This window comes from Entelurus aequoreus, linkage group LG25 (assembly GCF_033978785.1).
Source record: "Entelurus aequoreus isolate RoL-2023_Sb linkage group LG25, RoL_Eaeq_v1.1, whole genome shotgun sequence".
In the NCBI taxonomy this organism is placed as follows: domain Eukaryota; kingdom Metazoa; phylum Chordata; class Actinopteri; order Syngnathiformes; family Syngnathidae; genus Entelurus; species Entelurus aequoreus.
The window spans coordinates 32649695-32721783 of record NC_084755.1 but is presented as its reverse complement, the minus strand read 5'-3'; the positions used below and the strand labels follow the sequence as shown (position 1 = coordinate 32721783).

The 72089-nt window shown below is 38.7% G+C and overlaps 1 protein-coding gene across 1 annotated transcript; it reads left to right on the top strand.

Moving 5' to 3' along the window:
• Positions 1–40187: 40187 nt before the first annotated feature.
• On the top strand, positions 40188–65469 carry LOC133642928 (homeobox protein Dlx4a-like). The gene is made up of 3 exons (XM_062037347.1): positions 40188–40641; positions 48861–49057; positions 64271–65469. Exons 1-3 carry the CDS (start codon positions 40323–40325, stop codon positions 64511–64513), a joined length of 759 nt encoding a protein of 252 aa, XP_061893331.1. The 5' UTR covers positions 40188–40322; the 3' UTR covers positions 64514–65469.
• The last annotated feature ends 6620 nt before the right edge of the window (positions 65470–72089 follow it).

Genomic DNA, 72089 nt, shown 5'->3' with positions numbered 1-72089 from the left:
AAAGAGGTTCGTAAAACAGTTGAAAAAGGAGGTTCAAAAAGAGGTCGTCTGGAACTTGGGCAGATCCTGCCTTCTTTCCGCTTTGTATTCATTGGGTTAAAACCAGAGCCGGCCCAAGGCATAAGCGTACTAAGCGCTTGCTTAGGGCCCCGCGGCCACCAGGGGGCCCCCAAAAGCAATTAACAAAAAATTTGTATTTTTTATTTTTTGCATGTACGAGTCTGACTGATGATTTCTAAATGATCAAAGATATATTATTGTACAAAAACACAATTTTAGGTCAACAGAGTGATGCTGCTGATCTAGGCCTAGTGATTCTTCCTGCCTCTCTTTAAATGTAAAGCTGCCTCTGCTGCACCTGTGACGTTTGCCGCCTGCCGTGCAATGCCAGTGCGCACTGGGCATCAAAAGCGCAGATAGAGGCAAAACAATGTCACAAAAAAGGACATATCCTTCAGGTGCAGAAAAAAGGAAGAAGAAGAAAGTGGAAGAGGAGAAAAAATGCCATGATAAAGGTATGTTTGCATGACTTGGTAATAAAAAGTTTATCAAAGAGATTTGTAGCTGTAATTAGCTTTAGCTAGGTGACGTTAGCTAGCTAGCGCGGTGCTAGCAATATGTTTTTAGCATCAGGTTACTAGTGAGATATGTTGTTTGCACAAATTGTTTGCAGCAGAGCACGGTAATTTATGTGAGTAAAATAAACATTATTTTTTACATCAACTCATAAGTTATGTGAAACTTCCCCAGGAGCATTGTTAAAATACTTTGGAGGCACAGAATCAGCCCAGAGCCAGTCCACATCCTCAGGCTCAACTGTGAGTGATGAATCAGGTGAGGAAAAGACTGTCACCATACAGTATACATTTCATTTGTTAGTATAAACATTACACCTTAAGGGAAATTAATATCTCATTAATATGTGTGCCTATATACTACCGTTCAAAAGTTTGGGGTCACATTGAAATGTCCTTATTTTTGAAGGAAAAGCACTGTACTTTTCAATGAAGATAACTTTAAACTAGTCTTAACTTTAAAGAAATACACTCTATACATTGCTAATGTGGTAAATGACTATTCTAGCTGCAAATTTCTGGTTTTTGGTGCAATATCTACATAGGTGTATAGAGGCCCATTTCCAGCAACTATCACTCCAGTGTTCTAATGGTACAATGTGTTTGCTCATTGGCTCAGAAGGCTAATTGATGATTAGAAAACCCTTGTGCAATCATGTTCACACATCTGAAAACAGTTTAGCTCGTTACAGAAGCTACAAGACTGACCTTCCTTTGAGCAGATTGAGTTTCTGGAGCATCACATTTGTGGGGTCAATTAAATGCTCAAAAGGGCCAGAAAAAGAGAACTTTCATCTGAAACTCGACAGTCTATTCTTGTTTTTAGAAATGAAGGCTATTCCACAAAATTGTTTGGGTGACCCCAAACTTTTGAACGGTAGTGTATGTATGTATGTATGTATTTCATCTTAGGTCCATCTCCATCCTCTACAGTGCTCTCTCACACACCTCCTTCCTCTGTGCCCACTGTCCCCTCCATGTCTGAAACCACAGCTGATTTATCTAGTAAGTTAACTGCAAAACACCCTTTATAATTGCTCATTGTACTGCAGAACATTCTGAGATTAATAATTATGTCCAACAGTGCAATTTAATGACCTTATAGGTCCTTCTTTTTTAGTCATTGTCTTTCTTTGGTCACTTCCTCAGCAACTTCCACCACAACGTCCCCTTCACACCATGGACCATCATCAGATCCGCCAGTTGACCCAGCTGAGTGGCCTTCTTTCCTCTCAGATTCAGACAGGACTGAGCAGGTGATCAGAGGACCACTGTCAATTAAGGAGAACTTTTCATTCCCCAAACGGCATGATGGCCGAAGTTTTCATTATCATTATACCTACAGACAGCTAGTCAATGGGGAAAAAGTCAAGCGTAGCTGGCTGACTTATTCAAGAAGTAAAGATGCAGTCTATTGCTTTTGCTGCAAATTATTTTCCAAAAAGTCCTTAAAACTGGCAGCCGAGGGACAGCGGGATTGGGTCAACATAGGTGCACTGCTGAAACAACATGAAAACAGTGAAGATCATTGTAGCAACATGGTGAAATGGAAGGAATTTGCCTTGCGTCTTTCAAAGGGGAAAACTATTGATGAGACAGAAATTGGCCTCCTGGAGGCAGAAAAGAATCGCTGGAGAGACGTTCTCACGCGCTTAGTCACTATTATCCAGTCACTGGCAGAAAGGAACCTGGCACTGAGGGGATCTGTTGACACATTACATCAGACGAACAATGGGAACTTTCTAAAAGAAGTGGAACAGATTGCCAAATTTGATCCTGTGTTGAAAGATCACGTGAGACGCATTGACAGTGGAGCAGAGCATATCACATACTTGGGGAAAACTATTCAAAATTAGTTGATAACCTGTATAAGTGATAAAATAGTGGAGACAATGGTGTCTGAAATCAAACAGTCAAAATACGATGCTGTAATACTGGATTGCACCCCAGATGTAAGTCATCAAGAACAGATGTTTGTTGTTGTGCGCACTGTAAATATTGACAAAACACCTGAGGTAAAGGAGCACTTCTTGGGGTTTCTTCTAGCTCCTGAATGTACTGGTCAAGGCTTGTCTGAACTAATTCTTCAGAGGCTTGAAGAGTTGAACATCCCCTTTGAGGACTGTAGGGGACAATCATATGACAATGGCGCAACCATGAAAGGTGCAAATAAAGGTGTACAGGCAAGGCTTTCAAAAAAAAATCCACATGCTTTTTATGTGCCTTGTGCAGCCCATAGCTTAAAGGCCTACTGAAATGAATTTTTTTTATTTAAACGGGAATAGCAGATCCATTCTATGTGTCATACTTGATCATTTCGCGATATTGCCATATTTTTGCTGAAAGGATTTAGTAGAGAAAATCGACGATAAAGTTCGCAACTTTTGCTCGCTGGTAAAAAAAATCTTGCCCCTACCGGAAGTAGCGTGACGTCACAAGCGGTAGTGCTGCTCACAATTCCCCGTTGTTTACATGGAGCGAGAGATATTCGGAGCGAGAAAGCGACGATTACCCCATTAATTTGAGCGAGGATGAAAGATTCTTGGATGAGGAACGTTAGCGTGACGGACTGGAATGCAGTTCAAGAGATATCTTTTTTCGCTCTGACCGTAACTTACGTACAAGCTGGCTCATTGGAATCCACACTCTCTCCTTTTTCTATTGTGGATCACGGATTTGTATTTTAAACCACCTCGGATACTATATCCTCTTGAAAATGAGAGTCGAGAAGGCGAAATGGACATTCCCAGTGACTTTTATCTCCACGACAATACATCGACGAAGCTCTTTAGCATGAGTTAACGTGATAGCATCTGTCTCAAATGCAGATAGAAACAAAATAAATAAATCCCTGACTGGAAGGATAGACAGAAGATCAACAATACTACTATCAGGAGACACCGAACCAAACACTGGACATGTAAATACACGGTTAATGCTGTGCAGCCTGTCGAAGCCTGGCAATGCGGTTGCTAACGACGCTAACTTAGCAACGGGACCTCGTCAGAGCTATGATAAAAACATTAGCGCTCCACCTACGCCAGCCAGCCCTCATCTGCTCATCAACACCCGTGCTCACCTGCGTTCCAGCGATCGACGATGCGGTCGGCGGCCCGGAGACGTAGGAAGTCAAGGTGAGGTCGCCGGTGCTAGCGTCTGCTATACAACGAAGTCCTCCTTGTTGTGTTGCTACAGCCAGCCGCTAATACACTGATCCCACCTACAACGTTCTTCTTTGCAGCCTCCATTGTTCATTAAACAAATTGCAAAAGATTCACCAACACAGATGTCCAGAATACTGTGGAATTTTGTCGAAGAAAACAGAGTGTCCAATAGGGTCCAAACACTTCCGTGGACCTCGCGACGTCACGCGCATACGTCATCCTCCAAAGGCGTTTTGAACCGGAAGTTCCCCAGGAAATTTAAAATTGCACTTTATTAGTTAACCCGGCCGTATTGGCATGTGTTGCAATGTTAAGATTTCCTCATTGATATATAAACTATCAGACTGCGTGGTCGGTAGTAGTGGCTTTCAGTAGGCCTTTAAATCTAGTGGTTTCTGATGCTGCTAAAGGGTCCCTGGATGCCGCTTGCTTTTTTGGACACGTGGAAAAATTATATAAACTCTTCTCAGCTTCCCCTCAAAGGTGGGCAATCTTGAAGAAGCATGTGAACATCACACTCAAGTCTTGGAGTGAGACACGATGGGAAAGCCGGGTTAAAAGTATCGAACCATTACGCTGCCAAGCAGACAAGGTAAGAGAGGCTTTTTAGAAGTCAGGGAAAAAACTACTGACCCTACACTAAAAGTTGAGACCCACTCGCTTGCTGAAGAAATCGGGTCATTCAGATTTCACATTTGCTGTGTGGTTTGGTATGACATTCTCTCCAATATTAACATCACAAGCAAACTACTTCAGTCAGCCAACATGCAATTGGATGTTTCAGTGGGGCTCATTCAGAAAAACAAAGAAAATGTAATCAGTTACAGGGCAACTGGTTTTAAAGATGCACAGATCTCAGCAAAAGAGACATGTGAACAAATGAACACTGAAGTAGTGCTGAAACAGAAGAGGTTGCAAACCACAAAAAGGCACTTTGCCTATGAGATGACTGATGAGCCACAATCTGATGCCATGAAGAGGCTGGAAGTAATCTTTTTTAATGTTGTGGTAGACTGTACCATCCAGTCTTTGGAGGACCGCTTTCAGTCCGTAGGGGAGGTTAGAAGCATTTTTGGAGTGCTTTTCAACTTTAGCCAACTTGATGCACAGGCAAGGAAGGACCAGTGTAAAGTTCTCAGAGACAAACTCACCTTTGGAGAACAATTTGATATTGATGGGAGTGCACTGGCCACAGAGATGGAGAACCTTCCAGAACTCCCTAGAGCACAGATGACCCCCTTTGAATTGCTCACTTACCTCTCTCAAAATGAGATCTGTGAGTTGTACCCACATCGTTGGGTAGCTCTGCGGATAGCCTGCACTCTTCCTGTGACTGTTGCATCTGCAGAGCGGACTTTTCCAAGCTCAAATTAATAAAAAACTACTTGAGATCTTCCATGGCTCAAGAAAGACTGAGTGGACTGGCAGTGATTAGTATTAATAACAAAGTCGGCCATCAGATTTCTTACAGTGATGTCATAAATGACTTTGCCTCCAGAAAAGCCAGGAAGCACAGGTTTTAAGGAGTGGGTGGAGTGGTGTGGGTGGTGAAGAACAGAGGAACAAAACTGTGATGTGATGGTCAAATGTGTGAATTAAGGACCTTAATTTAAGGTAGTTTATTTTGATTTTTTCCCCCAAAATTTTTTGCACATCGTTATGTACATTTACATAGTTTTAATATGTAGTAACTTTATATTTGTTTATAAACCGTTATGTTACCTTGTTTCTGGTAACTCTGTTCATTAATATTATTCAAGTATTTGCTTGATATTTAATTTAATTATGTTGTTTTTTGTACAATTGAATTTCTTCCTTTTTATATATATTTAAAGGCCTACTGAAATGAATTTTTTTTATTTAAACGGGGATAGCAGATCCATTCAATGTGTCATACTTGATCATTTCGCGATATTGCCATATTTTTGCTGAAAGGATTTAGTAGAGAAAATCGACGATAAAGTTCGCAACTTTTGCTCGCTGATAAAAAAGCCTTGCCTGTACCGGAAGTAGCGTGACGTCACAGGAGGTAATATTCCTCACAATTTTCCTTTGTTTACAATGGAGCGAGAGAGATTCGGAGCGACAAAGCGACGATTACCCCATTCATTTGAGCGAGGATGAAAGATTCGTGGATGAGGAACGTTAGAGTGAAGAACTAGAGGCAGTGCAGGACGTATCTTTTTTCGCTCTGACCGTAACTTAGGTACAAGCTGGCTCATTGGATTCCACACTCTCTCCTTTTTCTATTGTGGATCACGGATTTGTATTTTAAACCACCTCGGATACTATATCCTCTTGAAAATGAGAGTCGAGCACGCGAAATGGACATTCACAGTGACTTTTATCTCCACGACAATACATCGGTGACACACTTAGCTACTGAGCTAACGTGATAGCATCGTTCTCAAATGCAGATAGAAACAAAATACATAAATCCCTGACTGGAAGGATAGACAGAAGATCAACAATACTATTAAACCATGTACATGTAACTACACGGTTAATAAATCTCAGCCTGGTAAAGCTTAACAATGCTGTTGCTAACGACGCTAAGGCTAACTTAGCAACTTAGCAACCGGACCTCACAGAGCTATGATAAAAACATTAGCTATCCACCTACGCCAGCCCTCATCTGCTCCTTAACAGCCGTGCTCACCTGCGTTCCAGCGATCGACGGCACGACGAAGGACTTCATCCGTGGGTTTGGCGGCTAGCCTCGGCTAGGCGTCTGCTATCAGGGTAAGTAGTCCTTGTTGTGTTGCTACAGCCAGCCGCTAATACACCGATCCCACCTACAACGTTCTTCTTTGCAGCCTTTATTGTTCATTAAACAAATTGCAAAAGATTCACCAACACAGATGTCCAGAATACTGTGGAATTATGAAATGAAAACAGAGCTTTTTCTACGGGCTCCGAATACTTCCCTTGTCCTTGTGACGTCACACGCATACGTCAGCATAATAAAACGTTTTTAACCGGAAGTGTGGCAAGAAATTTAAAATTGCACTTTATAAGTTAACCTGGCCGTATTGGCATGTGTTGCAATGTTAAGATTTCATCATTGATATATAAACTTTTAGACTACGTGGTCGGTAGTAGTGGCTTTCAGTAGGCCTTTAAGTGATTTTATTGTTGCACTTTATTGTTTTTCTTGCACTACGAATTATTTTTGCACATTGCTGTTTCAGGTTTTTGTTACCAAAAATAATAAAGTGAATCAGAATCAGCTTTATTGTCCTGTTAGGTTTAACACACATGGAATGTAACTTCAGTAGACTGCGCTCTCTTTGTACAAAGTAAACATTAAATATGAACAATTAACTAAAAATATAAACTAGTAATTAAAGACTAATATGTACAAGCCTGATGAGACAAGATGACACTTTTACTGTAAATACAAAGCTTTATCACTTGGACTGTTCAACCCCAGGCCACTCCTGTAGCTGAATGTTTTCTACATTTTAAGATTAGGAACCATATGTGGCACTCTGGACATCATTTGTTCATTCATTGGTATTATTTATGTTCTTAACTGGGCCACCCCCATATCTTTATAAATGACATGTCATTTGTAAAGACATGCCAGGCTGACAATAGGATAATGTAAACAACACTGCCAGATCCGCAATGAGTTTATAGTAGGTGTGTAAATGATCAACAATCAATATTATTGGCAGAAATAGGGGGCCCCAAAATCAAATTTTGCTTAGGGCCCCATGGAGGCTTGGGCCGGCACTGGTTAAAACAATATCTTTCTGTTGATTACAATACATGAAAGAAAACTGAAACCCCTTCATGTTGCTTTCCATCCTACACAGTGGAGTTTTACAAGCCTTCTTGGTATTTTTAAAGACATGTTTTTGCTTCTTGCTGGGAACTCAATGAAACACAAAGTTTTTGTGATAACTTAGATACAATTATTCTAACACCGTGTAATCGCAAATTATGTTAACTTAAATATTGTCTAATTATGCAAACATAAACTACCGTTCAAAAGTTTGGGGTCACCCAAACAATTTTGTGGAATAGCCTTCATTTCTAAGAACAAGAATAGACTGCCGAGTTTCAGATGAAAGTTCTCTTTTTCAGGCCATTTGGAGCGTTTAATTGACCCCACAAATGTGATGCTCCAGAAACTCAATCTGCTCAGAGGAAGGTCAGTTTTGTAGCTTCTGTAACGAGCTAAACTGTTTTCAGATGTGTGAACATGATTGCACAAGGGTTTTCTAATCATCAATTAGCCTTCTGAGCCAATGAGCAAACACATTGTACCATTAGAACACTGGAGTGATAGTTGCTGGAAATGGGCCTCTATACACCTATGTAGATATTGCACCAAAAACCAGACATTTGCAGCTAGAATAGTCATTTACCACATTAGCAATGTATAGAGTGTATTTCTTTAAAGTTAAGACTAGTTTAAAGTTATCTTTATTAAAAAGTACAGTGCTTTTCCTTCAAAAATAAGGTCATTTCAATGTGACCCCAAACTTTTGAACGGTAGTGTATATTATCAAACATTCAAACCATTTTTTAAATAGAAATAAATACTAATAATATTGATTTCAAAGCAAGTTATCCATCAAATTGTGCAATGTAAAAGTAGCAATAGATTTCATGGTGAAATTGTGAAATTGACTGTGGTTTTTACAGCATTTTTCTCGAAATGAAGAAAACAGTACTTTTTTTTACTGTAATAAACTGTGGTACCGTTTTGGCATTTACACCAAAAATCTAAAAAAAACCTGACAGCTCAGGTGCCAAAGTCTTTACTGTAAAATTGCAGTTTTTTTATTTACAGTAAAAAAAAAAAGTACATTTTACAGTAAAATTCTGGCAACTGAGCTGCCTTTTTTACCATAAAAACAACAGTATTGTTTTTCCATTTACAGTAATATACACTAAATGTTGAGGTGAAATTATTGCAAATTACCATATATTTTTTTACATTTTAGTTTAAAAAAAAAAATCTACTAATAACATGCATAGAAACATTGTGTAATAATAGTATTCACTGTTAGAAGCGGCCCTCTAGGGCCAAACATAACTGCGATGTGGCCCTCAGTGAAAACGACTTTGACACCTCTGAATTACATCAACAATAATATTAAGAAGAAAAATAATAGATTTTTAATTTTTTTATTAAGAATCGTTACAAATAAGAATTGCGATTCATACAAATATAACAAAAAAATTGACACCCTTAATGCTTATACTTCTAAAACCCTACACATATTTAACAGGAAGGAGGAAAAAGCTTTGATATTAACAAATATGAATGAGAAACTAGTGCTAATGCTAATCATGCTAATGTAGCATTTGTGAGAGCTAGTGAAAGCACGTTTTCAGACAAGAGGCAAATTCTCTGTCGCCGAGGGCTTAGGAGATGTTGAAAGATGTCGAGAATGTTACACAACAGACGTCAACAGTGGATTTTGTACTTACATTCTGCACGCAGACACACTTTCAAGTTGGGTACGCTCCCCATAGGAAGTTGTTGTTGTTCATGTAAGTCCCAATACTGTTGAAAAAACGAGAAACACTCATTTACATTTCAACTGCTGTCAACTTCACTGCCTTGCTGTCAACCTTACACATCCTCATGACAGTTCACATGTCACTGGCTAAACAATCATTACAATGAAACCATAACAATTACACAGAAAGTTCAACAACCCAAACAAAGGCAGACAATATTGTGAAATCCCAAAAAGAGGACACATATATGCGTGCCAAGGCGGGCAGCACGCCAAGGCCGGGACTAGGGTTGGGTATCGTTTGAATTCGAACGATTCCGATTCCGATTCTTTGTTTCGATTCCGGTTCCTGACCATTCTCGATTCCGATTCTTTTAAGAGGCACGGTCAAAAAAAAGTTTAGGATATTTTAAATGAGCTAGCTAACCTACATACAGTCTTTCTGAATGAAATAGTCTGACATTCTCCATCAATTTTAATTCTATTAACTTTTTATGAACTTTACTATAAATTCCTCACAGGGCTGCTTTCAACTAGAATATAAATATCAAATCTATGAACTTGAATATAAATATTATAAATACATTTTCACAGGGGTACACTTTCCTCAAGAGAGCTTTATTTCTGAAAACCTCATGAAAACACATTTACACATAAGTGTATGATGCTGCAGGAAACCTCATGAAAACACATTTACACACACAAGTGTATGATGCTGCAGGAAACCTCATGAAAACACATTTACACACACAAGTGTATGATGCTGCAGGAAACCTCATGAAAACACATTTACACACACAAGTGTATGATGCTGCAGGTACTTAAAAATGTTGCCGTGCTCCCACTTATGGGCTAACCTGGTGCAGAAAAGCAAATAAACAATAAGAACCAACTTGCAAAACCCAGTCCAGGGGCCGTACTTATCAAGCTTCTTAGAGTGCCATTTTACACTTAAGTCCTGAGAATTTGCGAAATTTAGTCCTACTCTCAAACTTAAGAATAAAAGCTATTTATCAACTTTCTTAAGTCTAAGAATCCCTCCTACTCTCCACGATATTTAAGAGACCTTCAGAGGTGTCCTAAGTGGCTAGGAGTTGCCAGCAGGGGATGGCACTGAGGCGAGAGAGACGTGCGCGAACGTTCAGGGAGGGAAGGATGTCCTGGCTTTGTTTGATGACGAGCAGCTGATCAAACGGTATCGTTTAGACAGAGCAGGTATTATTTTTGTCACAGATTTAATAATTTTCGATTGCTTGTTGATTACTGCATGTGGCTGCAGTGGTATATTATATATAGAACAACCCACACCAGTTTCAAATTAGTTGCCTAATTAATTAATTGGGAAAAAAATGTTAAGTTGGTAGAGTGGCTGTGCCAGCAATCGGAGTGTTGCTGGTTACTGGGGTTCAATTCCCACCTTCTACCTTCCTAGTCACGTCCGTTGTGTCCTTGGGCAAGACACTTCACCCTTTGCCTCTGATGGCTGCTGGTTAGCGCCTTGCATGGCAGCTCCCTCCATCAGTGTGTGAATGTGTGTGTGAATGGGTAAATGTGGAAATACTGTCAAAGCGCTTTGAGTACCTTGAAGGTAGAAAAGCGCTATACAAGTATAACCCATTTATCATTATTTATTTATTTATGAGAGTAGCGTATGTGTGAGGTGAGTGACGTCAGTGAGTGTGTGGGCGAGAGAAGAGAGGGAGCGGTAGCGTGAGTGCGGGCGGGGACTAGTTTGTTTTGTATTATTTTGTAGTTTATTGTCAAAATATACACTCCCATTGTCCACTTAAATATTTCCAAGATATTTCTTTATTCTTAGACAACGGATTCCCTTCCGTCATTGGTCATTTCTATGGACACAGAAATGACGTCACCTAAAATTGCGTTTACGGCACATAGTAATGTTGTAATTCAGCTCTGAGTGTGACACTTAAGATTCAGTCCTACACTTCGCTGAAAGTGTGAGTAAGACGCTTGATAACTAACTTTCAAGTGCAGCTTTCAGCGAATAATTTATTTACTCTTAAGTCAACTCTTAGCAGACTTCTTAGGAGTAATTCTAAGAAGCTTGATAAATACGGCCCCTGACAGCAGGAGGAGGACGGTCGGCGCAGCGCGTCGAAGACGGGATATGCATATATTTGTACTTCATGAACTCGGAGGTGCTTCATCATGTTCGACGTGCACCCTCCTAAGCACGAAACAGTCCTGTCGCACGTGTTATATTTCGCCGATATTTCATTTTCTTTAGTAAAATAAAGCCACACTTTCGACCGCCGACGCCCGCTATCCATGCTTGACTGACTCGCTCGGCTACATAGGCTCGGCTATGCTAACACTTCCGGCGGTGGGCGCTTCTTCGGTGGTGTTCAGCGGTTTCTTCTTCCGGTCAGCGGACTTATTCTTTTTTTCCGGTCGGCGGACTTGGTATCGAAACTAGGAATCGAAATTTAAACTTTTGAACGATTCCGGGAGAATCGGAAAGTTAGTCCCGGTTCCAATCGATACTCGATACTCGATACCCAACCCTAGCCGGGACTAGGTGAACATTTGCCAATTATACTCGAACTTGCTTTATCCATCTTCTTCTTCCGCTTATCCGAGGTCGGGTCGCGGGGGCAGCAGCCTAAGCAGGGAAGCCCAGACTTCCCTCTCCCCAGCCACTTCGTCCAGCTCCTCCTGGGGGATCCCGAGGCGTTCCCAGGCCAGCCGGGAGACATAGTCTTCCCAACGTGTCCTGGGTCTTCCCCGTGGCCTCCTACCGGTCGGACGTGCCCTAAACACCTCCCTAGGGAGGCGTTCGGGTGGCATCCTGACCAGATGCCCGAACCACCTCATCTGGCTCCTCTCCATGTGGAGGAGCAGCGGCTTTACTTTGAGCTCCCCCCGGATGGCAGAGCTTCTCACCCTATCTCTAAGGGAGAGCCCCGCCACCCGGCGGAGGAAACTCATTTCGGCCTCTCTCATAGCGTCCGCATTACTGAAGACGCCGCACCGATCCGCCTGTCGATCTCACGATCCACTCTTCCCTCACTCGTGAACAAGACTCCGAGGTACTTGAACTCCTCCACTTGGGGCAGGGTCTCCTCCGCAACCCAGAGATGGCACTCCACCCTTTTCCGGGCGAGAACCATGGACTCGGACATGGAGGTGCTGATTCTCATCCCAGTCGCTTCACACTCGGCTGTGAACCGATCCAGCGAGAGCTGAAGATCCTGGCCAGATGAAGTCATCAGGACCACATCATCTGCAAAAAGCAGAGACCTAATCCTGCAGCCACCAAACCGGATCCCCTCAACGCTTTGACTGCGCCTAGAAATTCTGTCCATAAAAGTTATGAACAGAATCGGTGACAAAGGGCAGCCTTGGCAGAGTACAACCCTTACTGGAAACGTGTCCGACTTACTGCCGGCAATGCGGACCAAACTCTGGCACTAATCATACTGAACTTGCTTTATAAATAATATATTTATTTAAATAAAGCATTTTTTCTCCTCTGTTGACAGCAGTGTTGGCGCTAGGAATTTTCCAAATGGGATCCCAGGGACCCCATCACGTCATAAAAATGGGGTCCCACAGTAAATTTTTGGTGTCCCACTTTTTTGTAAGCGTTTTGAAAACAAATGATAAACGTATGCATTATCCTGTTGTATCTCACATTCTATATAGTGTTTTGGAAAAAAGGTTGTCATAAACATTACTTAATTCATTAAAAAAAATAATAAAAAAAGAAAACAAATGTGTATACATATGTAAATATGTTCAGTTATAAACATTCATTCACTTTCTTCTTTCCTTCATGGATCTAAACTTTACCGCTGCTGGTAATTTTTTCTATGTTTTTATTTTTAATAAGTTGTAGGTGTATTTATTTCAGTATAAAAGTGTAAAAAGTGTTTTGCTTGGGTCATGAAATGATGATAATGGTGTGCCAGGGCATACATACATTTTATATTTAACGCTTAAATCTCCGGAGTCTACATCAACTTCACATCTATCCCTCATTTCAAAATGTTTTTTTTGTTTGTTTGTTTGTTTTCCGCCCTTTTTTGTCAAACAAAACTATGTTTTTAGGGACGTGGGGGAAAAACAATTTTTTATAATTTTTAAAAAATTTTTTTAGACATATATCTCGTGCGCACAAGAAACTTTCTCGTTTACATGTCTAAAAAATAAATAAATAAATAAATAAAATAAAATTTTATTTTTTATTTTTATAACTTTATAAAAAGTTTCTCGTGCGCACAAGAAACTTTCAAAGATACATGTGTAAAAAAAAAAAAAAAATTGTAAAAGAAAAAAAATTCCCCCCATGTCCTTTTAGGGGCTCCGTACAAACACAAAATATGCAAAATCTTCCACCAAAAATATTTTTCAAAGTGGAATATTTGATGTGAAGTAATGGGAACCTTGGATAGGTCAATAATTCATAATAACATTGATTTTGATTCAATATTATGTTTTGAGCAATGACAGTTTGAAAGAAAAAAAAAACAGCTTTGTTTTATTAGTCAACATTGCAACTTTTTCTAAAATACATTTCACCTTTTTAAGATTTTTTATTTCACTTTTGTTATGTTTTTGTTTATTTTAATAATATTTTTAGAATGTGCCGTGGGCCTTTAAAACATTAGCTGTGGGCCGCAAATGTCCTCCGGGGCACACTTTTGACACCCCTGCTATAGATAATAAATAATTAAATCTGATAAATCTATGGATAAAAAGCAGAGCCTGGCGACGCATGCGCGTTTATCATAACTCTCTCGCTCTCTCTGTCTCTGCCCCTCTCTCCCGAATGCTGCTGCGTGCGCACACCTTCACAATTTGTTTTGTTTTCAACCCCTTCTTAACCCTGAACGTACATTGAAAATACACGCAACCCTAACTCAAAATGCCGTACATTTGAGGCATTTAAGAAACTCCGCCCGGACAGCCCCGCAAAAGAGGAATGTCCGGTGAAAAGAGGACGTATGGTCAGTCTATGTAAGTTCCAATACTGTTGAAAAAACGAGAAACACTCTCATTTACATTTCAACTGCTGTCAACTTCACTGCCTTTACACAACCTTACACATCCTCATGACAGTTCACATGTCGCTGGCTAAACAATCATTACAATGAAACCATAACAATTACACAGAAAGCTCAACAACCCAAATGGCCATTTGCTAAAGAATACAAAGAAACACACAAACTTTAAAAAAGGAGAGAAAAGGGATGAACATGTTGATAATAACAACAGGTTTTGTTAGACTATTTGATATCAAACCATTGTTATCCAATTAAAATATTAATCCAATTTTGGTTTCCATTTTCAGGACTGGCGGTGGTGAAATTTGGGCCCAGTGTTGGGCAAGATATTTGCAAATGTATAATAACTAGTTATTCTACATTAAATGCAGCGTCACTACACTGACACTGCCCACCAGAACTGTAGCTAAGCTAAGCTACAATAAAATGACAGAAGTCAAAGATTATTTTTTTTTATATGAAAAAAAAATTCATTTCATGTCATTCCTAACTAAAGTCCTCACATAAACAAACAAACAAACAATGTTATTCTTATGGCTGTCGAAAGACATGTCGCTAGCTAATGCTAATGCTATGTTTGCTTTCTGAGTGGCTTGTAATGACAAGATTATTTTAGCTGGTGATTACTGTTCATTACATCACTTCCTGTTTCCAAAAATTTACATTTTGAAAATTACATTTTTGACCAAAAAAATGTAATTTCCCGACTACTGATTGTGATCACATCAACAAGACAGCTTGCTAACATATTCGACTTCAACTCTGCCCACCGGGAGGCACAGATTCGCTAAAATAAGCGAACTGAAAGTGCCGAAAAGTCGAGGGCTAACTAGCTAAATGCTAGCTCAAAGCCGTTGCCTGGCAACTCAAAGCTAAATAACAAAAACGAAGGAGTTGGACACATTTTAACTTCACTACACTGACGCTGCTCACCAGAAATGTAGCAAAGCTAAGCTACAATAAAATTACACAAGTCAAAGATATTTTTTTTTATATCAAACAAACTTAATTTCATGTCATTCCGAACTAAAGTCCTCACATAAACAAACAAACACTGTTATTCTTATGGCTGCCGAAAGACATGTCGCTAGCTAATGCTAATGCTAAGTTTGCTTTCTGAGTGGCTTGTAATGACAATATTATTTTAGCTTGTGATTACTGTTCATTACGTCACTGCCTGTTTCCAAACAATTACATTTTGAAAATTAAATGTTTGACCAAAAAATTGTTATTTCCCGACTACTGATTGTGATCACATCAACAAGACAGCTTGCTAACATATTCGACTTTACGTGGACCCCGACTTAAACAAGTTGAAAAACTTATTCAGGTGTTACCATTTAGTGGTCAATTGTACGGAATATGTACTGTACTGTGCAATCTACTAATAAAAGTTTCAATAAATCAATCAAAGACTTCAACTCTGCCCAGCGTGAGGCACAGATTCGTTAAAGTAAGCAAACCTAAAGTGCCAAAAAAGCCGTTGCCTAAGCTAATCTACAATAAAATGAGAGAAGTATATATATTTGTTTTCATATCAAACAAACTTCATTTCAAGCCATTCCTAACTAAAGTCCTCACATAAACACGCAAACAAACAGTTATTCTTTGACATGCTAGCTAATGCTATGTTTGCTTTCTGAGTGACTTGTAATGACGAGATTAGCTTAGCTGGTGATTACAGTCAACTTCGGGAAATACCAGAATGTGTCTTTACATGCGTGTTGGACGTCAACAGAGCTTCTTTTTCGGGTTGCCCAGTAAACATCGTAATGTCGTCGTAATTCAACATCGTAATTACTCTGCAATGTCTCGATAGGTGACCGGCACTTGGCTGCCTCAGACAATTTGCGTTTTAGTGTCGGGTATCGATGTGCAGATCGATACTGAAATATTGATTCCAGATCACTATGCTCTAATATCGATCCTCAAATGAAAAATATTGACACTTTGGGAGAACAGGAATAAACAAATCTTACTTGACATAAGCGTGAAGCAAACAATGAAGCCAGGACGAGTGACCGGAAAAGGCAGGCTTAGATAGAGTCTCTGATGAGCAACAGGTGAGCGTCCCGAACGAAAGAGGCAGGTGAAAATCATAAGTAACCATGGTGACTAAACTCAGGAGGTGCACAAACAGGAACTAAAGGAGTCCAAAACAAACAGAAAACACAAAACATGATCCGGACCACGGATCATGACACCCTCCAAATTGTTAGCTATTTATTTACCAAATGTTTGTTTTTGTCTTACATAAGGATTGTGAATGATAAACAGCACATCTCTTCCCATTCTTTGCGTATTTCCAGTACGCCAGAGACGCCATCCGACCTCGAATCAACGGAAATTGCTGAAGATATTCGGAACCAGTGTTGGGACTAACGCGTTACAAAGTAACGCCGTTAGTTTCGGCGGTAACTAGTAATCTAACACGTTATTTTTTATATTCAGTAACTCTGTTACCGTTACTACATGATGTGTTACTGCGTTATTTTACGTTATTTTTTATGTGGTATCAGCTAGAAACAGAAGATCTGAGTGTGTTTTATTGGAGCGCTGCGGTGTCGTCCTTCTGTGTCACAGGGAAAAGAAAAGGCGTGCTTTGTGTGGGTGGGGGCGGAGAGGGCTCCCAGACCGTAGTCGAGGGGCGCAGGGGAGACGTTCCTCCAGGGCCTATGTACTTCGGGGCTAACAACCTTCACTTTACCCGGAAGTGGGTAAAGCTGAGGGTGAATGACGAGGCCGACGGTTTGTTGCAACTTTGTGACTTTATTGGATGCAGCCATCCACCAAGCTAGAGCACCTGCACGCACTCAGTGTCGCCGTTCCCTCACCTCTCTCGCCCACTCACTCACTGATGTCACTCACCTCACATGCTGTCATATCTTAAAGGGCCACACACACACACACACACACACACACACACACACACACACACGCTACTCTCATAACAACTAACAGGACATCATGGTGAAGCCAGAAGTTGAGTTTCTTAACATGGAGACATTCTCAATACTTTTCTTTTGTCGAGCACAAAGAAAATAACATTTTAGTTAAATGTAAGTTGTGTCTTGGATCAAAGATCCTATCTACTTAAAGTTAAAGTTATAGTGCCATTATGTTGCAGCTATTTAAAATAGTTTTGTCAATTTGTTCTGGCCTGAAATAAATTGGCCCTTTGAAACATATCTTTGTCTTTGTGTGTTGTATGTAGACCACATTGCTTTCTGAGTTCAGTGATGCAAATGCATGTCAAGTTGATCAACACATTGTATTATTCTCCAGTGCAATAACAGTACTGAAATGAAGGCTAAAAGGGCATTAATGGGAGCCTTAAAAAAAAAAGAAGAAGAAAAAAAGAACTAAATAGTTACTTTTCACAGTAACGCATGACTTTTTGGTGTAAGTAACTGAGTTAGTACCTGAGTTACTTTTGAAATAAAGTAACTAGTAACTGTAACTAGTTACTGGTTTTCAGTAACTAACCCAACACTGTTACTTCTAGACCTCCACCCCAGATCCCACCTCACTCCTACCCACTTCTCTAAAGTGGGCTGGCTCAAGGTGGAGGACAGAGTTAAACAACTTGCACTGAGCCTAGTCTATAAAATCCGCTACACCTCCCTGATACCGAAGTACATGTCAAACTACTTCCTTAACGTAAATGACCGCCATAACCACAACACCAGGGGGTGCTCCACTAACCACGTTAAACCCAGATTCCGAACTAACAAAGGTCTTAACTCATTCTCTTTCTATGCCACATCAATGTGGAATGCACTCCCAACAGGTATAAAAGAAAGGGCATCTCTATCCTCCTTCAAAACCGCAATAAAAGTTCACCTCCAGGCAGCTACAACCCTAAACTAACACCCTCCCCGGATTGCTAATAATCAAATGTAAACAATCAAATGCAGATACTTTTTCTTTTTCTTATGCCTTCTGATCTCTCTCTCTCTCTCTCTCTCTCTCTATGTCCACTACTTGATGTCCATATCCCCCCCCCCCCCCACGCCCCCACCCCCCTCCCTCCACACCCCTGATTGTAAATAATGTAAATAATTCAATGTGATTATCTTGTGTGATGACTGTATTATGATGATAGTATATATGATAGTATATATCTGTATCATGAATCAATTTAAGTGGACCCCGACTTAAACAAGTTGAAAAACTTATTCGGGTGTTACCATTTAGTGGTCAATTGTACGGAATATGTACTTCACTGTGCAACCTACTAATAAAAGTCTCAATCAATCAATCAAAAATGTTCGGAACGGAATATTCAAAATGGCCGTCTGAATTTGTGGCATTTTGTGATGTTTAGACGGTATTTTCTCGTACTTAGCGGATTATAAATACAATTGGATACGGCTTAACGGAATCAATGCAAGACAATTAAACATATAAAGTCAACTTGTTTTTCCACTCTACTGGTTCTTAAGGTTCCACTTCAAAATGTCCCGTCACGTCTTCCACACGCAAAGAGACACACGTCGGAGAGTCTTGACGCCACGCTGTCTGCTGTTCGGAGTATTGTTATTAAGAGCGGAGTGAACTGAGGCACCGGTATATCGCCTCTTCTCCGGCTGCCTTTGTTGTATGCTTCATAATGACGCACCGTAATTACAGTCTGTGCGGGTTTTTACCAAAGGTGCAGAAAGACCGGGTTTAAGTGTGTCACTGTCACTGGGGCAGTTTGAGTCCACCCCATAAAAACCTTTTCACCTAATTAAACACACGAGCTCTTCAATTGCTTGATATTTTGAGTTAAATCAAACATAGATAAACAAATACAACCAAAACTTTCTTTTTAAAGTGATACCAGTTTAAGTGGCCATCCCTCCAATAAGTGGTCGTCGACAAAAGCGAAAATAAACGTTGTTTTTTTTCCCCACTTGTGACTTTTGTCCAGATTAGGGTTGTCTCGATACTAATATTTTGGTGACGGTAGTAAAATGTATCTCAATACTTTTCTAAATAAAGGGGACCACAAAAAAATGGCATTAACGGCTTTATTTTAACAAAAAAACGTATGATTAAAGATGTCAGATAATGGCTTTTTTGCCGATATACGATATTTCGATATTGTCCAACTCTTAATTACCGATTCCGATATCAACTGATACCGATATATAGTACTGGCATCTGTTTGTCTCGAGAGACAATAGAGTTTTGTGCTCAAATGTCAATTCCTGTGCAACGCCTGTTGTGACTATATAAGCCAATTCTTGACAGACATGCTTTGTTGCAGTTCCTGCACACATATTGTATTGTTGGTTGATTCAGTGGGGGTGTGACTGTTCGCTTTCTACGTTCACGCTTCTCCTCCCATTGTCTTACTCTTCTTAAGTCACTCTGATGTACGCCCTCCTCCACTAACTTCCTCCATTTCCCACGTTCAGCTGAAGAAGCTTCCCAGTTTAATGGGTTGATGTCACTGGCCTTCATATCACGCTTACACACATCTTTCAATCGAAGGACAGGTCTTCCCACAGCCCTTCTTCCAGAGGCCAGTTCTCCATACAGGATGTCTTTTGGAATGCGAGTGTCATCCATTCGACTTACATGGCCAAGCCATCTCAGACGTCGTTGTGTAAGGAGAGCGAAGATTGTCTTCATTCCTGTTTTCTCGAGGATATCCTTATTCGGGATGCGATCCTGCCATTTAATTCCCAGAATCCGCCTTAGGCACCGAAGATGGAAGGAGTTCAAACGGCGCTCTTGGCGTGCATACGAGGTCCATGACTCACTGCCATAAAGTAGAGTGCTAAGAACACAGGCTTGATAGATCTTATTTTTCGTGTTGATGGTTAGCAGTCTGTTCTCCCAAGCACGCTTGGAGAGTCTAGCCATCGTTGTAGATGCTTTGCCGATGCGGATGTTGATCTCGGCATCGAGAGAGATTGCTGGATATGGTTGAGCCAAGATAGGTGAAGTTCTCAACAACTTGCAGGGTGTGGTTTCCAATGGAGATCCTTGGAATGTAGCGCATATATTGTCCCATAATGTTTGTCTTCTTGAGGCTTATAGTTAAGCCAAAGTCTTTGCATGCATCAGAAAAGCTGTTGTTCAGTCTCTGTAGTGCTTCCTCTGATGGTGAGGCCAGAGCAGCATGATCTGCGAAGAGCATCTCTCTGATGAGGACTTTACGCACTCTAGTCTTTGCCCGGAGACGTGCGAGGTTGAACAGCTTCCCGTCGCTCCTTGTGTGCAGGTAAACACCATCGTCAGATGATTTGAATGCTTCTGACAATAGCAACGAGAAGAAGATTCCGAAGAGCGTAGGAGCAAGCAGGCATCCTTGCTTCACTCCATTCTCAATTGGGAATGGGGCTGATGCGGAGCCGTCATACTGGATAGTTCCTTGCATATCTTCATGGCTTTAGCTTTATTTAGCTTTATCAACTGATACCGATATATACAGTCGTGGAATTAACACATTATTATGCCTAATTTTGTTGTGATGCCCCGCTGGATGCATTAAACCAGGGAGGTCCAAAGTGAGGCCATTTGCGGCCCGCAGGTAATTTTTTAACGGCCCCACGGCACATCCTAAAAGTACGATAAAAAATAAATAAAAAACATAAAAAAGTGGTATAAAAGAGTAAACAGGTGACAATAAAATGTTGCTATGTTGACTCTAATAACACTAACCTGTCAAGCAGGCTGTTTCTTTCTTTAAAACATAATAATGAATCAAAAACAAGGTTATTATGAATTATTGACCTATCCAAGGCTCCAATTAGGTCACATTAAATATTCCACTTTGAGATATTTTTTAGGGAAAATGTTGCATATTTTGTGTTTGCCATATAAAAAAATATGTTTGTTTTTTTAACATAATAAACAACAATACAAGTCATAATTGACGGATAGATCTGAAGTTGATCTCGAGACTATTGTGTTAACAGTTTTTTTTTAAAATACGATTTATTTTTTAACACTTTACTGAGCAGGACCCTTTTGGATCCCCAATAATTTTAGTGGGACTTTTTTTTTTTTTTTTTTAAGTGTCATTGCTCAAAAAATAATAATACTTTAAAATCAATGAAGTGAAGTGAATTACATTTATATAGCGCTTTTTCTCAAGTGACTCAAAGCGCTTTACATAGTGAACCCAATATCTAAGTTACATTCAAACCAGTGTGGGTGGCACTGGGAGCAGGTGGGTAAAGTGTCTTGCCCAAGGACACAACGGCAGTGACTAGGATGGCGGAAGCGGGGATCGAACTTGCAACCCTCAAGTTGCTGGCACGGCCGCTCTACCAACCGAGCTATACCGCCCCAATGTTATTATGAGTTATGTTATGAGCTCCAATTATTACATAATCTGAAATATTCCACTTTAAAATTTTATTGGGGGAAAATATTTCATATTTTGTGTTTTTTCCATAAAAAACTGGGTTTTCTTTAACAAAAAGGGCATACAACTTAAATCTAAAAAAAAAAAAAAAAACGTCATATTGACAGATATACCTAATGTTGATCTAGATATTTCAACTTTGAATAATAATAATAATAATAATACTAAATAATGAATTTTTTTTAACCTAAACCCTTTGGAGTCCCCGGTATCAAGCCTGAGTGGAGGCCTAAATGTATATTTTTTATACATATATTGTATTGGTTTTTAAAATAAAAAATATCAAAATGGCCCCCGCTTGCTTTGATTTTTCAGTGTGCGGCCCTCAGTGGAAAAAGTTTGGACACCCCTGCATTAAACAATGTAACAAGGTTTTCCAAAATAAATCAACTCAAGTTATGGAAAAAAAATGCCAACATGGCACTGCCATATTTATTATTGAAGTCACAAAGTGCATTATTTTTTTTAACATGCCTCAAAACAGAAGCTTGGAATTTGGGACATGCTCTCCCTGAGAGAGCATGAGGAGGTTGAGGTGGGCGGGGTTGGGGGCGGGGGGGGTTTGAGGTGGGGGGGTTAGGGGGATGTATATTGTAGTGTCCCGGAAGAGTTAGTGCTGCAAGGGGTTCTGGGTATTTGTTTGTGTTGTGTTACGGTGCGGACGTTCTCCCGAAATCAGACAAATAATGTCCAAATCAGATTTAGAGAAACTAATCCATGCTTTTGTCTCCGGCAGGTTAGACAACTGTGATGGCCTTCTCAATGGGATCTCTAAACGAGCTGTAAAGCAGCTGCAGTACCCTCCGTGATCTTGACTGTGTTGACACTTTTAAGAAACATTTGAAAACTTCTCTTTTTAGTAAAGCTTTTAGTTAATGCCTCTTTTAACTATAATTTTTAATCCACTTTGTATCCTTTTTAAGATGTTGCCCCTGTTGTTTTAATTGTTGTTTTACTTCACCTATGTTTTGTACAGCGCTTTGTGATCTTATCTGTGAATAGCTAGTTTTAAGTCCATCTTTAAAACTCATTTGTATACTCTAGCCTTTAAATAGACCCCCTTTTTAGACCAGTTGATCTGCCGTTTTTTTTCTTTTCTCCTCTGCCCCCCTCTCCTTTGTGGAGGGGGGGGGCACAGGTCCGGTGGCCATGGATGAAGTGCTGGGTGTCCAGAGCCGGGACCCGGGGTGGACCGCTCGCCTGTGCATCGGTTGGGGACATCTCTGCGCTGCTGACCCGTCTCCGCTCGGGATGGTCTCCGGCTGGCCCCACTATGGACTGGACTCTCACTATTATGTTAGATCCACTATGGACTGGACTTTCACAATATTATACTAGACCAGGGGTCGGCAACCCAAAATGTTGAAAGAGCCATATTGGACCAAAAATACAAAAACAAATCTGTCTGGAGCCGCAAAAAATTAAAAGCCATATTACATGTGTCATGAGATATAAATTTAATTAAGAGGACTTAAAGGAAACTAAATGAGCTCAAATATAGCTACAAATGACGCATAATGATGCAATATGTACACATCGCTAGCCTAAATAGCATGTTAGCATCGATTAGCTTGCAGTCATGCAGTGACCAAATATGTCTGATTAGCACTCCACACAAGTCAATAACATCAACAAAACTCACCTTTGTGTACTCATGCACAACGTTAAAAGTGTGGTGGACAAAATGAGACAGAAAAAGAGTGGCATAAAACACGTCCTAGAAAGTCGGAGAAAGTTATACATGTAAACAAACTATACGGTGAGTTCAAGGACCGCCAAAATAAGTAGGACAAAAGGGCGCTCGCCAAATACTCGAATCAGTGAAGCATGTTTAATATAAACAGTGTGATTTATAACAATTAGGGAGGTTTGTGTCATGTTTGTCCTCCTACAGAAACCATACTAAAACAAAAAAATTGATTTTTTTCCCCTCATCTTTTTCCATTCTTCATACATTTTTGAAAAATCTCCAGAGAGCCACTAGGGCGGCGCTAAAGATGCGGCTCTAGAGCCGCGGGTTGCCGACCCCCGTACAAGACCCACTCGACGTCCATTGCATCCGGTCTCCCCTAGGGGGGGGGGGTTCACCCACATCTGCGGTCCTCTCCAAGGTTTCTCATAGTCATTCACATAGACATCCCACTGGGTTATGAGTTTTTCCTTGCCCTTATTTGGCTCTGAACCGAGGATGTCGTTGTGGCTTGTGCAGCCCTTTGAGACACTTGTGATTTAGGGCTGTATAAATAAACATTGATTGATTGATTGATAGCGCTTCATAAATAAAATGTACTTGTTTACTATTGTCTTGTGTCGTATGCGTAGAGATCCGCCATTTTAGTTTTAATGACCCCTCAGACCATACTTGCCAACCTTGAGACATCCGATACCGGGAGGTGGGGGGTGGGGGGTTGGGGCGTTGTCGGGGGCGGGGCGGGGGCGTGGTTGGGGGCGTGGTTAAGAGGAATATATTTAAGCTAGAATTCACCAACTCAAGTATTTCATATATATATATATATATATACATATATATATATATATATATATATATATATATATATATATATATATATATATATATATATGTGTGTGTATAAAATACTTGACTTTCAGTGAATTCTAGCTATATATATATTTGTTTTATTATACATATAAATAAAAGAAATACTTGAATTTCAGTGTTTTGGAGGCTATCCAGTAGATGGCAGTATTGTCCTGTTTAAGAGTGTCACAACATTGCTATTTATGGCAGACGAACTGCTTAACGGTAGACTAAACGTGACTGCTGTTGTTGTGTGTTGTTACTGCGCTGGGAGGACGTTAATGAAACTGCCTAACAATAAACCCACATAAGAAACCAAGAACTCGCCCTCGATCATTCTACAGTTATGACGTCATTGGGCAGGCAAGCTGTTTATATTGTGGGAAAGCGGACGTGAGAACAGGCTGTCCCCACTCAGGTCCGCATTGACCTGGAGGGGGTGTGGCCTCCAGCTCCGGCTGAATACCGGGAGTTTGTCGGGAGAAAATTTCTGCCGGGAGGTTATCGGGAGAGGCGCTGAATACCGGGAGTCTCCCGGTAAAAACGGGAGGGTTGGCAAGTATGCCTCAGACGAGCAAATAGACGTAACGTTTAACACCTTTCTTAATAAAAGTGCTAAACGTCAAACAAAGTCTGCCGTTCTTAAAAGCAATGTTTTCATTAGTCTCCATTAAAATTGATGGATTCCCTTTTAAAACGACCTTGAATCGAAACCTATCACTTAGAAGGCAAACTAGCCAAGCACAGATCGATATACTTTAAATTTAGGAGTATAAATCGATATATCGATCAATCGTTAGACCCATACTGCCATGTTCTCATTCATCCAGGTCATTGTATTCTTAGGGCGTTCAACTGATCGCAACTGGACTGTTTATCTTTCAACTGAGCACGCCTTACTCCATCCTGACTAGATGACCGATCTAAGTCTATGAGCATGAACTGACCAAGCCTGCTCGGATGGGTAGCAAAATGTCTTCTCAGACAAACTGAACAGTCCAGTTTGCGATCTAACAATTACTACCTTTTTTCACAAAACAAACTATTATGTTGAGGTCAAAGCTTTCGTTGTCTCCCACAACAAAATCATCCAAACATCTTTACGAAGTCATGCTGAAACAGCAAAGGGGTCTTCCCCGAGCCGTTTCCTCGAAGAAGAAAGCATAGAATTGTCACGCAAAAAAATCGAGTTTAGATAAAACATTACGATTTCTTCAGACTGAAACCAAAAGGCTGAGCCCAACCCCACTAAAACCAACCCCAATTATTTTCACTCCCACATCAAAACCTTGTCATGATGCAGTCAAGCAGGTAACGTTCGCCATTCCTAAACTTGTCACAATCAGATTGTGAAACATGTTAATTATTCCTCAAAACACATCAAATCATCTTTTAAGGCTCTTAATGGATCAGAAGTGTCGAAACTCTTTCCAGCATATAGAACATTTTAAGAAAATTTACATTTTGTACATGAAAGATGCTAAAACTAAAACTGCCAAAGCCCATTCGAACATCCATCCATCCATCCATTTTCTACCGCTTGTCCCTTTGTAGATTATTTTTATTTGAATTTTTTTAACATCCTTAAATTATTTTGTGAGTTATTCTTTAATTGGTTGATGATGCTGATAATACGAATAATAATGACAATAACAATAACAAAATAATAATAATGACATTAATGATAATAATAATACGATTTTATTATTGTATTATTGTGCATACAATCTTTTGAGACACCAATATGATACTTTTTATTAAAACATTTTTTTACCATCCTTAAATTATTTTGTGAGTTTATCTTTAATTGGTTGATGATGCTGATAATAATAATAATTATTATTATTATTAATATAAGAAAGAAAGACATAATTATACCAAAAATAAAAAAATAAAGACAACAATAATAATAATAATAATAATAGTATTAATAATGATAAAAAACTAATAATAATAATGATAATAGAAATAACCACAGCAATCACAAAATAAGAATAAAGACAATGATAATAATAATAATAATAAGTATTATAAGTTTTTAGGCCAAAAAATTACAACTACTATTGTACATGAATGAATGAATGAATGAAATAAGTTAAATTTCGGTCATATTATCAACCATCAACCATTTTGTGTGACCAGTTTAACAGTACAGATTATACATATTCAACAATCATACACATTTACACACAAAAAAAAAGAAAAGAAAAAGAATGACCGAAAAATTAATAGGCTGAAGCCAAAGCTAATATTGGCCTATCCTATACATTCACTGAAAATTAGATTGCCTGGAACATCCCCGTTAAAAAAATCAATGGGATGAAAGTAATTGTTACTATATCTTATAATTTTCAATTATTTCACCTTTCAAGGTTTTCTTAAACCAGACCTGGGCATTCTGCGGCCCAAGGGCCACATCCGGCCCTTTGTGCGTCCCTGTCCGGCCCGCGTGAGGCCAATCATAAATTACAAAATAAATTTAAAAAAGTATCTATGTCGAGTGTGCAATACAACGGTGCTGCTTTTGTTTTGAAAAGCGTTATTTGTATTACTTCCGTGTGGACGTATGCGCGTGCGTGATTGTGAACAGCTGCGATCACAAATGACAAAATAAAGTTGAAAAAACATCTATGTCGTGCGCGCAATACAACTGTGCTGCTTTTATTTTGAAAAGTGTTATTTATGGGCGTATGTCCATGTGTAACCAGTGAGTGAAGGTGCACAGCGACAAGTGATGCACGGTTTACACCCGAGACGCTAAAAAGAGAAAAGTTGATGACGAATGGCGTGTTTTCAACAAGACATGGACTGCCAAGCAACGTTCCCTCTAAGGTGCGCGCCTGCGCAATTGCGCACTGCTCAAGCGTCCTCTGCGCACAGCAAATATATGCCGCGCACCAAATCCAATCCCATCTGAATTCTAAACAAAATAAACACATTTATTCTGTGTAATTTTGCAATGCAACTTTGAGTGACAGTGACAACAAGCGGCCCTAACGGTATTCGTCAACACCGTTCAATTGAACACCGTTCAATTATTGTAACGTCTATCGAGATGCTTCGAGTCCAGGAATTATATAGATCATTTTTGAGCAAAACTGTTTATATTCGGCCATAACCACACCAAAAACATGAGTAAAACACTTCTATCTCGAAAAACTAGTCATTTTCTGCCGTACAAACCAGGCTAAAACCAACTTGTCATCTGTCACCAACACGCATACCACTAAACCACTGGTGCGTTTATGGCCACACAAAAAGTCGGACAACTCAAACACCACACAAAGTTACACTATGACTCCTCAGTCATATGTGTGCTTATTTTACTGTCATTTATTATTAATGTTAATTTATTTATATTAATTTTGAAATGCTGTTACTAGAGAAAGTTACAGGAATGCACACTTCATCCTATGCTTACATTTCATTGTGCAACTTGAGGATGTTTAAGGGGAACTAAATGTGATCTCTGAAAGGGGTACAAATGATTTCCAAAGCAGTGCTTTTGGTATAAAGTTAAGTTAGGTTAAATGAAAGTATTATTATTATTATTATTTATCTTACAGTATATATCAAAAATAATATTGAGCAAAATTTAATTGAAATATTGTCGATGTGGCCCTCCAGCAGTGCTCGGGTTGCTCATGCTGCCCCCGGTAAAATTTAATTGCCCATCCCTGTCTTAAACCTTAACAAAGAACTACATGTCTTCAGCTCATCACTGAGCTTGTTCCACCATTTAACTCCTAAAACTGAAATACATTTGTATTTTATATTCGTTCTTACTTTACCTATTTCAAAGATCAATATCCCCCAGTAAATTATAGTTTTCTCCTCTTAATTTAAATAACCTAAGAATACAAGCTGGAAGGCTGTTGTTCTTTACTCGAAACATAATTTCCATTGTTTTTAAAAACACAATATCTAAACATTTTAACACATTAGAACTTATAAATAATGGATTGGTATGTTCATAGTAGCACGCTTTGTGTATTATTCTAATGACCCTTTATGGAAGTTTAATTTTTGGGTCTATGTTTGTTTTATAAACATTTCCCCAAACTTCAACACAATATGTTAAATATGGAAAAATAAAAGAATAATAACATATTCACCATGTCTTACTTTATAAAGAATAACAATGGATTTGGATATGTTTCCCTTTATATATACATACAATCTTTTGAGACAAATATGATACTTTTTATTAAAAAAATTTTTAACATCCTTAAATTATTTTGTGAGTTTATCTGTAATTGGTTGATGATGCTGATAATAATAATAATAATAATTATAGTAATATTAATGATAAAAATTATTATAACAACATAAAAAATAAAGACAGCAATAATAATAATAATTATAATAATAATAATAAGAATAATGATAGCAATAACCACAACAATAACAAAATAATAATAAACACAATAATGATATAATGATAATAATAATAATATTTTAGGCCAAAAAATAACAACTATTATTGGACATACAATCCTGTGAGAGACCCATATGATACTTTTAACATCCTTAAATTATTTTGTGAGTTTATCTGTAATTGGTTGATGATGCTGATAATAATAATAATAATTAATATTATTACAATAATATTAATGATAAAAAATAATTATAACAACATAAAAATAAAGACAGTAATAATAATAATTATAATAATAATAATAATAATAATGATAGCAATAACCACAACAATAACAAAATAATAATAAAGACAATAATGATAATAATAATAATATTTAGGCCAAAAAATAACAATTTTTATTGGACTTACAATCCTGTGAGAGACCCATATGATACTTTTAACATCCTTAAATTATTTTGTGAGTTTATCTTTAATTGGTTGATGATGCTGATAATGATAATAATAATAATAATTATTATTATTTGTATAATATTGATAAAAATAATTATAACAAGAAAAAATTAAGACAATAATAATGATTAATACTATAATGATAATAATAATTATTAGTATTTTTATAATATGATAAAAATAATTATAACAATAAAAAATTAAGACAATAATAATAATGATTAATATAATAATAATAATAGTTATTTTTATTATATTAATAATAATGATAATAGCAATAACCCTAACAAAAACATTAATAATAAAGACAATAATGATAAGATTGTAGACCAAAAAAACGAGAACTTTTACTGTACATACAATCCTTTGAGACACCTATATGAACAACAACGAAATAATGTTTCCTGCACGATTAAATGTCTTTGTGGTGGTGGGTTGCGGGGTAGAAGCCTTTATCGTGTAATTTGCACAATTGGCCATGATGCATGCGCATGTAGTTGTGATGACACAAGGAGGAATAATGTTTGACACAAAGCATGAAAATCAAAACAAATTAGTTTGGAAATACAAATTAATTCCTTCTGTCGCTTGTCTTTATTGGTTGTTTTTTCCCAATGTCACAAACAGCAGCACCTGCTACTCTTTAAGAGGATCGGGGAAAAAATGCTTTCAAACTAGTCTCCAAAAGTTTCCAATGAGACCAGAAACAATCATTAGAGCTTTACCTTTTTTTTAAAGAGTAACTGTTCTGAATATTTGCTAAGTATAGCGACAAAGTTGCTAAGTTGGCAACACTGATCCCTGTTGCTACGTCTTCTTATTCTCTGGCCGACCAAGTGTGTATGAGTTGTAACAAGCTACAGTGACAGACAGTCCCATTATAAAGTGTTTATGAGTGAATTTACGAGTGGCAGTCCAAATTCCTTTGCAGAAAAGGATGGTATTGTTCCAATACTGATGTTACCCTCGAATCGTCACTACTGATTTTTCCTAATGGCCTGAATTGACCTGCACACCACACTTTATCTGTCAACTCCAGACAGGAGTTGCACCTTCTGCCTCCCAGTGCAAGACAAATTACTTTAGTGCAGTCTGACAAGTAAATAGCAATTTGCCATGAGCTATTTTTTTCCCAAGGTGTCAATCAAAACGGTGAACATTTTGTCCCTATACATGTTCAAAACAAATGCTGCATGCCGTCATTACCCTGAACCCGATCTGACGCTTTACGACCTAAAAAGTGCACATTTGTAAGCTTTTTGCATCACTTCCGCGTCCAACCTTCGTGTTCACCTTTGCCAACACTGGCTAGTGAAAAGGAACAAAAGAGACAAGCTGATGACGAGGCCGTGCAAGTAAAAAAAACCAAAAAACTTCACTGACACTCAGGAGGGTGCACCTTGAAGAAGTGAAATCTGGGAGGAGAAGAATGTTGGACGCAGATGAAAGCAAGAGTGCTGCTGAGGACGTGCGAAAATTCACCTCGCGTCACCTTGCGTTTGTTACAATCAAAAGGAGAAATGAGGAAGGAAGCTACCAAAATGTCTCTCATTGGTGTTTGTGTGCTGATCCATCTTTTATAATCATGAATCATTTGGGCAGAAATGTATGTTTTTGGTTGATTATATTGACCCAACTTGCATGTTCAGCCATATTTGTGATTTCCGACTATAGGGTTAATTTTGGAAACCGACAATAGCTGCAAATGCACACACAAACGCACTTAAGCTGCCCATCAAACTGCAGATTTGTAACTGAAAAGGAACCTGCGGGCCGAGAGGCAAACAATGAGATCTTTCTGAAGCTTTTTTATTATTAATTATTGAAGAAAAAAACTAATGAAATACCCAAAACATTACAATTAAAATAAATAAAGCATAATTCCATTGATGAAATGGTAATAATAATCACTGTAATTACAATTATTATCTTTGAAAAATGTTTATTTTTTAATTTTTTAAAGAATTTATTAATCAATCGAACAAAACAATACACAACAATACCATAATAATGCAATCCAATTCCAAAACCAAACCCGACCCAGCAACACTCAGAACAGCAATAAACAGAGCAATTGAGAGGACACACCAACATGACACAGAACAATCTAAAAGTAGTGAAACAAAAATGAATATTATCAACAACAGTATCAATATTAGGAACAATTTCAACATAGCAGTGATTAAAAAATCCCTCATTGACATTATCATTACAGACATTAAAGGCCTACTGAAATGATTTTTTTTTATTTAAACGGGGATAGCAGATCCATTCTATGTGTCTTACTTGATCATTTCGCGATATTGCCATATTTTTGCTGAAAGGATGTAGTATAGAACAACGACGATAAAGTTTGCAACTTTTGGTCTCTGATAAAAAAAAGCCTTGCCCCTACCGGAAGTAGCGTGATGACACCGGAGGAAGGACTGCTCATATTTCCTATTGTTTACACCAGCAGCGAGAGAGATTCGGACCGAGAAAGTGACGATTACCCCATTAATTTGAGCGAGGATGAAAGATTCGTAGATGAGGAACGTGAAAGTGAAGGACTAGCGTGCAGTGCAGAACGTATCTTTTTTCGCTCTGACCGTAACTTAGGTACAAGCTGGCTCATTGGATTCCACACGTTCTCCTTTTTCTATTGTGGATCACGGATTTGTATTTTAAACAACCTCGGATACTATATCCTCTTGAAAATGAGAGTCGAGAATGCGAAATGGACATTCACAGTGACTTTTATCTCCACGACAATACATCGGTGACGCACTTTAGCTACTGAGCTAACGTGATAGCATCGGGCTTTACTGCAGATAGAAACAAAACAAATAAGTCCCTGACTGGAAGGATAGCCAGAAGATCAACAATACTACCAAACTCTGGACATGTAACTACACGGTTAATGCTTTCCAGCTTGGCGAAGATTAACAATGCTGTTGCTAACGACGCCATTGAAGCTAACTTAGCAACGGGACCTCACAGAGCTATGATAAATCCATTAGCGCTCCACCTACGCCAGCCAGCCCTCATCTGCTCATTAACACCCGTACTCACCTGCGTTCCAGCGATCGAAGGAAGGACGAAGGACTTCACCTGATCATCCGTGAGGTCGGCGGCTAGCGTCGGCTAGCGCGTCTGCTATCCAAGTAAGTCCTCCTGGTTGTGTTGCTACAGCCAGCCGCTAATACACCGATCCCACCTACAACTTTCTTCTTTGCAGTCTCCATTGTTCATTAAACAAATTGCAAAAGATTCACCAACACAGATGTCCAGAATACTGTGGAATTTTGAAATGAAAACAGAGCTTTTTGTATTGGATTCAATGGGCTCCGAATACTTCCGCTTCCACTGTTGACGTCATGCGCAAACGTCATCATATCGAAACGGAAGTTTGCCGAGAAATTTAAAATTGCATTTTATAAGTTAACCCGGCCGTATTGGCATGTGTTGCAATGTTAAGATTTCATCATTGATGTATAAACTATCAGACTGCGTGGTCGGTAGTAGTGGCTTTCAGTAGGCCTTTAATAAAAAAACAAACAAAAAAAAAACAATAGTGTCACAGTGGCTTACACTTGCATTGCATCTCATAAACTTGACAACACACTGTGTCCAATATTTTCACAAAGATAAAATAAGTCATATTTTTGGTTCATTTAATAGTTAAAACAAATTTAAATAATGCATCCCATATTCCAATATATGACTCATTATTATCTAAACTAAATGCAGTTTTTTCTACTGATATTATCTCCATAGCTAGTGTGTACCAGTCAGATTGTGTTGGACTATCAAGATCTATACTTTTTTTTTAATATTACCCTTTTTGTTATGATGCATATTGAAAGAAATGCATTTTTACTCTTTGATGACACGTTACTATGTTTGAAAAAAAATCTGGTATGGAGCATTTGAGTGGCATTTGATTTTATAATAAGAATAAATAATTTGCTCTAGTAAACCGGGGGTGTTTAAACTTTTTCCAGCAAGTGCAACTTACTAAAAAAAATAAACCAAAAAATATGTCTATATAGTTCTAAACATACCCTAGCTCATAAACGTACAATACAACATGCTTTTATTTTGTCAAAGTATAATTTCGCAGCCTTATTTGACACACTCTGCTGCTACATGCCTGCGGTGTTTCGTGACCAGCAGGCACTCTAACACACACCCGACGGCGCAATAAACAACAACAAAAATACACAGAACAAACAAAACAAAAAAACGCACCAGATTGGTGCATTTTTGCTCTGATTTTACTGCTTTGCACACTCTTGGCATTCTCTCAATGAGCTTCAAGCACACCTGCGAAGTGAAAACCATTTCAGGTGACTACATCTTGAAGCTCATCGAGAGAATGCCAAGAGTGTGCAAAGCAGTAATCAGAGCAAAGGGTGGCTATTTTGAAGAAACTAGAATATAAAACATGTTTTCAGTTACCGTATTTTCCGAACTATAAGGCGCACTTAAAATTCTTCTTTTTTTTTTCAAACCTCGACAGAGCGCCTTATAGCCCCGGTATGCCTAATGTAAGGAATACGTTTGGTTGAGCTTACCCACCTCAATGCTTTTATTTGGTACGTGGTGTAATGATAAGTGTGACCAGTGGATGTCGATCAAACATAACAGTGACGTGCGGTGAGGTTAATGTCTGGTGAGGCACTGACTTCATCACAGTCAGATTTACAAACATATGAACCCTAAATAGTATCTTATTCACCATTTGATTGGCAGCAGTTAACGGGTTATGTTTAAAAGCTCATACCAGCATTCTTTACACATACAAACTGTAGCACACAAAAAAGCACATTTAATAAAAAAACCATAATTATGGTCTTACCTTTCTTGCTGGACATCCACACAGCCAGCCTTAGCGTGTGTACCACGCCGTTTGAAAAGAACGGGTCTTCTGTCCCGAAGTCAAAAGCAAACCTTTTAGCTCCGGCGTTGGTCTACCTTTAATTATTACCTCCTGCTTCGATTGAAAGTCGAGTTTAGAAAACTGTTTTATTTTACATATGTAATCCTCCATGTTTTTAATAAAAGTTCAGGCGAAGGGAAATAAACAATCGCTGCACTAATTGACTTGCTAACTTTTTTTTTTTTTTTCTTCTTCTGCGGCCGAGGAATGATCTCTGGGATCACTACCGCCCTCTACCATCAGGAGGCCGGATTACTGCGAGCCTCAACCAGTACGTCTTTTGCAGCGGTTTTATGAATGCTCAGCACAGGAAATACGTTACACAGTGACAATCATTGGTACAAAAAAAAAATAGGAGTTATTACAGTAATCTACGTCACAGCAGCTCAGACCAGGAACAAAGCAGAGTGGGCGGGGTTTGTTTTCAGCGATGATATATCATATTGTAGGTGTTTATCACACATTGCATTCATATTTTGCTGTTTTTTTTACATTTTCGTTGTGTTTTGCTTGATTGTAAAAGATACACAACTGCTGGTCTGAGAAGTAAAAGAGGAGCGACGTTCATATGTTGTTGATATTCAGTGTTTTATTGTTCATAGTTAATATTGTAAATCCCACTTTCTTTACTTTCATGTACATTTTGGGTGTCCCATTCAGTGATAAACTGTAAAATTCCATTCCGTTTTTTTTGAGGTGGTCTGTCATAATGTTTTTAGAACTCTGTCGGACATTGTGACTTTTGGTATTAGTGTTCCGGGGGAAAAAAGGACCCAAACACAAATACTGGGTAACACTTCAGTATGGGGAACATCCATCCATCCATCCATCCATCCATCTTCTTCTGCTTATCAGAGGTCGGGTCGCGGGGGCAGTAGCCTAAGCAGGGAAGCCCAGACTTTCCTCTCCCCAGCCACTTCGTCCAGCTCTTCCCGGGGGATCCCGAGGCGTTCCCAGGCCAGCCGGGAGACATAGTCTTCCCAACGTGTCCTGGGTCTTCCCCGTGGCCTCCTACCGGTTGGACGTGCCCTAAACACCTCCCTAAAGAGGTGTTCGGGTGGCATCCTGACCAGATGCCCGAACCACCTCAGCTTTACTTTGAGCTCCCCCCGGATGGCAGAGCTTCTCACCCTATCTCTAAGGGAGAGCCCCGCCACCCGGCGGAGGAAACTCATTTCGGCCGCTTGTACCTGTGATCTTGTCCTTTGGGTCATAATCCAAAGCTCATGACCATAGGTGAGGATGGGAACGTAGATCGACCGGTAAATTGAGAGCTTTGCCTTCCGGCTCAGCTCCTTCTTCACCAGAACGGATTGATACAGCGTCCGCATTACTGAAGACGCCGCACCGATCCGCCTGTCGATCCCACGATCCACTCTTCCCTCACTCGTGAACAAGACTCCGAGGTACTTGAACTCCTCCACTTGGGGCAAGATCTCCTCCCCAACATGGAGATGGCACTCCACCCTTTTCCGGGCGAGAACCGCGGACTCAGACTTGGAGGTGCTGATTCTCATCCCAGTCGCTTCACACCCAGCTGCGAACCGATCCAGTGAGAGCTGAAGATCCTGGCCAGATGAAGCCATCAGGACCACATCATTTGCAAAAAGCAGAGACCTAATCCTGCAGCCACCAAACCGGATCCCATCAACGCCCTGACAGCGCCTAGAAATTCTGTCCATAAAAGTTATGAACAGAATCGGTGACAAAGGGCAGTCTTGGCGGAGTCCAACCCTCACTGGAAACGTGTCCGACTTACTGCCGGCAATGCGGACCAAGCTCTGACACTGATCATACAGGGAGCGGACCGCCACAATCAGACAGTCCGATACCCCATACTCTCTGAGCACTCCCCACAGGACTTCCTGAGGGACACGATCGAATGCCTTCTCCAAGTCCACAAAGCACATGTAGACTGGTTCGGCAAACTCCTATGCACCCTCAAGGACCCTGCTGAGAGTATATAGCTGATAGTATGGGGAACATATTCACCATTAATTAGTTGCTTATTAACATGCAAATTAGTAACATATTGGCTCTTAATTAGTCATTATTAAGTACTTATTACTGCCTTATTCTGCATGGCCTTATTATACAACCATTAACTAAGAGTCTTCCCTCAATAACCTAAGAATTATTGCTTATTAGTAGAGATGTACGATATGCTTTAAAATGTAATATCGGAAATTATCTGTATCGTTTTTTTTTTTATTAAATCAACATAAAAAACACAAGATACACTTACAATTAGTGCACCAACCCAAAAAACCTCCCTCCCCCATTCACACTCATTCACACAAAAGGGTTGTTATTAATATTCTGGTTCCTACATCATATATCAATATATATATCAATACAGTCTGCAAGGGATACAGTCCGTAAGCACACATGATTGTGCGTGCTGCTGGTCCACTAATAGTACTAACCTTTAACAGTTAATTTTACTCATTTTCATTAATTACTAGTTTCTATGTAACTGTTTTTATATTGTTTTACTTTCTTTTTTATTCAAGAAAATGTTTTTAATTTATTTATCTTTTTTTATTTTATTTTATTTTTTTAAAAAGGACCTTATCTTCACCGTACCTGGTTGTCCAAATTAGGCATAATAATATGTTAATTCCACGACTGTATATATCGTATCGGTTTATATCGGTATCGGTAATTAAGAGTTGGACAATATCTGAATATCGGCAAAAAAGCCATTATCGCACATCCCTACTTATTAGTAAACCTAACCTTAAAGGCCTACTGAAACCCACTACTACCGACCACGCAGTCTGATAGTTTATACATCAATGATGAAATCTTAACATTGCAACACATGCCAATACGGCCGGGTTAACTTATAAAGTGCAATTTTAAATTTCTCGGCAAACTTCCGGCTGAAAACGTTTCGATATGATGACGTTTGCGTGTGACGTCAACAGTGGAAGCGGAAGTATTCGGAGCCCATTGAATCCAATACAAAAAGCTCTGTTTTCATTTCAAAATTCCACAGTATTCTGGACATCTGTGTTGGTGAATCTTTTGCAATTTGTTTAATAAACAATGGAGATTGCAAAGAAGAAAGTTGTAGGTGGGATCGGTGTATTAGCGGCTGGCTGTAGCAACACAACCAGGAGGACTTACTTGGATAGCAGACGCGCTAGCCGGCGCTAGCCGGCGCTAGCCGGCGCTAGCCGGCGCTAGCCGCCGACCTTACGGATGATCAGGTGAAGTCCTTCGTCCTTCCGTCGATCGCTGGAACGCAGGTGAGCACGGGTGTTAATGAGCAGATGAGGGCTGGCTGGCGTAGGTGGAGCGCTAATGTTTTTATCATAGCTCTGTGAGGTCCCGTTGCTAAGTTAGCTTCAATGGTGTCGTTAGCAACAGCATTGTTAATCTTCGCCAAGCTGGAAAGCATTAACCGTGTAGTTACATGTCCAGAGTTTGGTAGTATTGTTGATCTTCTGGCTATCCTTCCAGTCAGGGACTTATTTGTTTTGTTTCTATCTGCAGTAAAGCCCGATGCTATCACGTTAGCTCAGTAGCTAAAGTGCGTCACCGATGTATTGTCGTGGAGATAAAAGTCACTGTGAATGTCCATTTCGCATTCTCGACTCTCATTTTCAAGAGGATATAGTATCCGAGGTGGTTTAAAATACAAATCCGTGATCCACAATAGAAAAAGGAGAGAGTGTGGAATCCAATGAGCCAGCTTGTACCTAAGTTACAGTCAGAGCGAAAAAAGATACGTCCTGCACTGCACGCTAGTCCTTCACTTTCACGTTCCTCATCTACGAATCTTTCATCCTCGCTCAAATTAATGGGGTAATCGTCACTTTCTCGGTCCGAATCTCTCTCGCTGCTGGTGTAAACAATAGGAAATATGAGCAGTCCTTCCTCCGGTGTCGTCACGCTACTTCCGGTAGGGGCAAGGCTTTTTTTTATCAGAGACCAAAAGTTGCGAACTTTATCGTCGTTGTTCTATACTACATCCTTTCAGCAAAAATATGGCAATATCGCGAAATGATCAAGTATGACACATAGAATGGATCTGCTATCCCCGTTTAAATAAAAAAAATTCATTTCAGTAGGCCTTTAATGTCTGTAATGATAATGTCAATGAGGGATTTTTTAATCACTGCTATGTTGAAATTGTTCCTAATAATGATACTGTTGTTGATAATATTCATTTTTGTTTCACTACTTTTAGATTGTTCTGTGTCATGTTGGTGTGTCCTCTCAATTGCTATGTTTATTGCTGTTCTGAGTGTTGCTGGGTCGGGTTTGGTTTTGGAATTGGATTGCATTATTATGGTATTGTTGTGTATTGTTTTGTTCGATTGATTAATAAATTCTTTAAAAAAAAAAAAAAAAAACATTTTCAAAGATAATAATTGTAATTACAATGATTATTATTATTATCATTTCATCAATGGAATTATGCTTTATTTATTTTAATTGTAATGTTTTGGGTATTTCATTAGTTTTTTTCTTCAATAATTAATAATAAAAAAGCTTCAGAAAGATCTCATTGTTTGCCTCTCGGCCCGCAGGTTCCTTTTCAGTTACAAATCTGCAGTTTGATGGGCAGCTTAAGTGCGTTTGTGTGTGCATTTGCAGCTATTGTCGGTTTCCAAAATTAACCCTATAGTCGGAAATCACAAATATGGCTGAACATGCAAGTTGGGTCAATATAATCAACCAAAAACATACATTTCTGCCCAAATGATTCATGATTATAAAAGATGGATCAGCACACAAACACCAATGAGAGACATTTTGGTAGCTTCCTTCCTCGTTTCTCCTTTTGATTGTAACAAACGCAAGGTGACGCGAGGTGAATTTTCGCACGTCCTCAGCAGCACTCTTGCTTTCATCTGCGTCCAACATTCTTCTCCTCCCAGATTTCACTTCTTCAAGGTACACCCTCCTGAGTGTCAGTGAAGTTTTTTGGGTTTTTTTACTTGCATGGCCTCGCAGGTGAGCACGGGTGTTGATGAGCAGATGAGAGGGCTGGCGTAGGTGGAGCGCTAATGTTTTTATCATAGCTCTGGAGATTTAGGTCCCGTAGCTAAGTTAGCTTCAATGGCGTCGTTAGCAACAGCATTGCTAGGCTTCGGCAGGCGGCACAACATTAACCGTGTGGTTACAGGTCCAGTGTTTGGTTCGGTGTCTCCTGATAGTAGTATTGTTGATCTTCTGTCTATCCTTCCAGTCAGGGGCTTATTTCTTTTGTTTCTATCTGCATTTAAGCACGATGCTATCACGTTAGCTCCGCAGCTAAAGTGCTTCACCGATGTATTGTCGTGGAGATAAAAGTCACTGTGAATGTCCATTTCGCGTTCTCGACTCTCATTTTCAAGAGGATATAGTATCCGAGGTGGTTTAAAATACAAATCCGTGATCCACAATAGAAAAAGGAGAAAGTGTGGAATCCAAATGAACCCTTGTACCTAAGTTACGGTCAGAGCGAAAAAAGATACGTCCTGCACTGCACTCTAGTCCTTCACTCTCACGTTCCTCATCCACAAATCTTTCATCCTCGCTCAAATTAATGGGGTAATCGTCGCTTTCTCGGTCCGAATCGCTCTCGCTGCTGGTGTAAACAATGAGGAAATGTGAGGAGCCTTTCAACCTGCGACGTCACGCTACTTCCGGTACAGGCAAGGCTTTTTTTTATCAGCGACCAAAAGTTGCGAACTTTATCGTCGATGTTCTCTACTAAATCCTTTCAGCAAAAATATGGCAATATCGCGAAATGATCAAGTATGACACATAGAAGGGATCTGCTATCCCCGTTTAAATAAAAAAAAAAATCATTTTAGTAGGCCTTTAACCCTAACTCTTATATGTTCCCAAAGTGTCCAAATAACTCTTAATTAAGTCTTTGTTACTTTAATAAGCAACTAATTAATGGTGAATATGTTCCCCATACTAAAGTGTTACCAAATACTGTACCAGCAGATTTGTACAGCTTCTACACTTTGGCCCCCCCCCAGACACATTTTTTTCTCTCAAAGTGGCCCCCGAGTCAAAATATTTGCCCAGCTCTAATGTACAGTGTAGCTCCGGCATGACTTTCTTCCAAACAAGCAGCAGTCACTTCCTGGCAGAAGTGTGACGTATGCAGCCTGACAGCCAATAAGCGCTCAGTGCGCCAAGTCGCGCCCGACAAGACGCGCTCCAGACGCACGTTGACTGACAAGCAGCAACACGCTGCGGACTAATCCAGCAGCGTCGAACTTTACACGGACACGAATTTAAGAAGACGGGTTTTTTTTGTGGGACAAGATGCGTCTTTTAATTCAACTTTAATTGAAAGTTTTGTTTTCTTCTCACTTCTTTAAAGGAGTGCAGCCTTGTCACGACCTTCCTCCAGTGGGAATATTAGCTCATTCTATCCTCCTACTTTCATCCACGCTGTAATAATGATGACTTTGAGCCCCGTGTCGGACACTTTGGTCTCCTCTGAGTCTTCCAAATCGGCGTTCATGGATTTCAGCGGCCACGGCTACCCGGGACACCAGCATCCCTCCCCGGGATTAGCGCACAGCCACTACACCTTCCACAGTCTGCACGCAGTGGGACCCACGCAACACGACGGCCCGTTCCAGTCTTCCGCAGGCCCCTACGGCCGCCCGCTGGGGTACCCGCCGTACCACAGCGCGCACCAGCCGGGGCCTTACCTGCCGTACCAGCCCGGCGGCCACAGCAGCGCCTTGGCACACAGCAGGTCTGAGGACTCCGGTGCGTTCATGGCTTACTTTTTTCTCCACTTTTTTTTGATGAAACACGTTTATCCCGACAAATTAAATATTGCATTTTTTGTTCATATATGTTCTAAAAATAAATGCACAGACAAATAAGACGCATAATAACTGGACCAATTGATGACTCTGCATATTTCAGTTAAATCCTCATTTTCTTCAAAAATCCTATTCACCTATTTCACAAAAACAATTACTTAATCTGTGTGCAAAGGCCTCATAGACAAAAAAAATAGTGAAATAGTCAGCCTGTGAAAAAAATAACACTTATCCTGAACTAGTCTGGAATAAAAATGTGGTAAAAATAGTAAGAACTTGAAATAAGCAAGTTTATGGAAGCCAGTTACCACCACAAAGAAAAAAAAATACCCCATTAATAATTAATCATAGTTATAACATTAAAACCTAATAATAAAAGTCAAAATTATTAGTTAATAAAGTCGAAATTATAAAATAAAGTCATAATTATGACAAATTACTAGATTTAAAAAAAGTAAAAATGATGAGATGAAAAGTCATAATTAAGAGACAAAAAGTCAAAAGTGTGAGTAAAAATGCGTAATTAGGTAGAAAGTTGAAATTTTGGGCTAAAAAGTCGCCACTGTCATTTTGACTATTTATTTCATATTTATGACTTTTTACATCATACTTTCAACTTTGTGTCGCATATTTATGACTTTTTATCTCATACTTTCGACTTGTTGTCGCATATTTTCAACTCTGTATCTAATAATTATGACTTTTAATCTCATATTTCAACTTTTCTTACCTTGTTTTACCTCATAACTTCGACTTTCTTGACTCACAATTTCGATGTACCTTTGGGGTAATTTTTTAGCGGTATACAAATCCTACTTGACAAAGCTGAGGCACAAAAAAAATTCAGCCCGATAAAAAAAAAAGAACATATATTTTAAAGACACACTTAATGCAGGGTTCTGTTAAAGGTGAAAACGTGTTATTATTATTATTATTGTTATTAATTGTCAACATATTTGTTTCCCCCTATTTTTGATGTAATTAACTGTGATTTGTGCAACGGGTTAATAAAAAACGAGACCTTTTGGTCTATTATGATAAAAACAAAAACACTGATGGTTGTTATTCCAGATAATATGTGTGAAGAACAGCAAAACAAGTTGAAAAAAGTCGTCGTTTGGCTTTTTTTTTAAAAAGTTTGTCACATTTTCTTCCAAGATTAATGTTAGGTTGTTTGCTATCTGAACACTACATGTGTATATGTTTAAGACAAAGAAGAAAATGGGCCTTAATTTGCCATTTTCATGATATAACTTAAGTTGATTTCACTCGAGCAGACTTCCGAGTTCCGTGGTTAAAACTGTTTCATTTCCAAGCTGAATACTTCCTGCTTCAGAACCTCTGCATGCTTCCATAGTGGACTTATCAGAGCTTGGTGGGGGGTCACAGCTGTTCTCCCCTGACAATGTTGGCGACCCCCTCGTCATAACAAAGATCATCCCCTTAGTCAACACAAAGTGGTATAGCTTGCATGGTAAAAAAAAAAAAAAAAAGGACCTCATTTTACCAGCAAAATATTAATTAAGAGCACAAGTGTAAAACTCAAGGCCCGGGGGCCAGATGTGGCCCTCCACTTCATTTTATTTGGCCTTTGAAAGCCTGAAAATAATATGTATCAATAAAGTACTGTAACTTTTCTTACTAAATGTATTCTATCTTTCTATTATGGGAGAAAAAAATATATGTGCTCCACGTAATCGCAAAGGATGTTAACTTAGATATTGTCTAATTATGCGAAAATATATTATCAAACATTACAACTAGGGATGTCCGATAATGGCTTGTTGCCGATATCCGATATGCCGATATTGTCCAACTCTTTAATTACCGATACCGATATCAACCGATACCGATATCAACCGATATATACAGTCGTGGAATTAACACATTATTATGCCTAATTTGGACAACCAGGTATGGTGAAGATAAGGTACTTTTTAAAAAAATGAATCAAATAAAATAAGGTAAATAAATTAAAAACATTTTCTTGAATAAAAAAGAAAGTAAAACAATATAAAAACAGTTACATAGAAACTAGTAATTAATGAAAATGTGTAAAATTAACTGTTAAAGGTTAGTATTATTAGTGGACCAGCAGCACGCACAATCATGTGTGCTTACGGACTGTATCCCTTGCAGACTGTATTGATATACATTGATATATAATGTAGGAACCAGAATATTAATAACAGAAAGAAACAACCCTTTTGTGTGAATGAGTGTGAATGAGTGTAAATGGGGGAGGGAGGTTTTTTGGGTTGGTGCACTAATTGTAAGTGTATCTTGTGTTTATTATGTGGATTTAATTTTTAAAAAAATAAAATAAAAAAAAGATACTGTTAATAAAAAAAAAACGATACCGATTTTTTCCGATATTACATTTTAACGCATTTATCGGCCGATAATATCGGTCTGCCGATATTATCGGACATCTCTAATTACAACCATTTTTTAAATAGAAACAAATAGTAATAATAATGATTTCAAAGCATGTTATCCATCAAATTGTGCAGTGTAAAAGTAGCAATAGATTTCATGGTAAAATTGTGAAATTTACTGTGTTTTTTACAGCATTTTTTTCTAAATGAAAACAGTACTTTTTTTACTATAATAAACTGTGGTGCTGTTTTGGCATTTACAGTAATACACCGAAAAATCTACAATTGTTGATTTGCGGTAAAAAAAAAACAACTAAAGAAAACAAACAATGAACTGGCAGCTCAGGTGCCAACATTTTTCTGTATAATTGCAGTATTTTTAATTTACAGTAATAAAACAAATGTACATTTTACAGTAAAATTCTGGCAACTGAGCTGCCTTTTTTTTTAATACCATAAAAACAGCTGTACTGTTTTTCCATTTAAAGTAATATACACTAGATTTATTGCAACTTATCATATTTTTTTTACATTTTAGCTTCTAAAAAATGTATTAATAAAATGCATAGAAAAATTGTGTAATAATAGTATTCACTGTTAGAAGCGGCCCCTCTGGGGCCAAACATAACTGCAATGTGGCCCTCACCTCAGTGAAAAAGACTCTGATTTTAGAGCAAAACTGAAAACAATCACGTGTAAACACAAAGTAAATATTACACCATAACTATTGCAAAACTGTGGTCTCGAACCCGCGATCACACAACCTCTTTGACTGAGAACTGAGCACGCAAGAGAGTTGGCTTAGTGCCCATGCAGGTTCCCAACTCACTGACCAGCACAGCTCTTGAGGCGTTAGGGACTGAGTCTAACTTAATGCTCATTCTCCCCAATCGGCGCCATTTGTTTGTTGGAACCTTCCTAAAATAAACATTCATTTATGTCTTTCTTTTAGCTCTGAATATGATATTGTACATAGTGGACATGTCAAAAAAGTACCTCTGGCAAAGATGATTCATTTGAGTAACAGGACTGAAAGTTTGTAGCATAGAAATACTAAATACACAGGGCATTTATTCATCATACTCTTAAGTCTGAGGTATTTTCAACAACAACAAACCCTTCAATAACAAACAAAGTACTTCACACAAATGATTTAGGTAACAGGACTGTGCTGAAATATCAAAATACAATAGAACAGGAAAAAAGGATGAGTGAGCAACATTTTAGCCTGCAGAGGATGTGGATGATGCAACTAACTGTGGACCATGTGACTTGTGGAATATTCCATATAGAGGGGTAATAATGTGTTAGGGTAACAGGACTGAGTGAAAACATAAAGGCAACTTAAGTGTGAACGTTGACAAAAAAAAAAATTATATTAATAAAATAAACTTCTATTACCATTATTACCATTTATTTATAAACAAAATGCAAGCATACTCAATTTTTGAGTTTATATACCTTTTTTATTTTTTTTCCAATCAAGTGTACGTATGTATATTTCTTCCTAATACAAATTCAAATCAATATTAAGTAAACTTCGACTTCTGTCTTTTTTTTTTTTTTACATCTAAATATGATCTTACACACATTGGACCAGTCACAATGCGCACAAAACTGACATTTACAGTATGTTCATAGCATATTACAGTAATTCAACTAAAAAGTGTTTTTATGAATTACAGTAATTCTTTAAAAAAATATATTTTCTAAATAAATAAAAATAAGTTAAAACTGTGCTGTAAAAATGTATGGATATATGTTTATATAACATATATATATATATATATATATATATATATATATATATATATATATATATATATATATATATATATATATATATATATATATATATATATAACATATATATATATATATATATATATATATATATATATATATATATATATATATATATATATATATATATATATATATATATATATATATATATATATATATATATATATATATATATCATATATACATGTCATATATACATATACATACATAAAAATATACACATATATATGTAAATACATATGTTTTTTTTCTTTATTTAAACTTACTTTTGGCCTGCAGACAATGTGAATTATGTAATTTTCTGTGGACCATGTGACTTGTAGAATAATCCATATTTTTCACAGAGGGTAAAGTGTTAGGGTAACAGGACTGAGTAAAAACTTAAAGACATAACTAAAGTTTTTTTTTTCAGCAAATAAAATGAAAGTATAAATGGGATAAGGAAAGGCACAAATATGTTAAAAAAAACACTTTTCTGACGGATTTAAATGATTATATTTTATAGTTAAGTCTATTTTAGGAAGCTGGCAACAAATGTTATTTTTCTAGTGAAAGGTAGTTTAAATTCATATTTTAAACTGCAATCAGATCAAAGTGCAGGACATTTTGCTATAAATTGTATTTCTTTGGAATACAAATGGCGCCGATGAACCTGATATGGCACTATTAGTGTGTGCGTCGTCCAGTACTGGATTGTGTTGCTATGGTAATTGCTCACTATGAATAAACCCATAACCACATATGCGGAAGAACGTCAACTAGAAGCAAAGCGTAACTCAATTTAGAAAAACAAAGCAAAAATGTCGAACAACAAGCAAACGACCATGAATCATTCCTGAAAACAAAAGACGACCGCCACAAACTTTTTGCGTGCTTGAACGCTGACATGTACCCGTCCCGAGCATCATGAGTCCCTCGCTTGCTCCAGTGGTTTATAAACCACCATAATGAGCAACATTAAAATACAGCAGCGTAGTAGGTCTAAGTATTAATTAAAAACAAGTGTATTTAATATGTTTGGCCACTGTAACATTACACACAGTTTGAACAGTAACACTGTGTTTCAATATAGGGAAATAAAACACTGTACTTTAATCAAGTGATTCTTTGGCGTACCACTAGATGGAGCCAAGTACAAGTACCACAGTTTGATAATATTGTTACATACTACCTGCTTGGTAGCCTATAATAGTGGATGCTAACCACTGTGTGCAGTGAGAGATTACCATTATCCAGTTTCACTTAATTGGTCAGACAATAATTTACTGTATCTTTCCATCTTGTTCATTCATCTATGTCAGCTGTGTACAATTAAATGCTCTGCCACTAATTGACAGAAGGTACATAATTAACCTAATTGTTGTTTGTGTGGAGTGGTACCTGGGTTTGCCTCAGTAATCTGAAACCCAATTGTACCAAATATGAATGCAATATTTATACATGTAATATTATTATATAATACAATTATTTACCTTTATAAAATAAATATACGTAATGTAATCGTCCAGTGCGCAATATGTATCATTTATTATCCCTTCCTCATTTTTAGTTTGCTTTTTACTTTTGTTACTGTGTGTAAGAAGCTGCACTGCAAACACATTATTTCCCCCGCATGGGATAAATAAAGTCGATCGTATTCTATTGTATACAAAATAATGTAAACCCAATGAATGTGTTCCAGACACAAAAATATGCACACAAAACACATTTTATAAGGAATCATTAAAGTTGAACATGCATAAAACTAGGGCTGCAACAACTAATCGATTAAAATCGATTATAAAAATAGTTGGCGATTAATTTAGTCATCGATTCGTTGGATCTATGTCAGTGTTTTTCAACCTTTTTTGAGCCAAGGCACATTTTTTGCATTGAAAAAATCCGGAGGCACACCTCCAGCAGAAATCATAAACTCAGTTGACAGTAAAAAGTCGTTGTCGCAATTGTTGGATATGACTTTAAACCATAACCAAGCATGCATCAATATAGCTCTTGTCTCAAAGTACGTGTACTGTCACCACCACTGTCACACTTATTTTGACTTTTTTGCGGTTTTCCTGTGTGTAGTTCTTGTCTTCCGCTCCTATTTCGGTGGCTTTTTCTCTTTTTTTGGTATTTTCCTGTAGCAGTTTCATGTCTTCCTTTGAGCAATATTTCCCGCATCTACTTTGTTTTGGCAATCAAGAATATTTCAGTTGTTTTTATTCTTCTTTGTGGGGACATTGTTGATTGTCATGTCATGTTCGGATGTACATTGTGGACGCCGTCTTCGCTTCGCAGTAAGTCTTTGCTGTCGTCCAGCATTCTGTTTTTGTTTACTCTGTAGCCAGTTCAATTTTAATTTTGTTCTGCATAGCCTTCCCTAAGCTTCAATGCCTTTCCTTAAGGGCACTCACCATTTGTTTATTTTTTGTTTTAGCATCAGACACCTTTTTACCTGCATTTACAAAGCAATTAGCCACCTGCTGCCACCTACTGATATGGACGAGTATTACACGGTTACTCTGCCGAGCTCTAGACAACACCAACACTCAACAACAACACATCATTTGCAGACTATAATTACTGGTTTGCAAAAAATGTTTTTAACCCAAATATGTGAAATTAGATAATCTCCCACGGCACACCAGACTGTATCTCACGGCACACCAGTGGTTGAAAAACACTGATCTATGCTATGCGCATGCGCAGAGGCTACTTTTAATTTTATTTATTTATTTATTTTTATTTATTTTTTTATAAACTGCAACATTTACAAACAGCTGAGAAACAATAATCAAAATAAGTATGGTGCCAGTATGCTGTTTTTTTTCTCAATAAAATACTGGAAAGGATAGAAATGTAGTTTGTCTCTTTTATCCGATTATTAATCGAAGTAATAATCGACAGATTAATCGATTATCAAATTAGTTGTTAGTTGCAGCCCTACATTAAACAATGTGAAATCAGGACGGATACCGACTTGAGTGCAAGGGGCGTGGCTTGCATAAAGGGGGCGTGGTTTGAAAGGGATTAGATGCATGTTTTGGAATAATATAAAAGGGAAAACATTTTCACAAATGTATTTTTGGTACGAAATAGCAAAATTAACAGAATAAAATAAATACGTTTACTTTGGTTATTCAAAATTGCTAAAATTTCTTGTTTGAAATTTCTATTTGTCATATTTATTTTTCCGTGCGGAGGCCAACTCGCTCTTATCTAGCATCTGACTGCTGATTGGTCAGCTGCTGCGTGCTGCCAATCAATGAGCTTGTGGGCGGTGTAAAGGGATGAGCATCAGTCCGAGCGGCCGTTTTCCACCTGGCACTAGTGTTTGACTTGTCTCCATTCAATAGCGTAACATTATTTCTTGATGTGCAAATTCCGTCGGTGTGGATAAGATAAGACGTGGCTTGCATAAAGGGGGCGTGGTTTGAAAGGGATTAGATGCATGTTTTGGAGTAATATAAAAGGGAAAAAATGTTCAGTAATGTATTTTTGGTACGAAATAGCAAAATTAACAGAATAAAATAAATACGTTTACTTTGGTTATTCAAAATTGCTTAAATTTCTTGTTTGAAATTTGTATTTGTCATGTTTATTTTTCCGTGCGGAGGCCAACTCGCTCTTATCTAGCATCTGACAGCTGATTGGTCAGCTGCTGCGTGCTACCAATCAATGAGCCTGTGGGCGGTCTAATGGGATGAGCATCGGTCCGAGCGGCCGTTTTCCACCTGGCACCAGTGTTTGACTTGTCTCCATTCAATAACGTAACATTATATCTTGATGTGCAAATTCCGTCTGTGTGGATAAGACAAGTAGCTACCGTTGCCTTATTTAATGTCCCAAAATATTTAAAAAATTAAAAAAGGCATCGTGGTTTTTTTTGACAGAATTTGCATGTTTTCCCTATTTCAATGAAAACCACGGCCATCCCTACTGTCCACTAATAGGTCCCTGTCAATGTTTTTATACCCGGTCTGTCCTCACACAGAGCGCGAGAAGCCCACCACCGTGTTAGAAAACGAAGAGCTACGGCTGAACGGGAAGGGGAAGAAGGTCCGAAAGCCTCGCACTATTTACTCCAGCATGCAGCTCCAGACCCTCAACCAGCGCTTCCAGCAGACCCAGTACCTGGCTCTGCCCGAGAGGGCCGACTTGGCCGCCAAACTGGGCTTGACTCAGACGCAGGTATAGCGCACACTCATGCAAAACTGTTGTTCCCTCCCTCGCTAATTACAATGATTGAGTCACATGCTGCCTTTGTTTGTGTATTTATACCACGCTCTGTGGGGGTGCATTCTTTTGCAAGATGTTATTCACACTCCCTTAATTGGCATGTCTTCGTCTATGAGAACAAGTAGAATATTTATTTGGAGAAACAATAATGTATTTGTATATGCGCAGAGGACTGGCTGCTACTTACTACTTATACTACTATTTCAAAACATACTAAGTGGGGCTGTCAAAATTAACGAGTTAAAGGCCTACTGAAAGCCACTACTACCGACCACGCAGTCTGATAGTTTATATATCAATGATGAAATCTTAACATTGCAACACATGCCAATACGGCCGGGTTAACTTATAAAGTGCAATTTTAAATTTCCCGGGGAACTTCCGGTTCAAAACGTCTATGTATGATGACGTTTGTGCGTGACGTCAATGGTTGAAGCGGAAGTATTGGTACACCATTGTATCCCAATACAAACAGCTCTGTTTTCATCTCAAAATTCCACAGTATTCTGGACATCTGTGTTGGTGAATCTTTTGCAATTTGTTTAATGAACAAAGGAGACCGCAAAGAAGAAAGCTATAGGTGGGATCTTTGTATTAGCGGCTGGCTGCAGCAACACAACCAGGAGGACTTTGAGTTGGATAGCAGACGCGCTATCCGACGCTAGCCGCCGACCGCATCGATGATCGGGTGAAGTCCTTCGTCGCGCCGTCGATCGCTGGAACGCAGGTGAGCTCGGGTGTTGATGAACAGATGAGGGCTGGCGTAGGTGGATAGCTAATGTTTTTAGCATAGCTCTGTCGAGGTCCCGTAGCTAAGTTAGCTTCAATGGCGTCGTTAGCAACAGAATTGCTAGGCTTCGCCAGGCGGTACAGCATTAACCGTGTGGTTACAGGTCCAGTGTTTGGTAGTATTGTTGATCTTCTGTCTATCCTTCCAGTCAGGGGTTTATTTCTTTTGTTTCTATCTACATTTAAGCACGATGCTATCACGTTAGCTCCGTAGCTAAAGAGCTTCGCCGATGTATTGTCGTGGAGATAAAAGTCACTGTGAATGTCCATTTCGCGTTCTCGACTCTCATTTTCAAGAGGATATAGTATCCGAGGTGGTTTAGAATACAAATCCGTGATCCACAATAGAAAAAGGAGAGAGTGTGGAATCCAATGAGCCAGCTTGTACCTAAGTTACGGTCAGAGCGAAAAAAGATACGTCCTGCACTGCACTCTAGCCCTTCACTCTCACGTTCCTCATCCACGAATCTTTCATCCTCGCTCAAATTAATGGGGTAATCGTCTCTTTCTCGGTCCGAATCGCTCTCGCTGCTGGTGTAAACAATGGGGAAATGTGAGGAGCCCTTCAACCTGTGACATCACACTACTTCCGGTACAGGCAAGGCTTTTTTTTATCAGCGACCAAAAGTTGCAAACTTTATCGTCGATGTTCTCTACTAAATCCTTTCAGCAAAAATATGGCAATATCGCGAAATGATCAAGTATGACACATAGAATGGATCTGCTATCCCCATTTAAATAAGAAAATTTCATTTCAGTAGGCCTTTAACTCGTGTGATTAATCACCAAAAAAATATTGCATTAATCATGTGCGTGCACGGATTAACACGCGAAGTCCCAGAGAAGGGTCAATTGACATTTTTACCTAGAAAACACACAAGAGGGTCATTTGACCCCTAGTCCCCCCTGTGGACACTCCTTTTGTTATGAAAATGTGGCTGTTAGTGGCACACGGCAGGGGGCCACTTGAGCCTGTGTGGGGGAGGGGACCTTACAGCTCAAGCTTTAGTTCTGAGGTAGGTTGTGTGTGTTTTTGCAAGGATCAACAGAATGAAGGGATCAACACTCTGACATTTATTGTTAAAAAAAATACAAAACAAAACATATTTACAAAGAATGAAAAAGCAACTGTTTTCCCAGTTTTGGTGTGGAGGGTTGTTGCAGAAGCAATTGTTATTTTTGTGTGCCAAAAATAGTTTAAAAAAAAAAATTTACAAAGAAAAAAGCATATTTACAAAGAATGAAAAACCATGTCCATGTAAACGTGACTGACATACATTTGAGCAGTCACTCACAATCCTGGCACTGCCATTGCTCCTTTCGGCATTTCCCACATGTATAATTTTTCTGTCTACCTAGACAAACTGCCCCTAACAGCCTCATTACCATAACAAAATGAGTGATTAGTGTATTCGGGAAAAGCGTCGGGCCAAATGACCCCTCTCTGGGTCTTCTAGGTAGACAGAAAAATGCTGGGACTTCTAGTGTTAATCATGCATTTTTTTGGACCATACGTGCTCCTTTACCTTAACCGTGGATGGCTATCTTGTTGTTACATGGTCAGTGGTCAGGTCGATGCATATTAAGATGAATGTGCTCTGTGGCAAATTTCACTCCAAAATACAACCAGATGGGACTTTAGATAAAACTGTTACCAAGTTTTGAGCAAATATACACTACCGTACAAAAGTTTGGGGTCACATTGAAATGTCCTTATTTTTGAAGGAAAAGCACTGTACTTTTCAATGAAGATAACTTTAAACTAGTCTTAACTTTAAAGAAATACACTCTATACATTGCTAATGTGGTAAATGACTATTCTAGCTGCAAATGTCTGGTTTTTGGTGCAATATCTACATAAGTGTATAGAGGCCCATTTCCAGCAACTATCACTCCAGTGTTCTAATGGTACAATGTGTTTGCTCATTGGCTCAGAAGGCTAATTGATGATTAGAAAACCCTTGTGCAATCATGTTCACACATCTGAAAACAGTTTAGCTTGTTACAGAAGCTACAAAACTGACCTTCCTTTGAGCAGATTGAGTTTCTGGAGCATCACATTTGTGGGGTCAATTAAACGCTCAAAATGGCCAGAAAAAGAGAACTTTCATCTGAAACTCGACAGTCTATTCTTGTTCTTAGAAATGAAGGCTATTCCACAAAATTGTTTGGGTGACCCCAAACTTTTAAACGGTAGTGTATGACGTTTATTTAAGAAAATTTTTTCCTGTATGACATTCTGACAATAAAATTGCATTTTTGTCCAAATATCGAGGGCCTTTTTTTAGCTAATTTAAATTACGAATGCGAGTGATAACCTGGCTTTAATCATGAATTATCCAACTTCAGACGTGTGATTAATCGGATTAAAAACAATTATTTGACAGCATTAATACTAACTAAGTAGGACAAGCAGATAAAATATATAGTTTGTTGGGATGGGTATGTTTAACATTCGAACCGATACATTATAGTCCCAGTATGTAGTACCGATATTCAACAGTACCACTTTTGTGTGTTCATGTCTTAGTAATTAATTAATTCATTAATTAATTCCATTTTTTTTTCATTTAACATTGAGCTGATTATGATATCTCATTTTCAAGTATTCATTCCTTTTAGTTTGTCGTAGGTGGGCTCGCGTAGTCCGCAAGTAGTCTTTGCAAATTAAGTTGAATGTGCCAGTCTTGTCTTTTGTTGAGCCCTACAAAGTGTTTATACAGTAAGTATTGTACTTATTCCAAACTTTCTGTTGGACTGTAACGTTTTAATTGCCAAATTTGGTGGTGTTGAAATCAGAATCAGAACCAAAATCAGAAATACTTTATTAATCCCCGGTGGGAAATTCGACTGATATCGTTGATCTGTATGTAACGTAGTTTTCGGACCATATGGCGCACCGGATTATAAGGCGCACTGCCGATGAGCGGGTCTATTCAGGTCTATTTTCATACAAAAGGCGCACCGGATTATAGGGCACATTAAAGGGGTCGTATTATGATTTTTTCTACATTTGTGGTCTACATAACATGTAATGGTGGTTCTTTGGTCAAAATGCTGCATACATTATGTTTTACAGACCATCTTCAAGTCGCTTTTTGACCGTTGCTTCAGGATGCGCCGTTTCGTGGGCAGTCTTACTTACATGCCTCCACTGTGACAGCGTCTTCTCCCCGTCTTCTTTGTTGTAGCGGTGTAGCGTGCAAGGACGGGAGTCAAAGAAATGTCATAAGACGTAGCTAACTCTTTTAATGACATTCAGACTTTACTTAAAACAATAACGGAGCAGTGAAAAACCGTCCGACTGGAACTCTCTAATAACTAAAGTTCCTCGGGTGAATAATGTAAACTTACTACACCGGTAGTTTTTAGCGCTTCCATAGCGAGTCTACTGACAGGTATGAGTTAGAACTTTACGCTACTTTGCATTAAAAGTAGCAACCGCAGAGGATGAATGTCCCATAACAAGAAGATAGAGAAAAGGAAGAAGCTTATCGACAACCATGTCGCCACGGACTACAATGTCAGACGTGCGCAAATTTTCAGGATTTATGCAGATCCCAAATACAGATCAGCAGAAACCAAAAGGTAAGAAAAGTTGGTTTTGCATAATAATGTAAAACAAAAACGCCAGATAACATGTCTCCTAATAGGTGCTATTTTGGGGTTCTTATACAGGCACCATATTAATACTCGTATGTAGAAGCACAGTACGTCTGACTACAGTAGCCGTAATGCTTCAACAATCCATCAAGCGGTGCGGCTTCGTAGCTTACCAAAGTCGTACTAAAACATTTTGACAGATTTTTGAGCGCCGTGTGTAATGTTTTATATTCTCAATGGAACATTGCACACTCTTGGCATTCTCTCGATCTGTGAAGTGAAAACCATTTCAGGTGTGAAAACCATTTCAGGTGACTACCTCTTGAAGCTCATCGAGAGAATGCCAAGAGTGTGCAAAGCAGTGATCAGAGCCAAGGGTGGCTATTTTGAAGAAACTAGAATATAAAACATGTTTTCAGTTATTTCACTTATTTTTTGTTAAGTACATAACTCCACATGTGTTCATTCATAGTTGTGATGCCTTCAGTGACAATCTACAATGTAAATAGTCATGAAAATGAAGAAAACGCATTGAATGGAGAAGGTGTGTCCAAACTTTTGGCCTGTACTGTGAATAAACTGGATATCATGGTCTCGAAATGCGCACTAGCACATGTGTACGTACCGTGCGCTCTTTGCACACATGCTCGTTATGCATTCCCACACACACACACACACATGGAAACATAAATACAGGCATTAGAAGATTGCCATCATACATCACATCTTCACGCCATTAGGCTGCCCGCCAAACACTGAACACTTTCCCTCCGCTGTTCCCAGGCACAGCTGCAAAGTAGCACGTAGCACATAATGTTTCCATGAAACGTGTAGTCCCTCTGTTATTGTCCATCTTTGTCCGTCTCACACACACACGCACACACACACACACACACACACACACACACACACACACACACACACACACACACACACGCACACCACTCAGCATATTGAGACTTCTTGTTTTTTGTAAAACAGCAAAGTGTCCAGATTAATGTGTTAAAGAACACAAAGATCTTGGATATAACCCCCACAACGCACACACACACACACACACACACACACACACACACACACACACACACACACACACACACACACACACACACACACACACACACACACACACACACACACACACACACACACACCCGCACACACACACACACACACACACACACGCACACACACACGCACACGCACACGCACACACACACACACAAAACTACCCAGCATAGTGAGACTTCTTGTTTTTTGTAAAACAGCAAAGTGTTCAGATTAATGTGTTGAACAACACAATGATCTTGGACAGGGGTGGGCAATTAATTTTTACCGGGGGCCGCATGAGCAACCCGAGCACTGCTGGAGGGCCACATCGACAATATTTCAATTAAATTTTGCTCAATATTATTTTTGATATATACCGTAAGATAAATAATAATAATAATTAATAATAATAGTAATACTTCAACATAGTGTGTGTAACAGCATTCCATGACTAATATAAATAAATTAACATTAATAATAAATGACAGTAAAATAAGCACACGTATGACTGAGGAGTCATAGTGTAACTTTGTGTGGTGTTTGAGTTGTCCGACTTTTTGTGTGGCCATAAACGCACCAGTGGTTTAGTGCTATGCGTGTTGGTGACAGATGACAAGTTGGTTTTGGCCTGGTTTGTACGGCAGAAAATGACTAGTTTTTCGAGATAGAAGTGTTTTACTTATGTTTTTGGTGTGGTTCTGGCCGAATATAAACAGTTTTGCTCAATAAAGTGATCGATATAATTCCTGGCCTCGAAGCATCTCGATAGACGTTACAATAATTGAACGGTGTTCAATTGAACGGTGTTGACGAACACCGTTAGGGCCGCTTGTTGTCACTGTCACTCAAAGTTGCATTGCAAAATTACATAGAATAAATATGTTTATTTTGTTTAGAATTCAGATGGGATTGGATTTGGTGCGCGGCATATATTTGCTGCGCGCAGCAGACGCTAGCAGTGCGCAATTGCGCAGGCACGCACCTTAGAGGGAACGTTGCATGGCAGTCCATGTCTTGTTGGAAACACGCCATTCTTCATCAACGTTTCTCTTTTTAGCGTCTCGGGTGTAAACCGTGCATCACTTGTCGCTGAATGTGCACCTTCACTCGCAGGTTACACACGGACACACGCCCATAAATAATACTTTTCAAAATAAAAGCAGCACAGTTGTATTGCGCGCACGACATAGATGTTTTTTCAACTTTATTTTGTAATTAATGATTGCAGCTGTTCACATTCACTCACAATCACGCACACGCATACGTCCACACGGAAGTAATACAACTAACGATTTTCAAAACAAAAGCAGCACAGTTGTATTGCACACTCGATATAGATACTTTTTAAAATGTATTTTGTAATTTATAATTGGCCTCACGCGGGCCGGACAGGGACGCACAAAGGGCCGGATGCGGCCCGCGGGCCGCAGAATGCCCAGGTCTGATCTTGGATATACCCCCCACAAACACACAACCACACTCACACACACACACACACACACACACACACACACTACACCCACACACACACACACACACACGCACGCACGCACACACAAAACTATCCAGCATATTGAGACTTCTTGTTTTTCGTAAAACAGCAAAGTGTTCAGATTAATGTGTTTAAAAGAACACAATGATCTTGGATATACCCCCACAAACACACACACACACACGCACACACACACACACACACAACTACCCAGCATATTGAGACTTCTTTTTTTGTGTAAAACAGCAAAGTGTTCAGATAAATGTGTTAAGGAACACAATGATCTTGGATATCACCCCCAAAGACACACACACACACACACACACACACACACACACACACACACACACACACACACACACACACACACACACACACACACACACACACGCACACACACACATGAAACTACCCAGCATAGTGAGACTTCTTGTTTTTTGTAAAACAGCAAAGTGTTCTGATTAATGTGTTGAAGAACACAATGATCTTGGATATACCCCCCACAAACACACTCACACACACACACACACACACACACACACACACACACACACACACACACACACACACACACACACACGCACGCACACACAAAACTATCCAGCATATTGAGACTTCTTGTTTTTCGTAAAACAGCAAAGTGTTCAGATTAATGTGTTTAAAAGAACACAATGATCTTGGATATACCCCCACAAACACACACACACACACACGCACACACACACACACACACACACACACACACACACACACACACACACACACACACACACACACACACACACACACACACACACACACACACACACACACACACACACACACACACACACACACACACACACACACAACTACCCAGCATATTGAGACTTCTTTTTTTGTGTAAAACAGCAAAGTGTTCAGATAAATGTGTTAAGGAACACAATGATCTTGGATATCACCCCCAAAGACACACACACACACACACACACACACACACACACACACACACACACACACACACACACACACACACACACACACACACACACACACACACACACACACAGAGACTGTGATACCTGGCATCTTGGAACAAGGTGGGCGTCATTAGCCACTTTTAGAGAGAAGCGGTCATGCTGCTGCTGGAATATGAAACCAATAATTAGAGCAGAATCCTCTCAGCGAGGCGGCGTTAAGCTAACGAGCTGCTGATTGACTCCATGGCACACAAGCACCACTTAGCGCCGCTTGCTACCCGTTAGCGTTTGCACTTTTTATCGGACTGCGGGCAACTGCTGTGAAAACTCCTGACAAATAGATTATGATAAGGACATGCTTGCAGTGATCTCGTAAGCGCGACTGTGACAGATATGACAAATATATTTGTTTCTCTCCTGGCTGCGTTAAGGACTAAGGCAGTGCTGATCATATTCTGCAAGTATAATAATGAACATATGATGGAAATGAGCAGAGTCCACCAAAAATACAGTGTCAAAACTGCTTGGATTGTTTTTGTCATCGTGAACATGCAGGTTATATCTCACTCTGATTGGTTAAAATACGGGCATTTTGACAGGAAATACAGTAAAGATTTGATAAGGTAAAATTGATTTAGTGGCTGAAATAATAATCATCATCATCATCATCATCATCCATCCATCAATCCATTTTCATAATTATAATTGATTAAGTGGCTGAAATAATATTTATAAATAATAATAATAATAATTAGTAATATCATAATTATCATCATAATTTATAATAATAATAACAATTTTGATTAGTTGTATCACATTTTTACTTTCATTTATTATCCTTATTTATTTCAGACATTGGTAAGGTATAGGTGATTTATGGATTAGATAACTACAACAATAATATTAATATTCTTATTTTATGACCCTCATCTAATTTATACTGTTATTTATATACCTATTTTAACATATTTTTTTCAGATTTGATAAGGTAAAGGTTATTTAGTGGCTAAAATCATCATCATCATCATAATAATATTAATTTATTGCTAGTTTAGAATTTTTTTTTTAATTTGTGTATCCTTATTTTTACATACATATTACAGATTTTGGTGAGGTAAAGGTGATTTAGTAATGTATTACTCGTATCAAATATTTACTTTTATTTATATCCTAGTTTTAACATATTTATTACAGATTGGAGTAAGGTACAGGTGATTTAGTATATTATACTAATAATAATATGTATAATCATAGTAATTATAATAATAATAATAATAACAACAATAATAATAGTAATAATAATAATAATTTTATTTCATGGCCCTTGTCACATTTATACTGTTATATGTATTCCTATTTTAACATATTTATTTCAGATTGGATAAGGTAGAGTGGCTTAAATAACAATAATCATCAAACCTAAAATGTTACTAATCTAGTGTTAAATGTTTTATACGTTTTACATTTTTGTATCCTTATCTATACATATCTTTCACAGAATTTAGTGAAGTAAAGGTGATTTAGCGACTGAAATAATCTTCATTTTTTACTCGTATCAAATATTTACTTGTATTAGTATTCTTATTTTAACATATTTCTTACAGATTTGGGTAAAAATAATGAGGATATAGTTATATTATAATAATAATAATAATAATAATAGCCTCAAATCCATCCTGTTATTTTCAATCCTATTTTAAAATATTTATTCCAGATTTGAGAAGGTAAAATGTGTTTTAGTGGCTGAAATCATCATCATCATCATCATCATCATCATAAATACCTTAATACATTACTCGTATCAAATGTTTTACTTTATGTTTATTTTTATTTTAACATATCTATTACAGATGTTAGTAAGGTTATGGCGATTAGCTGGCTGAAATAATCATCATAATATTTTACTATTATATTTACTATTATTTGTATCCTGATTTCACCATATTTATTACAGATTTTGGTAAACTGAGGTTAATTTAGTGGCTCAAATAATAATAATGATAATAATTTACTTTATTGTTTCATTCTTACATGTTTACTGTTATTTTTATTGTTTTATATATATGTTTATATATATATATATATATATATATATATATATATATATATATATATATATATATATATATATATATATATATATATATATATATATATATATATATATATATATATATATATATATATATATATAAAATGTTTTTATATATAATAGATTTTTTTTAAATTGTAACCACTATATAATTACTAAAGTACTTTATTGTTATTGTCTGTCACAATTGCACGGATGTCGCCAGGCAAATAATTATCTTCTAGTGGTGTGAACGACGTATGAATATTATCGGTATATCTCTGATTCACCAATTTTCTAACATTTCTGTGAGAAAGAGGCCATTGTCTAAGTGACTTCATATGAACCATTTTTACATACTTCCCAGAACAAAGTTCAATCTACTGTACTTCCTGCGAAGGGTGTTAGGACTCATGAGGACAACTTGCTTTAGAGCCCGTTTTTGTTGGCCCGCGAAACATTCTAAAGACGAGAATTACTTAATTTAGAACATTACTCTATAAACATAGAACAAACGCAAATGGCCCAAATACCCCCCTACATATGGGACCAGAAAACTAAAATGGCTGACGACCTGTGCGTCCTACTTTTTAGGTTTTTTTGAACGTATGTATGCATTTCTGCAGGATATGGTAAGTTTTCAAGTACGCTAACGTCCGTAAAAAAAATATGAGTTGAGAAAAATATTAAGAAGAAATGACATATCTCAAATGGTTCAGATTAGATAAAACGCTAATTTGCTAAAACACAAATTGATAATTTATGGATGTTTTGTTGGGATTGTTAATCATACCGCGCTACCGAGTTTAGCATTGATTCCCCTACATTATATTGTTTTAGTATATTTAGGGTATGAAAAAGTACTAAAATGCTGATCGACTAAATGTATGCAAAGTGGATTGCGTCTGTTAAGTGAGCAGAATAAGGGGTGCAATTCATTTTGTGTCAACATTTTTGCACAGTCTGTAAGAAAGAATGTATATTACACATATCATCTATTCAGCAACATCCTTTTATAGTTTTATTAAACGTGTGCAAAGTGGATTGCATCAGTTAAGTGAGCAGAATAAGGGGTGCAATTCATTTCGTGTCAACATACTTGCACAGTCTGTAAGAAATAATAAATATTAGACATATCGTCTATTCAGCAACATCCTTTTATAATTTTATTAAACGTATGCAAAGTGGATTGTGTCTGTTAAGTGAGCAGAATAAGGGGTGCAATGCAAGAATCTGTTATTGCAGAGGTGTCAAAGTCGTTTTCACTGGGGGCCACATCGCAGTTATGTTTGGCCCCAGAGGGCCGCTTCTAACAGTGAATACTATTATTACACAATTTTTCTAAGCATTTTATTAGTAGATTTTTTTTTAACTAAAATTTAAAAAAATATATAGTACGTTGCAATAATTTCACCTCAAAATGTAGTGTATATTACTGTAAATGGAAAAACAGTACTGCTGTTTTTATGGTAAAAAGGCTGCTCAGTTGCCAGAATTTTACTGTAACCTTTACATTTGTTTTTTTACTGTAAATTAAAAAAAACTGCAATTTTACAGTAAAATTTTGGCACCTGAGCTGCCAGTTTGTTTTTTGTTTTTTTTGCCGCAAATCAACACCTGTAGATTTTTCGGTGTATTACTGTAAATTACAAAACAGCACACAATTTATTACAGTAAAAAAAGTACTGTTTTATTTTTCATTTAGAGAAGAATGCTGTAAAAACCACAGTAAATTTCAAAATTTTACCATGAAATGTATTGCTACTTTTACATTGCACAATTTGATGGATAACTTGCTTTGAAATAATTATTATTAGTATATATTTGTATTAAAAAAAATATTTGAATATTTGATAATATATTTTGGCGTAATTAGACAATATTTAAGTTAACATAATTTGCGATTATATGGAGTACATATATTTATTTTCTCCCAAAATAGAAAGAAAGAATACATTTACTAAGAAAAGTTACAGTACTTTGATACATATTATTTCCAGGCTTTCAAGGGCAATATAAAAATGAAGTGGCGAGCCACATTTGACCCCCCCTTGAGTTTGACACCTGTGTGTTAGTGTGTTTACAGTGGTCCAATTTCCTCTATGCAACAGGAGCACTCTTTTCTTTTAAGGACAAAAGTGTTTGTCTCCCAAGTTTTGAACTGAACCTGGGGGCCGGCGTGGTTGAATAGCCCTGCTCTAAGGGTTAAATGTTGGGTCGATATTGTTAAACTGTCAATAACACTGACCTTAAATAAACCGAAAAATGTACAGTTAGTACCATAGGCACCAATCTACATTTCTGCCAGTGGGTGCACGGACGGGCGGTAAATCTGACGCTACTTTTCAGTGCCGCCAAGTGTAGCATGTGCTACGATAAGAATATTTAATAACACTTTAGTATGGGGAACATATTCACCATTAATTAGTTGCTTATTAAAGTAACAAAGACTTAATTTAGAGTCATTTGGACACTATGGGAACATATAAGGGTTAGGGTTAGGGTTAGGTTTAGGGTTACTAATAATCAATAAGGGTTAGGGTTAGGGTTAGTTAACTCTTAGTTAATGGCTTACTGGTTGTATAGTAAGACCATGCAGAATAAGGCACTAATAAGTACTTAATAATGACTAATTAAGAGCCAATATGTTACTAATTTGCATGTTAATAAGCAACTAATTAATGGTGAATATGTTCCCCATACTAAAGTGTTACCGAATATTTAATAATAAGAGGATTTTGTTCCAAAAAGGAAGTAAAAAAGTTAGTTTCCATTGGAAAGTCAGCTGGTGTCGTCGCTCTGACGTCACTGGCAGCACTTTATTTAATTTTGCTTTAATAAATGAGGTCAGTGTCCCACAAACTACCAGGAAGGATTTCTCTTTTGTATAAAGTGTGCCACTTTAGTTTTGAACTGACTTTGCTTTCACTTCCGCTTTCAGCTCGTTTTGCCCCTGCATGGAAACTCGTCTTTGTTTCATGATTGTTTCGTTGCAAAACCACTAAAAACTTGGATTTCATCGGCTGTCAACATGTAACATGCGGTGTTTTCATAGGATCTTCCCCGATCTGTTTTCACTTTCTGTTTGAAATCATTGCAGCACTTTTGCTGTCAGTGCTGTCGTCACTTTGCTCTGCAACAATCATGACTTCAAGGCAAAAAAGGATGTTTCTCGTCAGTCGCAACAGCAAAAGGGAACGTTTGTGTGGACAAAAGCAACACATTTCATTTTTAGCCCAATCATCGTGTTCTATACACGAGTACCCAAACATTGTAAGAGTAGTGCTACTTTAGAATAATAGGACTTAAGTACAAAACCCAAAACATGCGCGGTTTTTAAGTTAAAGTACCCATGATAGTCACACACACACTAGGTGTGGCAAAATTATTCTCTGCATCTGACCCATCACCCCTGATCACCCCCTGGGAGGTGAGGGAAGCAGTGAGCAGCAGCGGTGGCCGCGCCCGGGAATAATTTTTGGTGATTTAACCCCCAATTCCAACCCTTAAAAGCCTACTGAAATTAGATTTTCTTATTTAAACGGGGATAGCAGGTCCATTCTATGTGTCGTACTTGATCATTTCGCGATATTGCCATATTTTTGCTGAAAGGATTTAGTAGAGAACATTGAAGATAAAGTTCGCAACTTTTGGTCGCTGATAAAAAAGCCTTGCCTGTACCGGAAGTAGCGTGACGTCACAGGTTGTGGAGCTCCTCACATCTGCACATTGTTTACAATCATGGCCACCAGCAGCGAGAGCGATTCGGACCGAGAAAGTGATGATTTCCCCATTAATTTGAGCGAGGATGAAAGATTTGTGGATGAGGAAAGTGAGAGTGAAGGACTAGAGGGCAGTGGAAGCGATTCAGATAGGGAAGATGCTGTGAGAGGCGGGTGGGACCTGATATTCAGCTGGGAATGACTAAAACAGTAAATAAACACAAGACATATATATACTCTATTAACCACAACACAACCAGGCTTATATTTAATATGCCACAAATTAATCCCGCATAACAAACACCTCCCCCCTACCGTCCATATAACCCGCCAATACAAATCAAACACCCGCACAACACACTCAATCCCACAGCCCAAAGTACCGTTCACCTCCCCAAAGTTCATACAGCACATATATTTCCCCAAAGTTACGTACGTGACATGCACATAGCGGCACGCACGTACGGGCAAGCGATCAAATGTTTGGAAGCCGCAGCTGCGTACTCACGGTAGCGCATATCCAACTCAAAGTCCTCCTGGTAAGAGTCTCTGTTGTCCCATCTCCACAAGCATGCGTATCCAACTCAAAGTCCTCCTGGTAAGAGTCTATGTTGTCCCAGTTCTCCACAAGCCAATGGTAAAGCTTGACTGTCATCGTTCGGGAATGTAAACAATGAAACACCGGCTACGACGTAGCCGCTACGTGTTTGTGTTGCTGCAGCCGGCCGCTAATACACCGCTTCCCACCTACAGCTTTCTTCTTTGCTATCTCCATTGTTCATTAAACAAATTGCAAAATATTCACAGACACAGATGTCCAGAATACTGTGGAATTTTGCGATGAAAACAGATGACTTAATAGCTGGCCACAATGCTGTCCCAAAATGTCCGCTACAATCCGTGACGTCACGCGCAAACGTCATCATACCGAGACGTTTTCAGCAGGATATTTCGCGGGAAATTTAAAATTGCACTTTACTAATCTAACCCGGCCGTATTGGCATGTGTTGCAATGTTAAGATTTCATCATTGATATATAAACTATCAGACTGCGTGGTCGGTAGTAGTGGCTTTCAGTAGGCCTTTAATGCTGAGTGTCGAGCAGGGTCCCATTTTATAGTCTTTGGTATGACTCGGCCGGGGTTTGAACTCACGACCTACCGATCTCAGGGTGAACACTCTAACCACAAAACTTGGCGGTGAGACAGAATTTGCCATTAATCTCACATGGGTCGTCGGCATTCGGGCCCCGAAGCACCCACGGGATCGGCGCCTATGGTTAGTAAATTTTATCAGTATCGGCCGATCTACAGTAACTCATGAATGATTGAAATCGGCAACATAAAACATACAGAATATTTACACATCTATAGTCTTATCCATCTATTTTCTACCGCATTCGGGCAGAAGTTCGCCACCTCATCACAGGTACATCAATAGTTTATTTGTCTTCATTTGTCCGTTTTTTCCCCCTTTCAGGTCAAAATCTGGTTCCAGAACAAGCGCTCCAAATACAAGAAGATCATGAAGAACGGGCATTGCGGACCTGACGGAGAGTCGCTTCCCCCCCCGCTGCAGTCTCCCTCGCCTCAGTGCTCGCCGTGGGACGCGAGCATAGCGGCCAAAGGCGCGCCGGTGCACCCCGGTAGCTACATGAACAGCTTTGGACACTGGTACCCGGGTCACCAGCCGGACACAATGGCCAGGGCACATATGATGTGACGCCCGCCAGTCTTTTTTGTTTCTTCCTGCAAGAACTCATTGAGCTGACAGGGGAATCATTTACAACATAAAACACTGGAAGCCCAAAAATGAGCGCAGAGGGCAGCTATGAGCAGCATAAATAGACAGATGTGCGGATCGGTACTGGACATAAACACTCTGGGGAGTGGACTTGGTTTCTTCCAATAGGCTACAAATCAGCAGCACTGTGGCACCATGAATCAATCACTAATTATTTTACAGTTGCACTCAAATTTATTCAAACGTCATGTGACTTCTATTTATTTGCAATGTTTGTCAACTTTAAAAGATGGATTTTCTCTGCTTTGAATTTTAAGTTACATTTTATTTATGGTAACTGAAACAGGTGAAGAAGAGTGCTGCAGCTATGAATCCAGGAGGGGGCGCCGTCTCACGAGTCAATTCACGCAACATTTTCCAGCAGGAAGATGCTTTGACAAGAGGTTGTGTACTGCAACTGCACTTTCAGTGTGCTAGTAATTGTTTATCGATGTGTAAAACTGGATTTGAAATGTGTTTAGCAACGTTGAGAGGCATATTACCGGGTTTATAGCAGGGCTATTCAACTGGCGGCCCCGGGGGCCAAATCCAAGTTCAGTTAAAAACTTGGGAAAAAACTATTTTGCAATAAATTCCTTAAAACACAAGAGTGTTCCTGTTGTCAAGAGGAACTTGGACCACTGTAAACACATTGGCAGATCCTTGCATCGACTATTTAACCTTGCTAGCAAACATAGAACAATGAACGTAACTGAGGCGTTCCCTAGGGCACTCCTCTAAGTCCTCTTCTTCCTTACAGTTACAAGAGTGACATATGTAACTAAGGTGTTGCTGTAGCTTGTTTACTTCTTTATTAGTCACAAGCCATTTGTTCAACTTATTTAGTTATGCTAGTGGTGTTCCTCAAGGCTTCATCTTAGGTCAGGGGTGTCCAAACTTTTTCCACTGAGGGCCGCACACTGAAATATCAAAGCAAGCCGGGGCCATTTTGATATTTTTTATTTTAAAAAACAATACAATATATGTATAAAAAAATATAGGGGACCCCAAAGGGTTTAGGTAAAAAAAAATATTAAAAATGTGTCATTATTTAGTATTATTATTATTATTCAAGGTTTAAATCTCCAGATCAACATTAGGTCTATCTGTCAATATAAAGTGTTTTTTCAAGATTTAAGTTGTATGCTCTTTTTGTCAAAGAAAACCCAGTTTTTTTAATGGAAAAAACACAAAATATGCAATATTTTCCCCCAATAACATTTTAAAGTGGAATATTTGAGATTATATAATAATTGGAGTTCATAGCATAACTCATAACAACATTAATTCAGTATTATTTTTGAGCAACTTATATAGACACTTAAAAAAAAATTTAAAAAAAGTCCCACTAAAATTATTGGGGATCCAAAAGGGTCCTGCTCAGTAAAGTATTAAAAAATAAATCCTACTTTTTTTTTAACTTTTAACACAATAGTCTCAAGATCAACTTCAGATCCATCCGTCAATTATAACTTTTGTTGTTGTTTATGTTTTTTGTTTGTTCGTTTTAGGCCCTTCTTTAAACAAAACAGCTTAGTTTTTTTCTATGGCAGACACAAAATATTTTCCCCCAAAAATATTCCAAAGTGGAATATTTAATGTGACGTAATTGGAGCTTTCAAAAGGTCAATAATTCATAATGACATTGATTTTGATTCATTATTATGTTTTAAAGAAAGAAACAGCCTGCATGGCAGCTTTGTGTTATTAGAGTAAACATTGCAACATGTTCTTGTTACATTTCACCTGTTTGCTCTTTTATACCACTTTTTATGTTTTTTTTATTTTTTTAATCATATTTTTAGAATGCTCCGCGGGGCCGTTGAAAAATTACTTGCGGGCAGCAAATGGTCCCCGGGCCGCACTTTGGACACCCCTGTCTTAGGTCCTCTCTTTTTTGCGAGTTCAGTTAAAAAAACCTGTGAGGGCTGTCGTAGAGAGGAGCATTTTGACTAGCAAGGTCCTTAAAAATAGCACAGCGCTCCTGTAACTCTGACAAATATATATACCAAAAATAAAATGTCTACTGTAGAGGACAGTGGTTCTCCGGAATATGCATAATAAGACTAATGGTGGCATGTGAAGTACGGCCCCCCAGGTTTTAGCTTTCCGGAAAACAATTCAGTTGAATATCCCTGGTTTATATTATAAAAAATAGGCGGGTTTTCGCCATTTGCCGTAGGGCATTTGCAGCTTGCTTTTGTTTTGAAAATACCATTAAACAGCAAAAAATTTGCAAATTAGAGAAAAAATATAGGCTATAGTAAAAAATGGTGTACTACTTTACACCTGTTTTTTTTAGCTGATCCATGTTATTAGTCTGTTAACAAAATTTGAATTACCAAAATTGATTTTATTATGCTGTTGTCTGTGTAAAAAAAGTTTGGACACCCCTGCACTGAAGGATACTGACATGTTAGAAACGGGAAAAATAATAACAGTCAGCTTGTGAACATTATGGAAATAATAGGCACTTCTCTTTGACCCCCACTGCCCGAATACAGTGTTTTCTGTGCAGGGTATTTGCACTGTTTTCAGGGATGGTGTGCCTCACACCATGTTGCACTTCATTCATCGAGCGCTACATCTCATCCACAGCGCTTGTGAATCTCGATGTTTTTCTTTGTGATTTTGTATCATAATTACATGTGGAAACGGGCTTCTGTGAAGATTTTCTATTGTTTCAAACTTTGGTTTTGGTGAAGTTTTAAAAAAAAATCAGGTTACAGAGCCAAAGGAAAAAAAATTCTAGGAATTACAATTTTTACTATTGTGAGTGTGTTTAATCATTCTTAAATTATAAAGCCATATTATGTATGAGGGATAAGGAACTTCAAAGGCAAAAGCTTCTCCTTCCTATGAGTTTTAATACGATCAAAGTCTATATTAGTACTTGCTCAAAAATGTGGTTTAGAATCAAGAATGTGCCTTTTTCCTTGTTTGGGGTTGCACACAATGTTGTTATTTTTCTTATATTTGGACACTGTGACATATTGGGGCCTAAAGAACGAATAATAAAATTATTTTTGGCGTAGGAACATTCTGCTTTTGTTTTCTTTGTCAATGAACGCGCCTTTTAATTATGGTACATTCAACACTGACGACCAGGTGTGTCGGAAAAAGGTTGCTTACAAAGAGCGTGTTTTGCTTTTGATATTAGTGGCAGGACAACTCATGGCTGCTACACCTGTCGGTGCTGAAATTACCCGCCTCACACTGCAGAATTATCTGGAAAGACTTTTATTTCAATTTATTTACTTGTGTAAAGGAACATTGCACTTTGGGGGGAATATTGACCATCATTCACAATCCTTAGGAGTGACAAGAACACTCGTCTTTTCCTTGTATTTTGCTAGTACTGCTAATACGAGGTAGCCAACAATGCAAGTAATTGGGATTATTCTACATATTTCGCATTTAAAGCGTTCTAAAAAATCATCTTAAAACCGCCAACAACGCTCGGTTCACATTGTTATTGTGGGAGCTAACACAGAGGAACTACTTTTCTGGCGTAGTGACACGGCACCTTGCTAGCTAGTTTGAACTGCTGATAACATTGGTTGAAATAAAGAAAAAAAGAGCTGCTGCTGTACTGCCTTTGAGTTATGAAAAGTTATTGCTTGGTTATAAATCATACATACACGCCGTCAGACCTCTCTACCCGGCTTCAGATAAAATCCCAAGCAAAGCGGATTACATTGAGAGCAGCCTACATGTTCCGAGACCAGCCAAAGTCAGCTAGAAGCTACAAGAGATCCCAGGGGCCTCCATCGAATGTGTACTACCACACAGAGAGCCAAGGTAGAGCTACTACTCCTGTTCCAGCTCACAATACAATTTCAGCCAAGCCTAAATCCAGCCTTGGGCATTATTCGTACTGTGACACAAGAGAAGATTATTTGAGCTTGTGCCCAAAATTCAAAACCCTTCCTGCATCAGAAATTGCCACATCGATCAAAGACAGAAACTGTTGGGGATGCGCCAGGAACCACATACCTGAAAAAATATTAGATTTACGGCTTTTTGAAGGGAGCCGGATCTTGAGGACTCGTTCCTTTACGTTCAAAAGACTGGGTTGTTCTTTTTTTTTTTTTTAAGTAACTTATTTTCATCAAGGAAACAATCCCTTTTGGCAGTAACAAGATAAAAGTTTGGTCAATAAATCAAAATGTATACACCAATAAATACTGATTGGTGGGAATTATTTTGAAATAATGGTGATATTCTGATTTGGCTTTTGTTTTTATAAACATTTCACAAGATGGTGACATTTCCCCATTTTTTATCTCTTTCGAATTCTAAATGCAGCAGTTAAAAGGTTTCAGTAGATTCAGGTGCTTAATACAATTTCTCCCCAAAGTTATTGGTCTACATGAGTGCGTGTGCATTTCACGTGAATAGGCGCTATATGTGGATGACTCTAACTCGGTAATGTTATTATTCCTTCAATAAATAAAGCCTGTAAAGCTATTTTTTTAATTCTGATTCTGAGGGCAAAAAGAACGTCTCTCAAACGAACAAATTACAACTGTGAGTCGGTTCTCATTGTTCACTTGAAAGAGCGGTTAAAAAGACTGGTTCGCAAATGTCACATCTTTATGAGGCATGCAGTTTAAAAAAAGCCATGTAAAGAATGGAAACAGCAACATCTTACTGTGCTCCACAATGTGTGCCATTCAGAAGTTAAAAAGGTGCAATACTACTCGGAACACTGTTTATGTTGACCGTCCAAACCGCCCACAAAATGTCATGCTAAATTAGCCCATGTGTGTCTGTACAATGCTGAACACTCTAAAAGGTTTTGCCATCCTCGATAAAGGATCAGAGAGGACTCTCATCTTTCTATTGCCTTGCAGCATCTCCATCTGACTACAGAGCCAGAGAACCTTCCTTTACGTACTGTCAGACATGAGGTGCTCTACTATCAAGGAGCTGCTGTGTCATTTGAAATATCCCCAGCTCAAGCGCCAAAAGCAAGATACAAAATCCACCAAGCATTCATTACGGACGAGTTAGGCTCTCCAGAGCACATCTATTTTGTCAAATCACTCATGCACAAATATTCCCATCTGCAAGGACTTCCACTGGTAAACAAAATCCAACCATGACTTCTCATTAGGTTTTCCTCCACATCTACTAGTTGCAGCTGGTCCATGTGAAAGGCCCATAGCAATGTGCACTCCTCTTGGATGGTCATTACAAGGTCCAGCCAACTCAAGCCACCTTCCTGTTGAACACCAACACTGCTTCTGGGCTATGTCTCCCAACTCTGCGCTCCAGCGCCATATAGATTGTCTGTTGGAAGTTGACATATCACCCTATGTGAACATTAAAACTGCTACATGCTCAATAGAAGATCAGCAAGCCTAAGGACGGCTAGAGCAATGCACCACTAAAAAAAAAGTGGATGGAGTGACGAGGTATGCAGCGCCACTGGTTAGGCGTAAGGAGAGCACTTTCCTTTGGGCACCAAAGAATGCATTGGTTCCATAGCTACGGAGCATCGAGCGCTGTTTGTCTCAAGACACAGCCCTGGCAAACACCCACTGTCAAGTAATCCAGTAAGGAGAACAGCTAGGCTATGTTAAACCACTGCCTCCATCCACAGTAGACAACTGCAAACAGAAAACCCTGCAATGAGAGCTGCAGAAGCTCTGGATGCCAAAGTACACCTTCTACGACAATCACAGAGTGAGGCCTTTCCCTTAGGCTATGTTTACACTAAGCCGGATAACCCCTTAAACAAATAATTATTTAGCCTAAGCCCCGTTTCAGCCACACTAAACCAGCGTTTACGGTTCCCCTCCTTGGACAATTTTTTACACGGCTAAGTGCGCCGTGTATTTCTTGAATCTCCGGCTCTTAGCTTTGTATGGACTCGTTGATCGTTTACGAATTGAGTTCGGCGAGGAAGTGACGCCAGAAAGACCGCTCCCCAGACCGGAAGTGACGTCAGAAAGATCTCGCCACAGCCAGCTTCATAATAAAGCGGTTTCGTAACTCGGAGCTAACCACTGGAAATATGAAGGCGAGTCATCCAGACCTGCCCGTGTTTCTCATTTTTCTACATGTACAGACGCTTGTGGAAATCACACATGAATACCTTAAGAGAAGGAAACCCGCGATTGCAGCTATTACGGATACAACACTTCTCAGACGGCAAGAAAACTTTCGGATGTCGAGGTCAGCTGTGATTCTACTTACCGAAAAACTTTGTCCATTTGTCGAAGGAGAGTCATCGAGAATGCGGGCTACCGTGGATGTGATAAAAAAGGTAGCGTGTGCTTTGTATAACCTGGCTGTCGAGGAAAACAGCAAATGATTTTGGAAGGCAAAGCAGACTGTATCAGTTATTGTCCGCCCTGTATGTCGCGGACTCAACGTCCAAGTCCAAAAACGAATGGACAATAAAGGTGAAGGCAAAAGAGTGAGGAGTGTCCTGACCAGATATCTAGATCCCTAGATTGATTGTTGTCAAATGTTCTTTGTCACATTGTGTACTTTCGTGTCCAATAAAGTTTTGATCAGGTGTGATTCACTACAATAGGGCCCCACAGCACACTGGATTCCAGTTAATTGAAATACCACAACAATGGATATTGTTCAGATAAGTTAAATTTAAGAACTTGCACACAAAGCAACACTGGAGGTGACTATGACGTGCACATTTTCCGCGCATGCGTATTAGGTCGCGTTGCGCCGGCTGACGGAGGGGGCTGAGGGGTCTTAAACGACCATTGTGTGTGTGTGGACAAGGATACGGTTAAGTGGGATTTACCCTGGATAACCTTCGCCAGCTTAGTGTAAACGGGGCCTTAGAGGTAGAAATGATTTCTGCGGGCAAACCCATCTCCAACAAAAGTTGCCTAGTAATGTCGGAATACAATAAAGCAGCCAGCCTGATAAGAGTGGGAGGCAGGCTCCGTTGAGCAGAGGAATTAGATCCCGATTCTCTGTATCCTATCATCCTTGATCCAAAACACCATGTCACCAAATTCCTCAACAGGAAGTATGACAACCAACTTCTAGTCCTTGTCCTGAGCAAGTGTTTGCAGAGATAAGGAGGAAAATAATCTATTAAACGGCACCAGCACAGCTGTGTGCAATGTCAGAAGTGGCTGATCTGCCCACTGCAAAAGATTACTTAAAAAAAAGTACAACTTTTCCACCATGAACGTGGCTTAAACATTCTAGCGTTGATTATGGGGTGATGAGCAAAGAGAAGCACTTAGCAGGCTGAATTTGCTGTATACAAGCCACCCTTCTGGTCTACGGGAGTGGACTGTTTTGGCCCCTCCAACATCAAGGTGGGCTGACGAACACAGAAACGATGGGGGGAAATTTCTAATGGCACTAGGCCACTTCGTCGCTTGCCGTGGCAAGCCATTTGAGATCCTGGCCGACAGAGCAAATCAATTTCCAGGATGCGCTGCTGAGCTACAGGCAAGCTTTCAGACCTTGAAAGATCATCTTTAAGAACTCACTCAAATTAATGGGGTAATCGTCACTTTCTCTG

Bases quoted from the DNA above. Each gene is read 5' to 3' on its own strand.
- LOC133642928 (XM_062037347.1), top strand. From the start codon at position 40,323: ATGATGACTTTGAGCCCCGTGTCGGACACTTTGGTCTCCTCTGAGTCT. The intron at 40,642-48,860 runs GTGCGTTCATGG...GTCCTCACACAG, and splicing joins CAGCAGGTCTGAGGACTCCG to AGCGCGAGAAGCCCACCACC. The intron at 49,058-64,270 runs GTATAGCGCACA...TCCCCCTTTCAG, and splicing joins TGGGCTTGACTCAGACGCAG to GTCAAAATCTGGTTCCAGAA.